The sequence below is a fragment of the Papaver somniferum genome, chromosome 5 (genome assembly GCF_003573695.1).
Source record: "Papaver somniferum cultivar HN1 chromosome 5, ASM357369v1, whole genome shotgun sequence".
Classification (NCBI taxonomy): domain Eukaryota; kingdom Viridiplantae; phylum Streptophyta; class Magnoliopsida; order Ranunculales; family Papaveraceae; genus Papaver; species Papaver somniferum.
This window is the reverse complement of record NC_039362.1, coordinates 16,117,421-16,189,509: the sequence shown is the minus strand read 5'-3', so window position 1 is coordinate 16,189,509 and position 72,089 is coordinate 16,117,421. Positions and strand designations below refer to the sequence as shown.

General features: G+C 35.8%; 4 protein-coding genes across 5 annotated transcripts; 3 read left to right on the top strand and 1 right to left on the bottom strand.

Moving 5' to 3' along the window:
• The first annotated feature begins 8,304 nt into the window (after window positions 1-8,304).
• LOC113278798 lies at window positions 8,305-11,035 on the top strand. The gene is made up of 5 exons (XM_026527543.1): window positions 8,305-9,004; window positions 9,092-9,659; window positions 9,724-10,266; window positions 10,397-10,457; window positions 10,592-11,035. The coding sequence occupies exons 1-5, from the start codon at window positions 8,305-8,307 to the stop codon at window positions 11,033-11,035; spliced, it is 2,316 nt and encodes a 771-aa protein (XP_026383328.1).
• Window positions 11,036-15,509: 4,474 nt separating this feature from the next.
• On the bottom strand, window positions 15,510-17,309 carry LOC113281056 (thylakoid lumenal 17.9 kDa protein, chloroplastic). Of its 2 annotated transcripts, XM_026529697.1 has the most exons (5): window positions 16,996-17,308; window positions 16,786-16,900; window positions 16,632-16,701; window positions 16,332-16,527; window positions 15,510-15,921 (listed from the first exon to the last, which is right to left on the bottom strand). In XM_026529697.1, coding segments are annotated over exons 1-5 (672 nt in total). In that variant the 5' UTR covers window positions 17,286-17,308; the 3' UTR covers window positions 15,510-15,920. The 2 variants fall into 2 exon arrangements, with proteins under 2 accessions (XP_026385482.1, XP_026385481.1); XM_026529696.1 differs by lacking the exon at window positions 15,510-15,921 and having other exon boundaries at window positions 16,077-16,527; window positions 16,996-17,309.
• A 147-nt stretch (window positions 17,310-17,456) lies between these two features.
• On the top strand, window positions 17,457-21,977 carry LOC113281055 (cell division protein FtsZ homolog 1, chloroplastic-like). The gene is made up of 6 exons (XM_026529695.1): window positions 17,457-17,768; window positions 18,693-18,792; window positions 18,983-19,212; window positions 19,731-19,898; window positions 20,009-20,242; window positions 21,519-21,977. Exons 1-6 carry the CDS (start codon window positions 17,499-17,501, stop codon window positions 21,768-21,770), a joined length of 1,254 nt encoding a protein of 417 aa, XP_026385480.1. The 5' UTR covers window positions 17,457-17,498; the 3' UTR covers window positions 21,771-21,977.
• A 30,051-nt stretch (window positions 21,978-52,028) lies between these two features.
• On the top strand, window positions 52,029-57,530 carry LOC113281054 (histidine kinase 3-like). Its single transcript, XM_026529694.1, has 11 exons — window positions 52,029-53,052; window positions 53,216-53,491; window positions 53,711-53,880; window positions 53,984-54,196; window positions 54,296-54,482; window positions 54,571-54,622; window positions 54,774-55,003; window positions 55,113-55,211; window positions 55,336-56,483; window positions 56,582-56,949; window positions 57,075-57,530. Exons 1-10 carry the CDS (start codon window positions 52,618-52,620, stop codon window positions 56,865-56,867), a joined length of 3,096 nt encoding a protein of 1,031 aa, XP_026385479.1. The 5' UTR covers window positions 52,029-52,617; the 3' UTR covers window positions 56,868-56,949; window positions 57,075-57,530.
• Window positions 57,531-72,089: the final 14,559 nt, after the last annotated feature.

Here is a 72,089-nt window from a genome sequence, read left to right as displayed (position 1 = left end):
CAGTCTCTAAATCAAGTACAAAAGCTGAGTACGGGGCATAACAATAGCAACTTCTGAACTTATATGGATGCAGTCTCTACCTAAAGAACTACGAATCATTGTTATTACACCATCTCGTCGTTGTGAAAACTTGGGAGTGTTTCATGCACACACTAAACACATAGAAATAGACTACCATTTTGTATGAGAGAGGGTGGCCAACAAACAACTACAGGTAAAGTTTATTTCATCCAAAGATCATCTAGCAGATATATTCACAAAGAGATTAGCTTTACCTTGATATCAGTTTATTTGAGACAAGTTGAACATTCGGCCACTCATGCTCAACTTGACGGGGAGCGTCAAGGATCAAAGTCAGCACACACCAAGGGTTGCGCAACTGCCTATGACTGGGGAGTATTCTTCTTTGAAAACTAACGATCTTATTTTATCTCCATCTACGTCTACGGATAGTTAGGTTCAAAAAGTAGAATGAATGTAAATATGTTAAAACTTATGTGTATATAAACACAAGTGTAACATCTCTATAAATCAATCATCAGGTTCAAGAATCCTTATAAATAAAAATTGATTTGTTTGACTTTGATCTGATTGTCAAAATGTTTTTTTTTTGCCTTTTTCTTTGGTTTATATGGATTTTTGAATTTTTGATTGAACCCCTTGTTTGTATGTTGAACATAATTTTAGTATGATTCTTTAAGTTATGTAACTTGATCTAATTGCAACAAAAACATCAATATGAAGTGCCAATTAAAACAATTTGAAGTGTTTATCTGAATTGTTTATCATCTATGTGAAGTGTAAATGGAAATAATTTGAAGTGTTAATCTGAACTGTTTATAGTAGATGCCTCGATTTGATTTGCTGATTATTATTCGATGGTGGTGGTGTTGCTGGTTTTCAGAAGTGTTAATTTGAGTTAATCAGAAGTGGTGATGGTGATGGTAGTGGTGGTTGGTGATGGTGTTGATGGTTAATTTGAGTTTAGATTTAGATTTTAGAATTTTATATTGAAAACCACATAGATAAATAACTGATCCAGATACCCCCCTCATTTTGTTACGAATTACAACAGTTTCAATAGGAAATGAAAACATAGAAGGTTAGTTTTAGTAATTTCGGGGGTCTACTACCAAAAAGACCCCTTTCTTTGTTATAGTAAGATAATAAAGAAGGCTCCTACTTTCATAGATAAATAACGATGGAAAGCCATGTAAATAACTAGCAAACACAGAGCTACAGTGATGTGGTGAACATCAAGAAAGACATGCAAGGTTTGGTTATTTTAGTGTCATGGTGATGTGCATCTACCCTCACGGCCATATGCATATGGGAGTAATTAACTACCACTTTGGCGAGTGTGGCTGATTTGTTGAATCTTGCAATTATAGGGAATCTAGATTTAGTTGGTCTGCATGGGAGGAGTAGTGGTCGTGTGGCCGTTAGACATAATACTTTCTTGTTTGAAATGTGTTAGATACACATAAAAAATCTTTATAGAGAAAAAAAAGAATTACATCTGCAGATCGGGAGTGGGATCCAATCTGATTTATTCATGTAATATAGACAAGCATTGTGCCGTTAGAAGAAAAAACATCATAAGTTCAAATAATTTTTACGAGTCCATTTCACCGATCTTTCTGGGAAAATAAAAAACATGTAATATTTGGATGCTCTCTCATAATTTATTCAACTCTTAGAAGCAAAAAAATCATAAATTAAGTTGCCAATAAAATTTTAAATTGACTTTTAAAACCAAGAACGTTAACTTTTTGTGAAACATTTTTTTTTTTGGTTTCGGCTTCTGAGGTTGATTTTTTCTATGGAATCCAAACACCCTCTATGTAGTTTGTTAGTTGGTGTAAGTAGGCCTTGACCCCCCTCCCCCCACCCCATTTGGGGTTTTAAGCTTATTATAACAGTTCTCTCAACTTTTCATGGTCCTAATATACCTATGGATATAATCGTATGGGGGTTTACTAATTGGTGGATAAGAAAAGTTTCACATTGGGAGAAAATATTTGTTTGATAACCATACAATATCACATGTGCTTAGAAGAGAGGTATTCACTGGAGCAGGAGTTCTCAGAAGAAGAAATGGAGAGTTTTCAATAAAGAAGAAGAAGAAATAGAGAAATATGTTTATTCAGTAAAGAAGAACTAGTGGGAAAATAGGTGTTTATAGAGGTATTCACCGTTATGACGGGGTTAATTTTTTTCTTTCCGTTAGAACTAGTAAATAAGGTGATGGTATGAGATAACATGATGATGAGAAGGATGTAATGTTAAATTACCATGTATTATATAGTTTTTATAGAAAGAGATACACTTTCAAACAGGAAAAAAGAAATACAAAAAAAAAAGATGCATTTACCAATTGTACGACATTTATTTGTGTATCCCTATTATTTTTCTTGGAAAGTGTATCTCTTTTTGTAGAAGGCATATAATATAGGGTAATTTAACATTATGTCCTTCTCACCATTGGGCTATCTCACACCACCACTGGTTTACTAGTTCTAACGGAAAGAACAAATCAACCCCGTCTTAACGGTGAATACCTCCATTTTTCCACTTCTCTTCTTTACTGAACAAACCTATTTCTCAATTTCTTCGTCTTTACTGATTACTCCCTACTTCTTCTGTGAACTCCCGTTCCAGTGAAAACCTCTCTTCTAAGCACATTTGCTAGTGTATGATCAAACAATTATTTTATCTCAAGTTAGGGTTTTATCTATACGAAAGTAAAAACATTAAAATAATTTATATCTTTTTTTGTGTTGAGTCTTTAATTTACATTGGTAAACTTGGTGGTGTGAGTTTGATGTGGTTTTTTGTAGGTTTTTCTTTTACTTGTAACTTGCACTTTCATCACCAGTTCAGTTTGATTTTTTTCAAGCATGAAATAAGCTCCAACCATGTATTGGGGAAGTCATTAATTTGTTGTTTTATGCTACAAGAATATATTATTGATTATCTTTCATGACTAGGCCATGCCATGTCATTAAGCATATATTTAATGCATGGGTTATAAATTGTAAAAAACGGATTCGATTAGAAACTACAATGTATATGATATTATGGTAAGATGATGGATCTTAAAAATATTTCAAGGTATAACTTATCAGGAAGACTTCTTTGTAATCTCAAAAAAATCTCAAGGTATAACTCATCTGGAAGACTTCTTGGAATTGTCGTTTTTGTTTTTGGTAAAACTAATAGACTCTTAAGCTTCGGAAACAAAAATCCTCATCTCTTCCTAACATTTCTTCGAATCAAATTCTTCTTCAGGTTCTTCCAAAACTATCTGTTTTGGTTTAAATTCTAGGGTTTTTCTTCTTTCTTTTTTTCAGCTCACACAATACTTTCTAGCTACCCCGAATTCTTTCTTGTAGATGATATTGTTTTTCTCTCTTTCTTCCATAAAGAAAAGAAAAACAAAGGAAATGAAAGGACTTACTTTGTAACTGTCAATTAGGTAATTTATCCATTAGTTACACTTCTACCTCAGTAAATGAAAAAATTATAAAATGTGATTTTTTTTCCATTTTCGGAAATTGCTATTAGACATGATGGGTTAGTAACTCTTGTATTGGTATGTAACAAAATGAGTTTAATTCTTGTTTGCAATGAGTTTAACCCAAACAGGAAAACAATTCAACGCTAACTAACAAAAAATCACCGACCAAATTCTAAAGAGAGTAAGAACCTCCCCACTTGTTATGGTAATATCATTTGTTACAAATGGAACCCCCTGCTAACCCCAAACGGTGAGGATCAAGGGGATAGAATGTGCCACCTGATGATGATGGGGGATAGAATTCGGGGTGCTACAAAACTCATTCAAACTGAACAGGTAACCTACTCCACTCCTACAGATTTACTTCCCTGTCAAAGAACAAAAACTGCATTCACCAATTGTATGATATTTGTTTGTGTATCTTCTTTTGTTTTTTTTCTTAAAAAGTGTGTCTCTTTTTATAAAACCAATATAACATAGGGTAATTTATCATTATGTCCTTCTCATCATTTAGCTATCTCACACCACTACCTAGTTTACTAGTTCTAACGGAAATAACACATTAACCCTGTCTTAACAGTGAATACCTCTATAAAAACCTCATTTTCAACTTCTTCTTTTTTACTGAACAAACCTATTTTTCAATTCTTCTATTTACTGAATGCTTTCCACTTCTTCTCTGAGAACTCCCGCTCTAACAAATACCTCTCTTATAAGCACATGTGCTAGTGTATGGTCATCAAATAAATTTTCTCTCCAAAGTTGGGGTTTTAACCTAATTTCACCATTCGTAGTCCCTGACCATTTTATGGTCATTGATTTTTTTTTAATAAGTTTTTCATTCCATTTTGCCCGCGAATTGATAATTTCATAAACCTTTTGGTCATAAAAAACTATATTTCCATCCTTTGGTTTAGAATAATTTCCGTTTGGTAATATCTATCATTCAAAAGGTGATTATACTCTTTATTTCCTATCTCCCAACCATAATTTGCTTTTATAACATCTATCATTTTACAAATACTGGACCAAACCTAAGATTTGTTAGATTTTTTTCTCATGATGTACATGATAAGTATTAGGAAAGTTTACACTTAAGAATTAAACACCAAATCTTATCAAGGTATTCTACAAATTTCCAAGCAAGGTTAGTAAAGAGAGCTCAGTTGAATTTACACTAGTTTTTAATATCCGATTCTCAGCTAGACAATAACCCGTGACTTAATATAAACACCTTTATTATTCTTATTTTTCTTCCACCAAAAATCACACTGCTAGGTGTCAAGTCTATCTAGAGTTTTCCTAGGCAGAAAAAAACACATCATTTGATACATAGGCATGACATTAATGACCGACCTAATAAGAGTTGTTCTCCCTGCCTGCGAAAGCAACTTAGCTTTCCGAACTTGAACTTTACTATACACCTTATCAAGCATGTTTTGGTAATTAAAACTCTTAGTTCTACCGAAGAAAAGTTGTATGTTGGTATTTTTGTTTCTTCATAGTAATCTTTCTTTTTTTAGCATGTTAGAATATGGGCATCCAACTCAAAACCAATTGGCAATGAGTGGAGAGGCCCTAAGGATTATAAACCCGGGATCTTAGATAACCCATAAAATATGGGACTAGTAATCTCAACACGCCCCCTCACATGTAGCCTCGTTGGGTCTAACAGGTGGACAATAAACCGGGTGACGCGGAGTAAAGGCGTGGTCAAATGACTCGTCGCAAATAGCCTGCTCTGATACCATGTTAGAATATGGGCATCCAACTCAAAACCAATTGGCAACGAGTGGAGAGACCCTAAGGATTATAAACCGCAGGATCTTAGATAACCCAGACAATCTGGGACTAATAATCTCAACAAATCTACATATAAATAAAAATAAAAATGGAAGGGCATAAACTTGATATCCAACAGAATAAAAGACAAATAGTACCAACGAGGTAGTCATATATCGGTCAGGCAATTCGCTGCAACATCTGAATACAAAGGCCTGACTTGCGTTTCAGATCAATTGCATAAAAACCCGCCACCAACAACCAATTTCTTATAGGCAAAGCGGTGCCCATCAAAAGTACAGTTTTTCTTGTGGAAAGAACTCATCATAGGTCTAAGAGCTTCTCCAACGGAATGTATATGAAGATAAATGTCAAGTCCACCTAGGATGGACATTCATTTCCCTAAAATTCTTCTACAACCCCAACTTCTTAAATCAATGTGAAGATTACATGACTTAACTTTTGTTAGACATTGTCAAGATGGAATGTCTAAAACTTGACATTCACCTTGACAATGTCAAGCCATCCTAGTAAGCTTTTGCTTGACTAAAATTAATTTAAATAACCATTTTTAGCTCTAATAAAATCTAAAAGTTACTAAAAATAAAATTTACATTTAATCCATAAAAAATCACAAACAACTTCCCCCTAAATTTGAGGGAAAATTGGAATGAATATGTCTTGTTTGAGTTGCCACCTAGGAAATACACACAACCACCATTAGAAAAGCTCTAAGGACCCTCGACAACCTCATCCATATCACCTCACCGCTTACAACATCTAATCCGGAGACTGTTACTCACATTTTGCTTCATTGTCATGTTAATTATAGATTCCTGGATTATCAATCCAATTGTAATTGATAAATCATTGGGGGATCACATGGACACATACCGTCTTGTAAATTTCATGTTAATAGCCCTTTAGTATTTTGATAAATTTCATCACGATCGCTAAAGGCTGGTGCCGCAATTGCTAAAAGCGGGTACCAATTCAGAATTCAACGGTCAGGATTTTTTTTGTCTCATGGGGTACCCGCCTTTAACGATCGTGAATTTCATGCTTAAAAAAACGAAAATCAAAAAGTAGTCATTAGGTTGAGCTCGATGTAGTCAATTTCGGCCATCTCGGCCGGAATTCCGCCGGAAATTCCGTTTCCGGACCAAGCTAACACGAAATGCTACTTTCCGCCGAGACGGAAAATACCCGGTAAGGAACCGAAATTCCGGCCGAGATTGGAAAAAAAAACCCGGAATTCCGAGCGAGATCATACACCGTTCGAGTTAAGTGACTTGAGTGACTCACTTATAGATCGATATCGAGGGAGCAACAGAAAGGGATCGAGAATTCGAGAGAAGAAAAAGAAGAAAAAGAGAGGGAGTTAGCAAAATTTCCAGCGATATACATATAGATCGATATCGAGAGTAGAGAGTTTGGTGACTTGGTCGGATGCTAGAGAATAGAGACAAAGAGTTTCATGAATTAAATTGAGAATTTGAGATATGGAGCTGTTGTGATTTTGTTCATAGAAGATTAGGTTTTCAATCAGAAAACAAGTAGGTAATCCAAACCCTTTCTTTATTTTTGTTAAAATAGACTGATGCATGATGTTTTTATTGATTATAATCGAAGTTGATATGATTGATGTTCTTAAATTTAGGGTTTGTGTAATTAGGATTTATTTTAAATTGGGAATTGTTATTCAGAAATTAGGATGTTGTTATCTGGATTTCATCTTGTAAGTCAGAGACAAGATGTTGTTGTCTCAATCATTGATCCAGATATCAAATTCCGTCACCCATAAACAGGCCTTGATGTCATCTCCCTGTTTTCATGTCTCCATCATTGATCCACAAGTTTGCATTAAAAATTACCTTGGCCGACTGATCACAATTCAGTCCATCTACCGATTTATATACGTCAGATGATGCCAGTGGATAGCTTGGTGAAGATCAAAGATTGTTGTTAGGATGTGGTTGATAACTAGAGAGACCTTCTATATTCAATGAATTGGTTGTGAATTACCCAGGATAGTGCTTGAATTCTCTACATTGTAGAGTGATATAGAAAATTCAAGCAACCATAGTGCTTGTTCTTGCATGACATCCTAATTTTTTTCATTGGAGATTCCTTCATTGATTAAGTACTTACTTACTAATTTGTAGGAGCCTAGCTAATATAAAGATACAGGACAAAAGAAAAAAGAGCATGTAGTTTGAATAAAATGTCTGAGCCTGGTTTTAGTGTGTTCATCTATCTTCATATGCACAGATTATAGGTACTGCATCCACATAGTAGTTGTATGATTTTTTCTCACGGCATCCTGAAAGCATGTTTCTTGTTCCATCACTCTATTTATAATGGATTGAAGCACCATTTCTGTAATCTAGGTTCATGAATGCTTTAAAAATAAACCACCCATTGAAGGCACTCATATGATTCTGTTGAACAGTGGTGGATTGTTCGAATTATTCCCCTAAAGTTTAGCTCCTTGAATCTAGTTTCATGTCTAGTTGTTGGTGTATCTGGAACAGAAATATTTCTGAACTGCAGAAAATGTTCAGAAGATAAGAGCAATTGCTAGTTGTTGTTTTCCTTCTGTGTTTTGTGATAGGATACTGCACTTAATAGAAAGACCTGGATGATAGTTACTTATTGCAGTCTTTTAATTATTTGTAAACTATTTCGAAAGTCCATTTCTTAGGGATTTTTCAATTTGCCGAATGGCAAATAGAGTTGGAGTGTAACTAAGAGTCTGGAAAACATAAGAAGCTGCTAGTTGTTCTTTTCTGTATGTGCTTTATATTTTTCCAGTGTTGTTTTTCTTTTTTTGATAGGGTGTGCTGTTAGTATGCAAACCTGTATACTTAAGTAATTTTCATCACTCCGTATTTCTTAATTTTTAGTCAAACTTGTTAAAAGATTAAGGTCTTTATAGATTAGTTTAACTTTTATCTCTAGTCGGTTTAAGATCTTAAGTTCTTTCATTTCAGGTTGTGGTTATGGATTCTTCCAATGCATCCAATTCAAACACCTCAAACACTGCATGTGGATCAATGCTGCCTCAATCCTCTACTCAGACTCAAAATAAAGATCCAGCATGGAAATGGGCTAAATGTAAAGACCCTGCATTTCCGAAGAAACTAAGTTGTGTACTTTGTAACAAAGAAATGCCTGGTGGTGGAATTACTAGGCTTAAGGAGCATATCACACAAATCAGGGGGAATGTTTCTTCATGTTTGAAAGCATCAGCTGAAGTTATAAATGAAATTAGACTAGATGACAATATAAAGAAGTTAAAGAAATCTCACAGGGATGATGTTGATGCTATGTATCGGCGTACAAAATCTGATGAGAAGTCTGATGCTGATACTGATAATGAGGACCTTGATGTGCAAGAAGTTGAAAAGGTTTCCAATGTGGGCAGTGCTAGTGGTAGTCAAGAAGTTGTTCAGAGTCAGAGGAAGAGAAAATTCAAGAGACAGAGTAATTATAGGGGTCCAATAGATTTACTCATGCAGACAGACCACCATAAAACTCAGCAAGCCACTCTTGAAAGAAACAGTTCAGCGAAAGAGAAGTTACTGAAAGATGCATGGAAAAGCATTTCAGCTTGGATGACTGAGAATTCCATATCTTTTAATACTGTTCGTTGTCCAAGTTTCCAAGAAATGATATATGCAATTGGTGAATATGGGAAAGGTATATAGTGCTCTCAGTAATCTTTTATTACTTTTGGTTTAATTGTTTTGTTACTTATGCCTTTTTTGTTTCTTTTTTTGATGTTAGCTATGCCCGCGCCATCTTACCATCAGATTCGTACAAATCTTTTCAAGGAGCAGTTAGAAGAAATGAAGAAGTTTGTTGATACATTTAGGGTACATTGGAAGAGGTATGGATGTTCTATTATGTCCGATGGTTGGACAGATGGGAAAAAGCGACATCTTATCAACTTCTTGGTGAATTGTCCGAAAGGGTCAGTTTTCTTGAAGTCTGTGGACGCGTCAGATAGAACCAATGATGCTGATTTCATACGTGAGCTTGTAAAGGAGGTAATTAATGATGTTGGGAAAGAAAATGTGGTTCAGTTCATTACCGATAATGGTTCAAACTTTAAAAAGGCTGGGAAGGATTTAATGCTTGAATACCCAAATCTATTTTGGACTCCTTGTGGTGCTCATTGTGTCCAGTTGATGCTAGAAGAACTTGGTGACAAGCTTACACGAATCAGGACAGCCGTCATTCTAGGTAAAAGACTTGTTACATACATTTATGCTCATTTTCAAGTGTTGTGCTTGATGAGGAAGATGACAGGTGGAGACTTACATAGGTCTACAAAGACTAGATTTGCAACTCAGTATTACACACTAGAAAGTCTTCAAAAGTATAAAAATCTTACAAATGATGTTTGTGAATGATAGGTGGGCAAAAAGTAGATTTGCAAAAGAAAATGTTGGAATTAATGCACTTAAAATTGTTACAAGTAGTACATTTTGGGAAGATGTTGATTACTCTTGTAGTGTGTTGAAGCCTTTAGTTAAGGTTGTAAGGCTAGTGGATATCGAGCGCAAACCTACGATGCCTTGTTTTTATGATGCAATGAGAATAGCAAGGGATCAATTAGAGAAGAATTTCAGCGAAGATTATGATACTTGGGCTGTAAGTAATGCTTGCTTTGAGAAAAGATGGAAGAAAAACTTCAATCATGCTCTACATTGTGCTGCATATTATTTGAATCCATCCATATTCTATAATATTGAAACTTATGAAATGGATAGTAATGAAAAGTACATAGAAATCAAAAGGGGACTTCATACATCTATGGAAAGGCTTATACCCAATGAAGATGAGCTTGATCAAGCAACAAGTGAATTGAGAAAGTTTGCTGATGCTGTTGGAATCTTGGAAGTCCATCTTGCAAAAGAAGAAGAACCAAGGATCAACCTCGTAAGCTTATTTGTTCTGTGAGTTTAAAGTTATATTACATTTTTGTTACATATCTTTTATAACTATTTTCTTTGTATTTATAACAGATGATTGGTGGATTACATTTGGAGGAATAGATGTGCCTAACCTGCAAAAATTTGCAATCAGAGTATTGAGTCTTACTTGTTCTGCTTCCCCATGTGAGCGAAACTGGAGCACATTTCAAAATGTAAGTATTCTAATCTTTTGCAATGATTTGTAATATTCTGAATATGCATAACAACTGGAGATATGATTGAACTAGGAAACATAACATGCTTGCAGACCCCTATGTTCTCATGACAACTATCTTTTGTATTTCAGTTGCACTCGAAAAAACGAAATCGCATAAAACAACAGAAGTTGAATGATAGTGTCTTTATCCAATATAATAAGAAATTGCAGCGTCGTTACATAGAAATCCAACAATATAACGATGATGACAAAGCAAATGATCCTATTTTCCTGGAGGAGCGTGATGCCAATGATGAATGGTTGGATTTACGAAATTTGAATGACTTGGATGTGCTAGGTGATAATGTAAGTTTCAATGATTTGCAAGAGACAGTGGGTGAAGAACGTGAGACAGTTGGTAGTGGAGGTGCTTGTAGTTCTCGAAGCAAGTCTACTTTTCCAACCGACTCGGAGTATGATGGATATGATACCGATGAATTGATGTTGGACACTGAAAAAGGGCTACTCGTTGCTGAGAATGATGGAGTTACTCAAGAGGATGATATCTATGATTATTCAAATTATGTTGATTAGCACTGTAATGTTCTTTTTTAAGTAACATTTTAGACAATGAACTAAAGTTGTACTAGTTTCTCTTTTAAGTAACATTTTAGATATGTTCTGGATTAATTAGTTAAATCTGAAGTGTTTCCATTTTGTGTTTTTTTTGTTCATTTTTTGTTGGATTGATGGTATTTCATTATATCATAACATATGTAGAAATTATATATATAAAAGTTGGAACCGAAATTACACCGAGATTTGGAAACGGAATCTCCCCGAGATAACATGGTACCAGTGTCTCGCTCGGGACCGAGACAAACCGGAATCCGAGATCGACTACATTGGTTGAGCTACCATTAAGCCCAATTAGCCGCAGCACTCCATTCTGCCAGAAATATAGTCAGGTTTTCAGCGTCCGGATAGGTTTTTACCCGCACAAATTAACCCCTACTCCTCTCTCTCTTTCTCGAGTAATCCTAATTGCACTGTAACCCTAGCTTTTCCTTGTGTTCCTCATTCCTGCTCAGAAGAACGTTGAATCATTTCCCTCTTTGGTTCGGTATGTATCCTCATAAACCCTTATTTTCTGTTTCTGATATTTCATCAAATCTTTGCCCAAACAAAGCTGAGTTAAGGAATGGAAACCAAGTTAATTTCTATAAGCTTGCCTCTTTAGGAATGGAAACCAAGTTAGTATCCAAGTTAGTATCGGTAATGCTGGTCTATGTTGATACCATTTATTGAGATGCTTTCTATTGGTTCTATTGATTGATGGGAGAGGAAGCTCGTAAAAACCATACTATATCTAGAATGTTGAGCGAGATGGCTGGCTACCAGGGGAGGGTAGTTGAATGAGATGATGAGGGGAAGCTACAAGAAGAAGAAATGGCCAGCTGTTAGTTGAAAAAAAAAACAAATGGCCAGCTGCCAAGGAAGCTACAAGAAGAATGAGATGATGAGGGGAAGCTAAAGAAAAACAAGAGGAGGATGAATAAGAAGAAGAAGAAGAAGAAGAAGAAGAAGAAGACGAAAACAAAGAGGAGACGTATTAGTATTGATAATAATCCAGATCACCCTGTTAGTTGTAGTTTAATTGTTGATGATGATTTGGTGGTTTATCAGATATTGAGCAGAGTCCCAGTGAAATCGCTTATGCGATTCAAGTGTGTCTGTAAGCGTTGGAGATCTATTATTGAAGAAGATTCACACTTCATCAATTTACACCTTAGCCGTTCGGAAACACAACCGAGTCTCTTTATACTCCTTCAAGAGAATGCTGAGTTCCTCAAAATGTATCGCGAGTATTTCTTCTCAGCTGGTTTGCACATTAATGGTAGAGATGCCAATATACACACCCTAAGAAAAATACAGCCGTTCTCGTACCGTCAAATTTTGGGACCCTTTGGCGGTTTGATTTGTTTCGTTGACAATTTCGCGGTTCGAATATACAATGTCAGCACCAGAGAAGTAACACCATGGATTTATTCAACAGTGTCTGCGAATTTAGAAAGAGACAAGAGCGCTGTAGACGTATTTCAGCCTCGTCCAAACTGTAGTTTTGGTTTCGATTGTACTACTAAGAAGCATAAAGTTATTTTTATGTGGTGTGAAGATAAATTCCAAACCTCTCCAGTTTGTGAGGTCTTGACTCTAGGGGACAATACATGGAGAGTAATTGATGCTATACCTCCATATTTAGATATCGGAAGTGCCACCGTTTCTGCAAATGGTTCCATATATTTGAATTTATTTCGCCATTTCGACGGACGTGGAATTGGCATCAAACCAAGGTTAGAGCTCTGATAGTGAAGGCGTGGAGTCATCTGATGATGAAGAGGATTATACTGATTGGATAATGGCATTTGATATTGAGAATGAGAAGTTTAGGATGATCCCAGTCCCCTCAGACCCCAAATCCAAGCATGATGAATCTTTTTCCTACAACAAGTTCTCACTCTCGGTAGTGGATGGGTGTCTGGCCGTAATACGTTAAACACATTGAAAACTCAAAGTGTGGATATTTCGCGATCATAATAAAGAGAATGGAACTTCAATCACCAGTAGTGAATTATCTATCCAATTTCCTTCTGAATTGAATATCACACTTCGTCGGTCAGTTATTTATGTTCATTCTATTTCTGGAACAGACCAGATACTCTTGGAAACCTGTAGACATGTATATAATTATGGCGAAAGGAATGTAAAGGCTGCCAATTATTATTATTACAATCCGACAAAGAAGATGTTGAGGAAGTTGGAAATCAACGGGATTTCCTCTATCCCAGAAGATTGCAGAGCTAAATGTTCAACTTTCATAGAAACTCTTTTGCCTGTCCGGAAGAAGCTCTAGCTGCAGTGAACCAAGCCTTCAAAAACAGGTGAATCAACTTTCTATTTTGATAATTGATAAGTTTGATCTGTTTTTGTGATATGCATGGTCAAATTAGTCTCACTTGTGCTTATCTGTACGGCAGTAAAAACACCAAACTAGTTTCTATCTTTTTTGCATCGGGTCTTTAATTTTTATTGGTAAACTTGGTGGTGTGAGGTTGAGGTGCTTTTCTGTAGTTTTTTTGTTTACTAGTAACTTGCACTTTCACCACCAATTGAGTTCGATTTTTTCCAGGGGAAGTCATTAATCTGCTGTTCTGTGCTACAAAAACATAATTATCCTTCATAACTAGGTCATGCCATGTCATTAGGCATATATTTAGCGTCGCCCCGGCTAGGATGTGGTCGGGCCGCATACTTAAAGTATGCGGCCCTTTTTTTTTTCCAACACGTATATAAACTTAAACCTGCCCCTCTAAATCCCCGCAAAACATTCCCATTTTGAGAAAAAATAGGAAGTTAGTTAATAAAAAGTTAGTTAAATACTTTTGTAATAAAAGTGTTTTTCACTTTATTTTTTACTTTATATACGTGTCAAAAAAAGAAAAAGGGTCACATACTTTGAGTATGTGGCCCGACCACATCGTAGCCGCCCCGATTTAGCATATGGGTTAGACAGCAAAAGTCAGGAAGCAAATATTATTAGACTATGTCTGTATCTTGTGCAACTTTGAATTTCATGGGAATCCCTAGATGGTTTTTTAAATCTTTGAACACATTTTTGAAGGCTTTTGTTTATTTTGATCCCCTTGCATAAGACTGCTCAAGAAGGGTTTTTCAAGGTATTTTGCCTTTCCTATCATCCAATACAAACATATCCAAAAATAAAATAAAAAAATAATTAGGGATTGTAATCCAGAAAGGCGTTGGTGCCCAGCTTGTTGCTAGGCTCCCCCAACGACTAATTTAAAAAAAAAAATCTTGTAAGAAATTTGGTCACTGTCTTCGTTTAGGTGTTTAGGGGAGAAAGAAGGAAATACGACGTGCTGTTCATTTGACCTCTATATGATGCCCTTGTCAGTATGGTTGTGTCTATCTGACTTTAACTGAGAATACCCAAATGGGAGCTGGTTTCTTTAGTAATGTTTATGTTGCACCTTTCTGTCGATATGTACTAACATGCATTCACATTGACAACTTTCCATATAATTTAGGAGTACAATCATTGTTATTATGGTTTAGCCAAGATTTAGAGACAAGAATTATTGTAAGATTAGGAATTGGTGGGAATAACCAGATCCGTCTTAGCAAAAAAGGAATTAGGCCGAAGGACCAAACTTTGGATATAGTTTATAAGACACATATTTTATCTTTAGTGAAAAGGACTACGTAATGAATTTCAGTATGCACATTTCGTTGTGCATACTTCTGGTCTTGGCGTGTTCACCAAAATGTGTTCATAAACTATGGGTTAGGTTATTATGCTTCTGTAGCCTAATTTTCAGATTCCACAAGTACTCAATAATCATGCCCGACCTGGGCCATTTTACGCCCCTACTAGGAGTCTTAAGCTCATAATTAGTTATGTCCCAAGTTCATGCTGGAATATAGACAACCCAATCGAGGGTTATGATTACTGGTCCAAGAGGACCTGAGAATTCCAATGTTTAAATTTTGTGAAACATGGGGCTAAGAAAGGATTCCTAAAGATTGTGGTTACGGATGTTGGCAATGCCAGTATATTCATTTTGAGGTGGCCAAGCCATAGAGAAGCTTGAAGCCTTGAACTTAAAGATAGTCATTTGTATTCATAGGGAAGGGGCTTCATGGAGGTATAGGCTCATTTATAACCTAATCCATGGTTGATATTTATACTTAATTAGTATTTTCTACGATGAAATTGAGTTTTTATAATGGAATAATTTACGGGACTTTCAATACACACTGAAAAGAACAACTCCACCAATGAAGAACTTCAGATATTCTTGCTGAGTCCATATCTCCTTAAGAAACCCAGGATGGATCATTTTCAGTAAAGATATGTGGTATCTTAGCGACAACAAGTCTACTTGAATTCCAGTTATGCGATGGATTTAAGTTACTATATAGATGGGTGAATATCTAAAAAAACATTTGACATTATTGCCATCACAAAACTGCTTTCATTTCTATTGTGACACTTGTTTCATTTCCAACATTACTATAACTGCGATTGGCTTAATTGCCTGTGATCATGCAGGTTATTTCAAAGGAAGCAGGGTCAGGAACTTGCATGCAGTAAGCTCTTGACAAGCTGAAAAGCGCTCTGGAGGGACTGAACAAAGTCATTTTCGAAGGTTCTCACTTTGTCCAAGAAGTTAAAGCAAGTCCCTTGGTGTGTCAGAAATATTGTAGGCGAGATTCAAGAGTACTCCATCGAGTTTGTCAGGAAAGATTACAGCAGCTCACATTCTGGCAAAATACACTGCATCCAATCACATCAGTGAATGGTGGTAACTTCATTCTCCCCTTCCTGTCGAGTGGATTCCATCCCAGTGGGCTAATTCTCTTTCCCTTTTGTGTTGTTTTTCGTTTTTCTTGTTGTTCTAGAAAAAGAAAAAGAAAAATAAATTAAATCTGCTTTTTGGTGCAAGAATTTGGCCTGCAGAAGAACACCCCATAATTTTTGGTCTAAAAGGTGTTTTAATGTCAGCTAGCTTTCTCCAGTTTATAGTTCATGTCATGCCATGTGAGGCCCATAGAAACTGAAGTTATTAGGCCATCCGTTGTTATTCATATGCGAAGCGAATTCAAAAGTTCACACAACCATTTTATCAAAAACTTTCTGCTGGCAATCCAAGGCATAAAGATAGACAAATCTGAGCTCTACATAGTATTAGTATACCCAAGTTACATACAACTGCGTAATACTAGTATAGCGAAAGCAAATATGTGAAAACTAAGGTTCTTGAAATTGGAATTATAAGATATATGGTTCAATCCATGGAGTGCATACCAACCCAACTGGTCGAGGATTTTCTTCATTCTTTCTTCTTGTCCCTTTGAATCACCAAAGGCAGTGGTGAATGGATACACATAAGTTACTTTCTGAGCCATACATCTATATGAAACCACATCTCCTTTCACTAAAAACTCCACCACATCTTTGTTACCAAACCCTCCATTCTCAATCTCGGCTTGTACGTATTTCCCTGTTAATCGAACACACTCCAATCAATACTGGTAACCAACAACTACAATACTACACAGACATTGGAGTTTTTAAAAAGTGGTGTCAGAGCAGAAATTAAGTTACCATCCAGAGTATCTTCAATGACTAAGATCTTTGCATTTTTCTGTGTTTCCATTATTGCTTCTTGCAATTTCTGCAGAATGTAATTACAAGAACTCAATAAGCGAATATGCTAAACTCTAAAAATGACTTGTTTTTTTTTGTTTTTCATGATTACCTGAACTGCATTCTCAATTTCATTCTTAGAAATCACCCATGGAAATGCGAAGTTTGATGATTTAGGATTCGACGATATACAACTAGGATTAATCGATGGACATGGTCTAATTTTCCTGCAAGAAACAAGCATACAAAACCATGTAAAATCAAGAGAAACCTGTGGCACTCAACAAATTAATGAAAATGAATGAATCACATTATGAATTACCCATATTCTAATCCGATCTTCAAGTTTTTGGACTGTGAGAACGGAGTAGTCGGACTAACAACAGCGGAATTACTCCGAGAATTATTCAATGATGGAATTGCTAGTGAAGGTAGTGGAGAATTCAAAGCAGTACTTACAACAACTGCTACCGAAACCAAATTTGATAAGAGAAGATTGTTTTTACTTTGAGAAGTCTGGGTTCGATCAGTAGAACAACAGACTGAAGTATTTGAATGTTTTGGAGGAAAGATTTGAGGAAATTGAGGGAAGAGGAGTAACAGATTACTCATTTTTGGAGGGAAAGACACCCCTTCTTGTTTATCCTTTTTATTCCTTTTGGTTGCCACAGATTTTCATTTCTCTTTCAAATTACCAAATTAACCCCAATTCAACCAAAATGAAGAGGGGTATTTTAGGTATATAATATTTCCAGCTCCGATATCTTCTTCTCCTTCCGGAAGTCTAATTCCTTTCTTCACTGTGAGCTTGAGTTTGAAGGTAAAATGCAGAGCTGCGAGAAATTATTTTCTCTTCCCAGTTTTGCCCTATCAACTAGAAGAAATTCCTTGTATACCCTTCAATCTTCATTCTCATCTTCTTCAAGTGTTCATCTTTACTCAAAACCCTACAAATGTAAAACCCTAGTATCGAGATATTCATGTTCTTGTTCATTTTCTCAAGATTCATCTCCTGAGAATGCGAGAATTAAGGTTGTTGGTATTGGTGGTGGCGGTAATAATGCTGTTAATCGGATGATTGGAAGTGGTCTTCAGGTTTGTTTTCTAAATTACAGATTAGGGTTTTATTTTTATATTGTTTTGATTTCAGTTTGAGCTGAGATTCTCATTTTATTAGGGATTTTTTTAGTATTGAGTTTTGTGTTGTACCTGAGAACTAGTGCTTATGCTGGGTGGACTACCAAGCCTAAGCCCTCAACTCCCGCAGGACCCTGCACCCCTAACACCAATTCCACCACCGAGTCCCTGCACCACCTGCAACTCCTGGGCCGTCCCTCATTCCTCCACCCCCAACATCAGCACCAACTCCACCCACCGCTGATTTGTAGCATGAGTTGGTGGCATTGATGCTGGTTGTGGAGGTGGTGCTAGTTTTAGGGAGGGTGGAGATTTTGGTGATGGAACTGGAGCTGGTGTTGGTTCTTAGGTGGTTGTGGTGGCAATGGAGGTGGTGGTGGAACTAGTGGAAGTTTTTGGCGCCAGTGTTGGAACTGGTATAGGTATTGTGCATAAGGCTCGATGTTGTAGTGCTCGATTTATTATTGCACGAAACGCACCCCCTTTTGATGTCCAAGTAGGGAGTCGTTAGTCCCCCTCTCTGGTAGTGATCTATGTTTTGGAGGAGGAACCCTCAAATGGAGTAAAAAATAAAAACTTATCTCTCAGAATCCAATGCGGATACACTCTCATATGTTGTAAATTAGTCACTCTTTGTAGATAAGATGTAGTGCCATGATTGCTATTTGGGGTTGCTGATGAAGCAAAGAACTTTAATGAATTGGTTAAAGTGGCTTATATACAGATAAGCCTTTCCTTAAGGAAGAAGTTCTTTCCTAATTATTCTTCATATCTTTTCTCGTTTTGGTTGAGTTGGTTTATAGCTTGGTAGATAGTTGTTCCCATGTTTGGATTATATATCACGTCAATTGCGTGCTCATGCTATATTTTCATTGTTATCAGGGAGTTGAGTTCTATGCTATAAATACTGATGCTCAGGCCTTAGTGCAGTCAAGTGCTGAGAAACGAGTCCAAATAGGGGAACAATTGACTCGTGGTTTAGGTAGGAAGTTTCTTGGCTTACTACGTTTTCTTGTTAAAAATTTCTTTCTGAAAGTGAAAAGTCACTCGGATTCTCTTTTAAATGCTCTCAGTTCAGTGAACTTCGTAGTTCCTCTCCATAGCCAGTAAAGAACCACTGTGAGTGGTGTGGTATGTTTCTTAACTGACAGATAGTTTGTTCAGTAATACAGGTACTGGAGGAAATCCGGAGTTAGGCGAGCAGGCGGCTGAGGAGTCGAAAAATGCGATCTGTGAAGTTCTTGCTGACTCAGATCTTGTTTTTGTTGCCGCCGGAATGGGAGGTGGGACTGGTTCTGGGGCTGCTCCAGTAGTGGCTCGCTTGTCTAAGGATGCTGGTTATTTGACCGTAGGTGTGGTAACATACCCATTTAGTTTTGAAGGTCGCAGAAGGTCTGTACAGGTGCATTCTCTTACCTACATCTGAAATACTTCTCATGTACTTGTCTTTGTTTTACCAAGAAAAAAGTAAGGCATCCACACTTCAAACTAGTTCGTATGCTTTTATCGCACACTAAGCACAAGCTAGTATAACTTGGCTGTGAATATTTGCGAATATTCACGGAGCGCCGAAACGGGAGATAAGCTTGTTCCATTTTCTAATAGCGTTTTATGTATGAACTTGCCATATTTTGGTCGATAACACCTGTTTAAGCAGGACTTAAATGTGATAGGTTTATCCTGTTCCCTAATTGCGTTGGCAAATATTCATGGAGTGCCACGTGGGACCTGAACTGGTGGATAAGTTTATCTAGTTCTTTAATAGCGTGACATGTATCAACTTGGAGTTCTAGTCATGGAATGCCAAGCAAAACCTAACGTAGTGGATAGGTTTATCCTCTTCTCGAATGGTGTCACATGTATCAACTTGCCCCTGTTCTGTGTATAAAATAGGTGATGAAATATAGTTATCTTTTGCAGGCTCTTGAAGCTATTGAAAAACTTCAGGCTTCTGTGGACACTCTAATTGTAATACCCAATGATCGGTTGCTCGACGTAGCTCCTGCACAGACACCTCTTCAAGAAGCTTTCCTTTTGGCTGATGATGTACTTCGCCAGGGTGTTCAAGGAATCTCAGATATTATAACTGTAAGCATCAATGTTACAACCCTGTGTTGCTCACAACCTCGTACATGTTCACCAAACGGAAGGTTAACTGTATATGGTTAACGTTATTGTATCTATATGTCTTGATCCAGATTCCAGGCTTAGTGAATGTAGATTTTGCGGATGTGAAAGCTATAATGAAAGACTCAGGAACCGCAATGCTTGGTGTTGGGGTGTCCACAGGCAAGAACCGAGCTGAAGAGGCGGCGCTACAAGCAACCTCAGCTCCATTGATAGAAAGATCAATTGAGCGGGCAACTGGTGTGGTGTATAATATTACGGGGGGAAAGGACCTAACTTTGCAAGAGGTGAACAGAGTGTCACAGGTACCAAACTTAACCTCTTAAAGAAGATTGAGTTTTGCCGTTTCATTTTATTTATGTCTTTTTGGTGGTATATGAAATACTGAAGAAGAAGAAAATCAGTACATGAAGCGTGAACTTAGCTTACCCGACCAACAACAGGACACACCCAAACTAATGATTAGTCAGTACCCAGAAGCCAACATACCAACATGTCACAATAGTACAAATTTAAAACTCCCAAGACAAGAACAAGTCAACATCTCATGACCATAAATCAATATGCATCGTTCCAACCATTCATGGAGGTTCAAACGCCCTCTTTTTTCATCTAACCATGATCACTTCTGTAGATATCCCCTCAAATCAGGTTTACAATGAAGCTAGTGCGCAAAAGTTAACTGATTGATAAACTCATTGTCTATCTGACCACTGCACCAAAACATTTGCTACTGATATAGCCTTAACACGAATGTATTATTTTTTCTTTTACTTTCCATATATTGAACAACCCCACAATATCATTAGGTATTACTCACTCAAAACGGAACTTCTGCACAAAGACCCACACATTCTAGTCAACTGAACACTGTGATACGAAGGCAATTTATATTCTTTGAATCTGGTTAAAAGTGGGAGGCAGTTGCAACTTCTCAAATGCTGTTGATAACCACATTGGGTTTCCCTCCTTAGTAGCTGCACCATGACTAGCCACATTGGGTTAGTTAACTCCGGTCTTACTTATTATATCACTTGATCTGTATTTCATATGTACAGTATCTTTGACCATCTGTGCCTTATCATTAGGGTTGGCCATAGATTGAACAACCCCACAATATCATTAGGTATTACCATTTAAAATGGAACTTCTGCACAAAGAAAACATACACATTCTTGGCAGTTGAACACCGTGATACGAAAAAATGCAGTTTATATATTGTTTTAGTCTGGTTAATTGTGGGAGGCAATTGCAACTTCTTAAATGCTATTGATAATTTTGAGGGAGGGTTTCCCTCCTTCGTTATTAGCTGCTCCCTGACTAGCCACACTGGTTTGCCAACTCTGATCTTACTTACTATATCGCTTGACCTGTATTTCATATGTTGATCATCTGGACATTATCATTGGCGGTGTCTTGTGTTCTTTTCTTTGCATCAATTGTATGGTAGAGTCAGTTTTATGGTAGAATGGGAGTAGCCATATTTTTAGTCAGCTGTGTTGTTATGGTTTTAATATACTTCTCCCACATTGTATCTATCTGAATCAACAATTGATGCAAATTGTTTTGTTGCTAATGCAGATTGTAACCAGCTTGGCAGACCCATCTGCCAACATAATATTTGGTGCTGTAATTGATGATAGATACACAGGTGAGGTGCATGTAACCATAATTGCTACTGGGTTTTCCCAAACATTCCAGAAAGCTCTCTTCCTGGATCCCCAGTCATCTAAGAGGGAATCAGCGAATGCTAAAAAAGAGGCTCCAGTTCCTGTTGCGACAGCATCAGACAATGGATCCTCAACCTTCCCTACTAGAAAACGACTATTCTGATTCAAATCAAAGTCGAATTCCTTTTCATGTATATTTTCCTACGAGCCTACCTAAAACAGTTGAATTTTTCATTTTGCACTGCCTTTCACTACTCGGCTCGAAACAAGAAATTCTTGGTATGGTTGTATCTTATTCAGTTGGTTTTTCTGATGTCCACTGTACTCTAGTCTTTTCCAATCTTTCATGATAATAATTCCTGTTGTTGCATCTGATGATCATCGGATGACATGGGGAGTCAGTTAAATGCAAATATGGTAGGATTGTTTGACAACATGAAACCGCCCATGGTTTTGTATCAAATGCTGATGCATGCAATTTGATGACATGAATGAGCAGAGGGCTGGACAATTGATATGAGCAAGTGAATCATGCAAGCTGAATTTCAAATTTTCCAATAATGTGTCTGATTCTGCCAGAATCTGTGACATGGTACGATTCCATATTGTTTGTGTGCTGGCGTGCAGGACTGAGATCAGTGAGTACCAAACACCACCCAATGGAATCTGATCCTGAGTTCCAGTGGGAAAACAATCTGTGTTAATGGTTTAGTGTGATGTCATCCACCAAATTAGTTAGGTGTTTATGGAAGAGAAGGAGAACATTACTTTAAGAGTTAAATTAGTAAAACAAAGTAGAGAGAAATGGAAAAACTTGTGTCCTTGCTTCGTTTTCTTTTCATCTCCTCTCTGAAAAGAACAGCTGGATGATTATGAAAGGATGATGATGAGTGTGACCTAAAGTGTTCATTGTTCAGTGAATGTCAAGTGGCACCAGATTTGACACATTCCACTTCTCACTATTGTCTTTGAACCCTACCCTTTTTTTTTCTTCTTTGATTAGGATTTTTTGTTTAAACCCTTGGTATTCATAGACTTTTAAGCTTGTATAACCTCAACTAATCCCATATTAATCATTTATTGGTCTAAGTCTTAGTCTTAAACCCCCTTTCTTATATTAGTTAGGCTTGTTTCCACTAATTTAGATAAAAATTGTTCAAAAGAGACTCAAAAAAACATAAAAAGGATGACAACATTGGCCAAGTGTTGCCTGGTTGGTGAAACCGTGAGCTTCGTTCAATCTATTAGAAGCGCTTTCTGGCTTTCTGCAATCGGAACAGAGCTAAGAAAATCTAACAAATATCATAAATATAGCTAAAAATATCTTTTGGATAGAAACAATTTAAGCTAACTATGAGATGATCAATTTGGATGATGTGAACTGATCAAAATCATTCATCCTTGATGCCAAAAAAAATTTTAAAAAAATGAACCCACCACTGAAAAGAAGATAAACAGTACTACTATATGTCACTAATTAAGTTTCTCATCATTGGCTCATTTTATTCTGCATCGACAACAATTACACCGACTCCCGAGTCGACACGCACGAGAATCCTACTAATTGCTAAGCATGCAACTAGGCAGGCATTAAAATTAGAAGCAAATACAAAACAAGGATTGAACATTTGAATTAGTGAGAGTTTGATTAGTTAAAACCTCCTACTACTCTTAAACTTTAGTGACGTTCCTTTAGCTAACTTTATTTTCGTGTTCAAATTTTTCACTAATTCCTCCTTTTTTTAAATATGATGAACTAGCTTAATTTCTTCATATTCCTAACACATTTTCCTACTATTTTATTGAAAAGAATAGCAATTTTGTTCCGGACAATTGCTTCTGCCGTCCGATAGTCATATCGTTTGGGCATCCAACGATGACGTTTACGGCGGTGCACGTAGTGTAGGTACTTGGAAAATCACTTGATTAATAATGTATGAGTGTTGTCAAGAGTAATCTTTGGTGGCTTTGGTGGAATGTGAGATAATTAGCACTTGAACTCATCACTTTCACTTCCTTTTCTTCTTTTTAATTAATTTTTTTGTTTATTGTTAAGTAGCTTTTTAAACTTGGTTGATTTGTTCTTTGGAATTTTGTTTACACTCGTTTGGAACATTGTAGGGTTTTTAGTGAACATCAAAGGCCCATGAGTTTGTATTTTTATTGTTGCGTATCATGTCTGCAATTTCTCTAATAACAACATGAGGATTTGTATATTTAGATTAATTTAAAAAAAAAATATGATGATAATTAGAGAATAAAATACCTAATTATAATCGAGAAGAAGCATATTCGATTTTGTCTTGGATGAGAAATAAAGCAAACCCCGTTCGGCATTCGCACTCGAAGATAATCAAACTTCTTTTCCAAGTGATTATTATCGAAAATTAGTAATTTAATTAAATGAACAATAATAGCTAATTAAAACTCGTATCAAAGTTAACTCTCATCATTAGGTTAACATGACTACGTTTAGTGATAATACTGCTTTTGTTTTGATCGGTAAGAAAAAAGTGCGTTTAGTGAATAGATAACATGTAAAAAGTAACAAAATACAGAGAGAATCAAATGCCGGATAGTAATAAATGAGATATCTCTATTGAATAATTTTTACCACTTTTCTTTGTTAGATATTTTCAAGATTGTTTGACGCTATCCGGGGGATCCGGGTGGCGTAGCCCCTCCCGGTTGTGTTCGACCTGAATATCCCTATAAATAGTGAAGGCATTCTCCCATTCTGATCAATTAATTCAACTTGTTTTCTCTCTTTCAAAAGCATCATCAGAAACCTTTCTCGTGTGTTCTGTAAGATTTTCATTGTATCATGAAGGCATTATTTCGCATACATGTTATAATCACCAATTGATATTGGGAGGGTAGAAATAATCGTCTAAAAGAAATCTATTCGAACCTTGTAAGTCAAGAGTACAACTATTTCTTTGTGTTTATTTCATCTCTATTTGAACCTATTTTCCAACATTTTTGTTTCTATGTACAAGTGTACAACTATTTTTTTAGTCTCGACTCTTGAGAGACTATGGCTTCTTTAACTTTACATATTTTGTTTTGTGTCAACTGGGTAATAACCATCAAACATCAATCATGGGGTTTTCATGACTACATCAGCGATTACCAAATTCTACCGGGTTATTAAATTCATATTAAACAAAATATTACCACTGATTCGAAAAAATAGGTTGGTTTCATGTGTAATTTGTACATGAAACCAATCTATTATTTTGAAACGGAGGTCGTAATTTTTTCATATTCCTAACACATTTTCCTACTATTTTATTAAAAAGAATATCAATTTTTAAAAATAATTGGTATAAAGGTACCGAGTTTTGGCATATATCATAAAAATAATTTTTTTATTCGATCTAGATAATACATATCCAAATAATTTCATTACAGATTATTTGGTAATTTACCAAGCCACTGAATGGTTGACCGCTTTGGTACCCATTTTATGAGTTGGACAAATTCAATATCTTTTCTCTAATCCATACCAAAACTCATAGACTTGCGACAAACACACTAGGTCTACAAATAAGGATCAACATATTTTTCGTGTCATGACTCGCGAGATAGATTATTTGTCACAATAGAAAATTTAGGTCAAGACAATTTCGAGTCTCATAAAAAAATTGGCCATGCAATAAAGAATTTGGTTCTTGAGAAAATCTTTTACCAACGAGGTGTACTTCTCTAAGAAAAGATTTGGTGACGTGACAGATTTTGGCTCGTGTTTACAGAATTTGAGATGTTGTACAAAATTTGCTTATCGGAACATATTTTGGGGATGATGAAAACTTTAGGTCATGAGTTCAGATTTTGGGTCGCAATGAGGTTTTTGTCGCGAGGCAATGTTTGGGTTACTAAGTAAATATTCGATCATGTTATTGATCATGAAACAAATTTAAGTTATGTTGTGACTTCTAGCTAAGATCACGAAAATTGAATTTGATGCGAACGAGGCGTTTTTTTTTTTATCACATCTTATATTTCATTAAGGGTGATCATTAAGTGCTATAAGACAACTTTGAGTCACTTGGTCAATGTTGGATCATCCTAGCAGATTTTTGGATTCTGAGCATATCGTGAATCATGATGACAAATTTTGGGTTTTATCGACAGATTTTTAGGAGATTAAGTAAACCATCAAACCCATTAAAATCACCACAGAAATGTAACTAGTTAAGTGAAACTAGCAATAAAAATTAATCTGTAATGAAATTATTTGGATATGTATTATCTAGATCGAACAAAAAAATTATTTTTATAATATATGCCAAAACTCGATACCTTTATACCAAAATTATCTATTTTTTAATTTTAAACATATTGTTTATGAGTTGAGTAGGGATTTCAAACCATGATGGACTGACCATGTAATGACTCGACTTTCTATTAATATTTTTTCCACTTAACCATTATGGTCATCCATCAGCGTAGAGTCTTCAATCTGAGCTTTGTATTCACTCTTTGAGTTCCTGCTATGTCATTTTTAGTGAAAAGTAGAAAAATCATAATCTTACGTGGCCACTAAAGTAATAAGCACAATCATGCGACAAGTCCGACGTAAAACCATATTAGTAAATCCCATGCCATTTTTCTTCTCATTATAAAAATTTAAAAGATTTTGGATGTAGTTTAGGAATCCCTGTCACATGGGTTTTTCCTTTCACTGTTGTTGCGGTCGTGCTTTCGTGCCTAGCCTTGCTATCTCTAATGTCGTCACTCATAAACGCAAAAAATATTTGGATAAGTGTATTGCTCAGGGTTATGGTCTTTGTGTCTTAGCTTTCTCCACCCTTGGTGACTTTGGGGAGGACATGATAGTTTTTCTGAAAACATTGAGGTGCTACATAGCCAGTCATGATTTTCATGATAAATTTAGGAACTTTGTTTTACACGGAATAGGTATTGTCATTCAAAAAGGGGTTGGTGCGCAGCTTGTTTGCAAGGTTACCGACCATTTCTGTTATAATTTAAGAGTAATAATTGTGTTCTTTTATTGCCTGGATAGATTAGCGTATACCCAGATTAATTGGGGTATCCCTAAGAAGACAAAATAAGGTTATTGGAAAGTAAAACCAAAAACCCCTTAGCCACATATTTTCAAAAATGGCTAATCTATCATTGCTTAATTAACATTAATAAATCTGTTTAATTAATTGAGTTAGTCGATTAAAATTCTGAAATTATGTTTTATTTAGATTGAACTCATGGATCATGTGGGAAAATTTTTGAGGAAAAAAATTTGCTTTAAGAATTTTGTTTGTAACGGAAATGAAACTACATTACTCAAACACTTATAAAAAGGGGATAGCAAAGGCTCTGAGTGATTTCATACTCAAAATTACAGAAAAAGTTCACACTTTCAAAACTGAAAGTATAAAAAGTCGGCAAGGTCGATAATACTGGAAGATAACGACCATTAGTAGCCGACATGCTGATAATAAATCATAATGCGGACTATATGACTTTTGGCATACATGAAAGGTGTTGTAAATGCTTGATTAGTCGGCATGTTAGTTATTTTTGAACATGCCGACTACACAGTGGTCGTCATGGTCGAAAATGCAACACACTGACGACTGTCTATTAGTCGTCATCTTATTTCCATAAAACCATGACGACTAACAAAAAAATTGGATACAGGAAAACTTTTTTTCTGGGAGTTATTAGTCGTCAAGGTTTAGAGATGAAGACCATGACGACCCTGTAAAATGTTACTTTCAGAAACAAAACTCTTTGAAAAGTCGTCACTTTATTCGTCCTACAACCTCGACGACTAAAAATAAATATGAAAAGTCGTCATGCTCGACGAAGAGATATCATGACGACCGTGTAACTGAAATCCAACAAATTCAATTTTTCCGACCCAATATGCCATTTAAACAACAAAACAAACTATTAGATGGAGTTTGAAGGAATTAATCAACAATAAACGAAAATTTAGTCGACAATTTTTTTTACATTTGAAAACGATGAAATATAGGAAAGGAGAAAGAAATTAATCATTAAATTGATGATGAAGGAAGGAGAAAGAAAAGAACAAGGTTTGAATCTAAAACCAAAAGAAGAACAGTTTTGGTTATTATTAGGAGAAGGATAATTAGGTAATTTATATATATTGGACACCTCTTAACCCACTGTTATAGCTGGGAACAAAATGAATATACCCAACTAATCTGGATATTACCCCAATCTGACCTGATTTAAAATAAGCAACAAATTGGTGTAACAAATTAGAGCGCCAATAGTCTCAAATAATCGGAACCATTCTGACAAACAAAATCTATCCCCATCCTTAACACAACTAATTAACCTAGCTTAATTAGGGCTATCGGGATTAATTGGCGGCCATGCACTGGAAGACAAAAAATGTCACCAGAACCTAATTTGGGTCACCCCTTATAAAATATTTTTTAAATGGTTAAAGTGCCCCTAAATGATTAGAGTTAAAATTTAATTAATTAGTGATAATCTTACTTAATTAGAGTTTAATTATTTTTTCCAGATTTTTTGTCTGTAATTTTTAGTCTAACTTTTTTTTTTTTTTTTTTTTTGCCCAGATAGTATGAAAAATCGTCAAGGTATTAAAAAATTTCATTGACGACCCTCAACAGTCGTTAATGTTTAGACTGTTTAAGTGACGACTCTAAACTGTCGAAGATTCATTAATGGCGGAAATGTACGACAGTTTTGGGTCGTCATAAAAATGATCAATTCCCTGACGACCCTTTGGAAGGGTCGTTACTGTTTTGGTTACGCATTTGACGACTTAAACAGTCGTTAATGTTTTAGAAATGTCGTTATAGACTGTCGTTAATCTCTAAAAAGAGTCGTTAGTGTATGACAGTTTAGAGTCGTTATTGTTTTGATCATGATATATATGACGATCCTAAACTGTCGTTAATGTCGGTGAAGGGTCGTTAATGAGGATCGTTACTTGAAAAAAAAAATATTAATCAAGGATAAAATAGTATATTCATCTTCCGATTTTTACACCCCTGAAAAATTTGGGGGCAAACAAAATTCCATGACCTCCAAATAGAAGTTATCGCCCAATTAAACTAGGCTAATTAATTACTAAAAAATTTGAGGATTCCAAAACAACAAATTCTTTTCATTTTAATAAATCAAATTATTATTTTTTTTTTAATTTACACAAACGGATTGCATTGAATAATTGTACGGTTGAGATAGCAACTATTTTTTATCAGGACCCCGCACCCCTCACCTAAACACGTGTATTGTGCAGCTATTATCTCCACGTCATATTAACAAAAACAAAAATCAAAAGCTAATACGTGTAAACTCGGGGATTCGATGATATCATGCCACGCAAGTAACTTAAAAAATCATCCTAACCCATCCAGATCCTCACACGTGTCGCCCATCTCATTCGGTGCTGATGATGACGTGGATAAAGATGTCAGAACCAAAAACATCGAAAAGGAGTGGTATCTATTGATGGCCTAATCACTTCCGTGACCTAAGTTTTTGACATCATCCACATTTTATTACCTAGATTAGCCCTATCATATTCAGTAAAAATGTCATCAGAAGGGTAAAATTGAACTTTGAAAGGGACTACTACTACAGCAACTTATCATGCAGTCACTAGTCAGTACCTTCTGTTCTTCTGATCATCATCATAATAATGTAATGAAAATTAATGACAGAAAAACAAAAGGCGTACTCTCTCAAGCCTATCCTATGAATAAATGAATGAATAATTCCTATTGGGGAATTACTGCAAAATTAGTATCATTGAATGATACTACTTTGGGGTGCGATTAAATAATTAAGGCTTCCTTTAATGGTGTTACCACTTGTTTTTATAACAAAACCACAAGTGTAAGAATAGTCATGGCTGCTAATGGGAGATCGGAATTAGCAGGGATACCGTTTGAGTGATCCGACAGTCAGGATCGGATATAATTTTTTTGTCTCATATGAAAAGGTACCCCATGTAATTCCGGTCCCCCATTAGCAGCCTTGAAAAGCTTCAAGTCCTTGAGGCAATTCTTATAGCAATCAACAAGTCACCAAATCTGTTTAGCCATATGGATGGTCAAACTGCATTTTGTACCGTGATAAAAGTAGTGGGCGGCTGATCATCAAACGCGTGTGTCAAAGAAAAGCGCTGGCGGTTTAAGAAAAAAATTGGTGGACGATCTCAACACGTTGGCGCGTGATGCGCAGCCGCCAACGGCTAGTTTTTCAAATTTAAAAAACATTCATTTTTACCTCTATAAATTACCACCATCTTCAAACAACTCATTCACGCCAAAATTCATTTCTCTTGAATTTTCTCTTCTAAATCTACTTCAATTTTTTAGTTTTATTCTTCTTGAAAAGGCGGTCACACTTTTTTGCGATGCAAAACTTGAAGATGTTGTTTCTGAGATATGTGGAAGTTTTAAAAAGATTTAAAATTGTAAGAGGGAAGTGCAAGTTTTTGAAGTGGCTCCAAGAAAATGTTCCGCTAAAAGGCAGAGATAAGCTCCAGTTTTGAAAGTTAACAACAAAAAATTCAAAAACAAAGGCGAAATTGTCAAAGAACGCGTTGAATGGAAGATACGTCAAATGAAGATAAACAGGATGCCAAGGCTTGTGCTTGATTTTTATTGAAGTTTTTTAGTACTTTTTATTATTATCTGAGTTTATTTCTTGTAAAAAAATTGGCAGTAATATCAATGACTGAAAATATGTAGATTTTAAAATAGATTTCCACTTCAGATTAAGCGATATTTATTACATTTTAAATGTACATATAACATCAAACTACATTTTAATAAACGACAATAATAACATCAAACTACATCAAAACCAGCGACATCGTTCCTATAGATTCATAGCATTCAAAATGCTTAAACTCTCTTCCGGTTTTCTGTAAAACAGATAAACAACAAGTAAAGATATTGTGATGCAGTTGATCAGTGAGGACAAAGGTATTAAGATACTCACCAGTTCTTCGTTGGATAATCCAGAATTGCAACGGTGAACCACCCACAAAACTTCTGTATAATGTTTGACATCATTAATGATGAATGAAAATCTTAGTTCTAGGCTCGAACTGTTTCTCGTGGTTTCGTTCCGCGACGCTATAAAATGGTCTAGTACTCCTTCCTAGAAATAGTCACTGTTCATTGGTCTCATCATATGATGTAACCAACTTCGAACAAGAGTAACATCTTCTTTCATTGTAAATACCATGAGAGGCATTCGAGTGCGGTAAAGATGTGCTTGAGACAGACCATCTTTAAGAATGTTGAAACAAGCTTTGCAAAGAAAAGGTTTACCGTGAGCTTCCCCCCAATTATCAAGAAATGTTTGGATCACTTCGACTTCAGTTGCACCGATGAACTTCTCTCGATCAATTTCCCTTACCAGAGCTAGAAATGGCTTGACTGCAAGCCTAACAATATTATTGAAGTAACATATTATTTATCTACTTCGGCTTCAGTTACACCGATGAACTTCTCTTGATCAATTTCTCGATAAATTACCCTTTTGGAATGATGTGCTCACTCATTCCCACTTCAGTTTCTTTATCTGTAAAATAACATATTATTGTATTCATATCACTTGAGATATTTGTATTTACATAATATCAGACTGTATGAGTTTGTTTTGGGATTAATTTATGTAGTTAGGAATTTTAAATTAGATAACCTAATTTTGATGCTTTAAATTTAAGTTGTAATCATATTACCTAAACAGGTGATTAAGTTGGGGAGTCGAAATTGAACATGATAACTTATTACTAGTGGATGTAGATTTTGGGAAACCTATTCAGGTATATAATTACACCACCTTTACAAAGATTAAGATTTTTTTTTTTGCTAGTTTTGTAATACTGTTGATTTTACTAAGAAGATTCTGGATCGAGTTTGGTTGGGTGATGATGATGATGAAGAAGAAAGTTTTTGGAAATATGCATATATTCCAAAAGTCCTTGAATTTTGTTCACAAAAATTATAGGACATTTGGTTTGAGAGTTTAGAGTGTCTGAAGACATTTGTTCGCACCAGATGAGATTATCAAGAAGGAAAAAAAAAGATCTAGGAAAAACAAACACATATTTTCGAATGAGGAGATTCAAGATGACACTAACATGAGTATAATTATGAATGTTCAACCGGTTATCGAAGGTGCAAGCACATCTTCTGTTGACCCCTAAATTTCCTCGGGTTTGAAATCCGTAATAGATTTCATGAAATCGAAGAAGAAAAGTAGGTAGCCACTTCTCAATTAGCTTTGGAAGATTCAGATATAAACATCATAAAATTGTCATCGTCGGGGCCAATTTGAGGATCCAGCAAGCAGTTGAGATTAAAATCCAAACTAACATGTATGTTCCTAAATAGCACTCATAGTACAAAAATGAAAAACTTCCAAAATCTAGAATTCCTAACAAGGTCTCAACAGATAAAATTTTGAAATATGGTTCTTTATGGGGCTTAAACTTTCCGCTCTTTAAAGATGGACCACAAAGAAACGTTTAACGATCTCATAAAATTCATGATGGTGTAATTATAGGAGATGTTGACGAGTCTACTAATTGATATTAGTTATTGTCTTCCATTTTGGTTTGTAAGTTGCATTTTGATTTTCAAGTGCAACAAGATGTATCTTACACTGCTGATCTTCTTTCTGTACTTGAAAATTTTTATTTGCTTTAGCTTTAGCTTTGTTATGTTAGTTTTTCTTCGAGATTTATGCTATGTTTCAGTCGTATCCATCTGCCCATGATTTGTGTGCCTTTTAATCTATTGTCTTTGAAAGATCAAAAAATAAAACAATATAAAAGCAAGAATCTTAATTCAAAGGCCATCGTTCAAATATCATAATTATTCTTTGAAATTCATGTATATAACATGCATCGTGTAATGTGTATAATTTAACTTGTTACTATGATACAAGATACTTATATTTTATCATGTTTTTCATTTTTGATGAACCTGAACACGACATATGCAGTCTCATCCCGTATGGGCGAAATTGAGATGTTAACCTTTTATTTTTAAAAACCAGTAAAAAAAGGCACTCCCTCTGTTTCTGAAAGACCGTCCTCTATTCTATTTTGGTATGTTTCAAAAATGTGTCCAGCTTCTGTTTATAGTCATATTTTTCTAATGAACTCTCTAACATAACCTTAAATTTTTTATATTCATAATTTCTATTTTAATGAGATGTAATCTAGAATATTAATGAAATCTTTATAATTAAGGAAAAATATATCCTTTTGAAGACAATATATGTATGGTTCCAAATTAAATTCTTTATTAAGATTATATTCAATAAGTATACAATCTTTATTGATACTGTTTCTATAAATTCATATGTTTTAGTTTCCTTTTTTTTTTCTATTTACAATCCCAATACGATGTTTGGTAGTTTTTACTACTAACATATTTATTGAAATAAATTAGACAAATAATTAAGGGTGGGAATGCAAACTATCATAGTCTCCTTAATATCTTGATAAAGTCAAACCGGACTGTCTTTTCGAAATGGAGAGAGTATTTATAATCCATAAGGATTACTTTTTCTTGCATTAGCTTGAATATAGATTAAAATCCCATACAAAGCTCCTCTCAATATCCTTTTTTTTTTGAAATCACCGACGTGTTTCATTTACTAATTTTCTCAAAAGGTGAGATGCTTTATTAGACTATTTTGTCTATTTCAAATGGTCAATATTAATTACGTAACATATTTTTGTGCATTAGGCGAGTATTTAATTTTAATCCACAAGCAAGATTAGACTATTAATTAATAAATTTCAAAACACAAAATTGGTTAAAAAGATCAAAATCAACAATTTCTGAGCGAAAAGGACATTTAGATTTTGATACTGTTTAAATGGACAAAGATTTAAAAATAGCCAGGATGTAAACATTTTCATCCTACCCATTTTCAAATACCTTTTATTATTTTTAATTTGCATCTTGGATGCATCCAGTTTCATCCTTGCTATTTTTTAAGTTTCATCCTTGTGTGGTGTCCATTTCACCCATACAAATTTTTACTCGTCCATTTGAACCATGTTTTAAACATGTTTGGACAAATGACCCATTTTCGGATTTCAAAACACAAAATTGGTTAAAAAGACCAAAATCAACAATTCCTGGGTGAAAAGGATTTGTACATTTTGATACTGTTTAAATGGACAAAAATTAAAAATATACTGTTCAAATGAACAAAAATATAAAAATAGCCTGGATGTAACCAGTTTCATCTTACCCATTTTCAAATACTTTTTCTTATTTTTAATTTACATGAGGATGCATCCAGTTTCATCCTTGCTATTTTTTTAAGTTTAAGCCAAGATGAATCCAGTTTCATCCTTACTAGATTTTTTTTGTCCATTTCACCCATACTAATATTTTACTCGTCCATTTGAACCATGTTTTAAATTTTTTTGGACAAATGACTCATTTTCCGATTTCAAAAACTATGAATTTATAAGTCAATTTACCGTTCTCTTAAAGAGGTAAATCATACTCATATATGTCTGGTGAATAGGTAGTATTAAATGATATATTTATGGATAAGGTATGTGCTTTGTTCTTAACATTTACAGCTAAAATTTTAGTGTTTTATAATACACTTAGAAATTACAACATTCCTTGCGATAGATTTTGATTTTGTCGGGAAGAGTACGTAAGCAAAGTTGAAATTGGTATTGGATCGTAACCCAAAAATGCTTTGTGTTAATTTAGTTTATGATATTATTTTGTTTACTCATGTGAGATCACGAATGCCTACATTTGTTGAATAAATGTATCTTAATTTTTTAATATTTGAACGCACATTAATATTATAACTGAAAACTTGACAAATGTAATGGAGCTAGTATGATTTCTTGTTGGTTCAACCATAGAAAGTAGATTTACAAAACCGTAATCAAACATATACACTGAATAAAAAATCTGGAAAACAAGATAATTAATTTGAATTTACATTAAGTATGATGCTATAATGACCATCTTCGGATTATGGGAGAATTTAAAATAACACTGAAACGGTGTTGGTTAAGAATAGTCCCGTACCGTTTTTTTTTTCTTTTTCTGAGTTTTCGCAGTTCATAAGCCACAAGCAATTTGATATTTGCAAGTAAATTTACAATGTTAATTAGTCTCGTGAACTTCAAGAAAGTTGTCACATGAAGAGGCATGCTAAGAAGCATTGGACAATCACATCCTTGCAATCTAATTTTCATTTACTCATCACGAATTCTCATTGGACAATCATATCCTTGCAATCTGGTTTTCATTTACTCATCATGAAATAATTTTTAAGATCGGATTTTTCATTTACTCATCGATAGATGTTGGGATATATATTTAAAAATATAGTTTTGTAATATTAAACCAAACTTAGAGAAATAGTATGATGGTATTATTTTGGGCTCCCACATTATAGATTTGGATTCAAGTCACACCCCATGCATTTGACTAGGTATATTATATATATCTACTAGAACTTTACCCGTGCCGAAACGGCATGACCTCCGTAGTAAGTAAAAAATTATGTCAATTTTAATTTTTGACATTTTTTTGTTGGCTATATATAAAATGACAATTATTTTTCATGTTTTTTAATTGATATGTTTTCTTTTTGAGAATTGCTGGGTTGACCTAAATATTTTTCTCGAAAAAATCACCGGACGAAACATGTGGTGAGACCAACTGAAAACCTTTATTATCCCTATCATCGTTGGGTTTTTCAGGGGTTGCTTTTCGGAATAAATTGTGGCCAGCCTGTACAATAGTTTATTTTGTATTAATAACCATCTTATTTTCACATTAAGAAGATCAACCACAACTTCCACAATAAATGTTACTTATGTCTTAACGACATAAAATAAACATTATTGCCATTAACATACGGAGCACCTGCACTACCATCACCCGGACCACTCATCACCACTATGTTTTCCACCACCAACAATATCGTCACCAGCTCCATGCACCACCACTCACAAAGACCACCCCGATCATCCGTAATGATTATTAACAAATTTATTATTTATTAACGAAAATATGTTTCATTTATAGTAAAATATTTATTATGTGAAATTAATGATACAATAATGATGTAAACAACCACAACCATTGATATATCGTTTCCCTAAACAAATCTCAGCCGCTCTTTATCTTTCCTAACTTGTCCAAATGCAAAATTTAAATTAACACGCAAAAAATATAATTTTACAGTTTTGTTTGTATGTATGCAGAATAAAACATTATTTAGAGTTTACATGTAAATAATTTTTTAGATGTCAAAAAGGGTTGGGTCCCAGCTTGTCGCTCGACTAACAATCAACTCAGTGTAAATGTTTGTTCTTTTGTTTTCTAATAAAACCTTCTAAGGCATCTTTTTATGAAAAATAATTTTTTCAATTGTAACTGCGCTTTATATTGGTTTGGTATCTAACTTTATGAATGAGCTTGGTTTCCTTATAGTCCTCAACCGTTCATTTTCTTTCATGTCCTGACCCGACAAATATCTGGCCCATAATATTTTATTTTAACTTAAAAAAATTAAAAAAATAAAAGAAAGAACTAACATCAAACAAAAAAATAACCAAGGGTAACTATGTAATTTATCTACTTTAGGACACAATTTCTCATCCCACCACCACTGCGTCTTCCAGCACCACCACCATTAATGTCATCACTCAACCATTCTCACGTCCAACACCCACCACAATTATCCCACCGCTGATCCACCACCCCGCCCTCCATCACAACCAATATTAATGTCCACTGATTCAATATAATATAAATTTATCATGTACTATATTAATGAAAGTATTATTTTAAATTTTTAAAAATAAAAGAATTTAAAAAAAAAAACTAATATCAAATAAAGAAATAAACCAAGGTAACTTAGTAATTTATCTACCTTAGGACACATTTCTCATCCCACTACCACTACTTCTTCAACACCACCACCATTAACGTCATTACTCCACCATTCTCATATCCAACACCCACCGCCATTATCCCCACTGTTGATCCACCACCCTGCCCGCCATCACAACCAATATCAATGTCCACTGATTCAATATAATATAAACTTATTATATATTGTATTAATGAAAGTATTATTTTAAAAAAAAATTATAAAAAGAAGTAATATCAAATAAAAAAAATAAACCAAGGGTAACTGAGTAATTTATCTACCTTATGATACCTTTCTCATCCAACTACAACTACTTCTTCCGCCACCACCACCACCACCACCATTAACGTCATCGCTCCACCATTCTCATCAACAGCCACCACCATTATCCCCACAGTTGATCCACCATCCCTATCCACCATCACAACCACCATTAATATCTATTGATTTAATATAACGTAAATCTATTATGTACTATATTAATGAAAGCATATTTATTTGATTAATTAAACGAACAATTATTGTGAAATACTAATAGAATATTTATTATTAAAATTTAATTAAACCGATCATTTTACAACCGTAGATTTAGCTTTTCCTACCACTACTTCTTCCAGCACCACCACCATTAACATCATCACTCCACCATTATCACATCCGATACCCACCGTCATTATCTCCATCGGTGATCCACCACCCCCGCCCACCATCACAACCAATATTAATGTCCACTGGTTCAACATAAAATAAATTTATTATGTACTGTATTAACGAAAATATTATTTTAATTTTTTTTTAAAGTAATATCAAATAAAAAAATTAACCAAGGGTAACTAAGTAATTTATTTACCTTAGTACATATTTCTCATCCCACTATCATTACTTCTTCCACCACCATTAACGTCATTACTCCACCATTCTCACCAACACCCACCACCATTATCCCCACCGTTAATCCACCACCCCCACCCACCATCACAACCACCATTAATGTTTACTGAATATTAGATAAATTGATTATGTATTGTATTAATGAAAGAATATTTACTTGATTAATTAAATAAACATTTATTATGAAATACTAATAGAACATTTATTATTGATATTTAATTAAACTCATCATTTTACTGTCATAGTTTTAGCTTTCCCTGGGAGAAATATGGACCACCCTTTAACTTGCCTAAATAGTCCAAACTATGCTTTATAAGGGAGATATTACTTAAAAAAAATCCGGGAGAGCGGGGCCTTCGAGGTCTTGGGAGGTCTACTGATTTAAAAGTTAATTTTTTGCAGATTCAACTTCTGATTTCCATAACGTTTTTTGTCAACTTAATATTCTCAATTAAATTCATTAATTTCGGTTTTATATTCTAGCCGTTTTATTACAATTATGGAGGATTTTAAGTAGGCAGTTATTATTGATTTTATTCTCATTAAACCGAATTAATTTCCTTTGAGTTATAAAAGACAGTTTTTGGAGAAGATGAATCACTGAGTTTTTCATCTAATTGTATTCTGAGCAAGTGTAAGATAGAGTAAGAGTTGGTTCGATTTCTCAAGGTGCAGAGAAATCGAACAAGAGAGAATCAATTGTTTTATCCTCTAGGTGTTCGACAAATTTTTTGACTGTTAGCACAATCAAGAGGCAGAGTCGCGAAATACCTTAAAGATAGCGACCTAGTCCGCGACTCAGCTGTTTGAGATTCCATTTCATTATTTGTTCACTGTTTCCAACAATAGAGAACACTAAGAAGGGGAAGATATACCAATAAAACGAGGGAACTAGACCTAAGAATGGGAAGGTCATGATTGATGACCATGACACAACTAACAAGCATATAAACCGGAATGGAAGTTATCTTGAAGACAATGGAGCTTAACATCGAACAATACCGGCATCCGACCAAAAGGAAGGCAACTCTTACATTAGAAAATGTACCACTTTCATCTGATTAAATAAAAGGTCCTGAGTAAAATATGTCGCGGTAGAATAAAAACAAAAAAATGATTGACTTCTTTGGCAGAGTAGGAACAACTATGGTGATAATAATTCCTTAGGAAACATAAACCACTAACACGGGAAGTGAAAAAGCGGGGATCTAACAACCACACCCAATATTTCGCTTAATAATCTGTATGGACTAATTCCAATATACTTTCAAGAGAATCAACTAGACAGTCAGACTCAATCTTAAGAAAAGTATATCAACGAGTTGTATCTCAATTTCTCAATTTAATCGTCAATCAAACAAATAGGGATTTGCAAGCCTGATTGAATATAAGAAATAACTTGGACGATATCAAAAACCAATTTCCAAGTGTCAATCAATTTATATCAACAACCAAAGGTTCGATTATCTAATTGATTGAACTTACGCACAACCTGTGATATTTCAATTATATAAACAAATATAATGCGAAAAAGAAATAACACAGACACCCGAAATTTTGTTAACGAGGAAACCGCAAATGCAGAAACACCCCGGGACCTAGTCCAAATTTGAACACCACATTGTATTAAGCCGCTACAGACACTAGCCTACTACCAGTTAACTTCGGAATGGAATGTAGTTGACCCCTAACCAATCTCACACTAATCAAGGTACAGTCGCGTTCCTTACGCCGCTTGAACAACGCCGAATTCTGCGCACTTGATTCCCTTAGCTGATCTCACCCACAACTAAGAGTTGCTACGAACCAAAGTCGAAGACTTGATAAACAAATCTTTCTCACACAAAAAAATCTATTGAATAGATAAATCTGTCTCCCGCAGATATACCTACGAGTTTTATTCCGTCTTTTGATAAATCAAGGTGAACATGAAGCAATTGATAAACCAGACTTATATTCCCAAAGAACATCCTAGTATTATCAATCACCTCACAATAATCTTAATCGATTAACGAAACAAGATATTGTGGAATCACAAACGATGAGACGAAGATGTTTGTGACTACTTTTCAATCTTGCCTATTGGAGAATAAAACTCGAGTAAATCTTAAAGAAGATAGTACTCAATCACAATATAAAACAACAAGATCAGAACACGCAACTACAGAGAAAATAGTTGGGTCTGGCTTCACAATCCCAATGAAGTCTTCAAGTCGTTAACCTACAGGGTTTCGTGAAAAACATAAAGTTAAAGGAGAATCGACTCTGATTGCAACTAGTATCATACAACAGGTGTGGGGATTAGGTTTCCCAGTTGCTAGAGTTCTCCTTTATATAGTCTCCAAACCGGGTTTGTAATCAATGTTACCTTGGTAACAAAGCATTCAATATTCACCTTTAAATGAAAACCTGATTAGTTTCAAGCTAATATCTTTCAGTCGTTAGATCGAACTTAGCTTGTTAGACACAAATGAAATGTACCATCATTTAGATAAAGGTGACCTACCTAAACGTGTACACTTAGTTGGTTCAACAATAGTTAACCAATGGTAGTCATATGAGCACTTTCATATCAACCTTATTCATCTTCATCACAACTAGTTCGAATGACTCAAGTGAAACTAGTTAGAGAAATGTTCAATTGTTTATATTCTCATAAAAGTATACAAGACACAATTGGAGCAAAATCGATTTTGATTCACTCGAATCATTTCATGAAAATTATAGCCATGGTTTGCAAAAGATTGCATTCCTTAATATATAAATGCATTAGTTCATAAATAAGCCGATTTTAGAACATAACCTACTTAAGTATGCAAACGGGTACGCATACCTAAGTAGCAGGACTGAGTTTGGTTACGCCAGTACACGTACGGGTATGCATACCATAATACACTTCCAAACTCAAGTAGAAATTGACGGAACTTGAACTTCCGCCAGTATGCGTACGGGTACGCATACTTAGTTCCCGGACTTCCAACAACCAACCAGTGTGCGTACAGGTACACATACCATAGTTCCCGATTTTGGACTTTACACAAATGTGAATACCCACTATGTTTATATCCAATCATGGTTACATGTTCTAAACCCCATTTCAATCATTGAAAATTTTTGGAAGACGACAATAGATGTCTCACACAAACTATTAGCTTCAAAGCAATTTTCAAGTGGTCGAATGATCAGTACAAAATATTCCGAGTCTACATCAAATGACTGTCTCACACAAATCATGTAAGATGTTACAAGGCGATTTTCACATGACCATCTTTTGACTTTCGTCAAGAATAAAAGATGAACTTGGTTAAAGAGAAAGCTTAACAACACATATTTCGAGAAATAGATAAGCGAGATAAACTCGGCTCAAAATATCAAATGGGTATAATTGAATTCTATATAGCAATACGACTTTTTGTCTCAAATTGGAGATAGAGTAGATCGAATTTTGAGTGATAGATGAGTTCAAGTCTCCACATACCTTTTGTTGATGAAGTTTCACGAGTTCCCTTGAGTAGTTCTTCGTCTTCATTCGATGAACGTTGTGAAGTCTAAAGATCAACTACACTTACAATCCTAATCTGAGACGTAGATATAAGTAGACTAGAAATAAATACTTATAGTTTTGGCAACTAAACTTGACAAACAAGCTTGAGATACTAACGCTTGCAAGTTCGACCGAAGAGTGCTCTAACATGCAGTTCTCCCCATGATCGTGAATTGGGCAGGATAATCGTAGTAACTGAAATATAAATCTTCTATTGATGAAGATGAAGAATGAAAAGTACCGACAAAAGTTGTCATCTGTAACAGCCTTATATACAGTCTCAGCACCGACATGTGCTAGTCACACACGAACTCAATGAATCAGGACCACATGGTTGTAAAACTAATACACAGACTGACACAGAAGTGTGTTGCACACTTTCAACTGACATTAACAGAAAAACTGTTATTCACACCCACACTAATATTAGCAGTCACTACCCCCCCCCCCCCCCCCCCCCCCCCCCCCCCCCCCCCCCAGCCCCAACTCTGGTTCCCGACAATGTACCATGAGTTTGGACCTGATAAAATTGAATTTAGGACCATGTAGAGGCTTGGCGAATATGTATGCAACCTGATCAAGTGTAGCCACATAGAAGATATCCAAAGCTTTACTATGAACTAATTATCTAATAAAATAAAAGTCTATTTGTACATGCTTCATCTTGCTGTGTCGTATTGGATTAACAACCAAAGAAGTAGAGTTGATATTGTCACACCCAAGTCTTGGTATAAAAAGCAACGAAAAATGTAAGTCTCAGAGCAAAAAACAGATCCAAACCAGTTCAGATGTACTCTAGAGTTCAGTATCCAGCCTCAATACTGGATCTAGTAACAGTACATTGTTTTCTTGAAGACCATGAAATTGGAATAGAACCCAGAAAATTACAGTAACTCCTTGTTGATCGCGTGTCATCAATTCAACCATCCAATCTACATAAGAAAATCTCAAAAGAAGTGTCTCACCTTTAGTAAATTGAATACTGGTACCCATTGTGCCTTTAAGATATCGCAAGATTCTTTTGACTGCTATCATGTGAGCTAAAGTAGGATGTTGCGTATACTGACATACCTGGTTAACTGCAAAACATATTTCAGATCATGTCCAAGTAAGATATTTGAGAGCACCTATGATTGACCTATATTCTTAAGGATCATCCAGTGACACTCCATCTGATTTTGAAAGCTTTGCATTTGGACAAACTGGTGTTGGAGAAAGTTCATATTAGCCATTTTTAACAAATCAAGAGCGCATTTGTGTTGAGAAAAAAACAAAGGATCACTATCTTTTTTATCTTCCAAACCAAGTAAGTAATGAACTGGTCCCAAATCATTAATGGGAAAATGAGATTGAAGCTTTAAGACTAAACATTTTGTGAAGTCTGAATCATTGTCTGTAAGTAAAATATCATCCACATATACTAAGGGAATAGAGATGTGTGAACCAGATTTATAGACAAACAGAGATGTATTAGCTGTATAAGTCACAAATTCTAGAGAAACAAGTACCGCGACAAGCTTATCATACCAAACCCTTGGTGCTTGCTTCAAACCATATATAAACTTATGAAATTTTCATACATAATCCGTGTGTTCTGGATCTTGAACCCTTATTGGCTGAGTTGTATACACATCCTCCTGTAAATTACCATGCAAAAATGCATTACTTACATCAAGTTGTGTGATACTCCAGTTGAACTGAACTGCCAATGAAAATATAATTCTGATAGTTATAGGCTTTGCCGCTGGGCTAAAGGTCCCAGCATAATCAACTTCAGATTGCTAATGAAAGTCTTTCGAAACTAATATAGCTTTGTACTTGTCAATACTACCATATGCTTTGTATTTGATCTTGTAAACCCACTTGCAACCAACTACGTTATAAGAATGATCTGGAGGAACAATTGACCAAGTACCAACATCCTTTAAAGCAGTATGTTCATTTACCATTGCTACTTTCCATTTTTGATTTTTATTTGTTTGAGTAAAGCAAGTTGGTGTTGGATGATTAATATCACACAAAAAGTTGCAAGGCAACAAGTGTTTAGTAGCAAACATAGTTTTAGGTTTAAACACACCTCTTCTGGCTCTGGTAACCATGGGATGATCATTCTTAGGAGTGAAAGTAGTTGAGGATGTAGCTGGAGAATGTGTAGTAGGAATAGGTATAATGGAAGAAGTGTCAAGACAAGGGAATAATGGTAATATGCAGACACGGTACTTGAATGAGAATTTAGAGAGTGAGACTAAAATGGAAATCTAGACTCATTGAAAAGAACATGCCTTGAAATATGTACTATATCAGTAGCAAGATCATAACACCTATAACCTTTGTGACACAAACTAGAGCCAAGGAAAATACAATGCTTACTTCCAGGCTGTAATTTTTAGTGGTATATGGTTTGAACCAAGGAAAACAAGAACATGCAAAAACTTTTAGAAAGTTATAATCTTGAGATTTGTAAAAAAGATATTTAAAAGGAGAGATGAAATTAAGAGACGTGGCTGGCAGTCTATTGATCAAATAATTTGCAGTTTTAAAAGCTTCAACCAGAAAATGTCAGGTAAACGAGATTGTATAAGAAGAGTTATGCCAACCTCAAGAATATGTTTATATGTAGTTTCAACAACTCCATTTTGTTCAGAAGTATGGGGACATGAAAATTCATGAGTAATGCATTTCTGGTTAAGAAAATCTTTTAATAAATTATGAGTAAATTAACAACCATTGTTATTTCTAATACATTTGACAGGTAAGTAAATAAAATTTTCAATTTAATTAACAAAAGTGATAAAAGTTGTTCTGAAATCAGATTTATTTGATAATGAAAATCCAATAGTACTTGGAGTATTCATCTAAAATATCGGCATAATAGAAAGAGCCAGATCTAGAGCAAACATGGCAAGGATCCCCTTAATCCATATGTAGCAACTCTAAAGGCTGACTAGCAAAAGTAACAGACATACTAAAAGGAAGTTTATGACTTTTTCCCAACTTGCATGCATTATAAAAGACTCGTTTATTTGACAGGTTGTACAGATTTAACATGTGACATATCCTTTGTATGGTTTGAAAAGAATAATGGCCAAATCTCTTGTGAAGGAGATCACTTTAAGTAAGTGTACTAGAAAAAGCTTCTGGAGACATGGTTTTATTGAAGTGAATATGACAAAGACCATTTTTATGTGGCCCTTGCAAAAGAATCTTCCCTGAGGTCAGATCCTTGACACAAAAATCAAAAGAATCAAAGGTTAAAGAACAATGATTGTCCTTGGTGAATTTATGAACTGAGAGTAAATTTTGAGATGAATTTGGAACACTAAGAACATTGTTAAGTTTGAAAGAATAATCAGGCGTATCTTTAAGTGTATTGCCAATATGAGAGATATGCATACCTTGGCAACTAGCTGTTGGAATCACCTAAACACCATCATAAGGAGAAGAAGTTGCCAAATCTTCCATATCTGAGGTAATATGATTATTTGCACCACTGTTAGCATACCAAGCATCATCATCAAAAACATTATCTAAAGCAAGCATGGCCTGGAGGAGCTCTGCCTTGATAAGAGAAGTTAAGCCTATGATTGCACTCAGGTGCTAGATGACCAAATTTACCATAAAATTTGACATGCATATACCACAAAAAAAAGTGTTACCAGTGGTAGTACCACCTCTACCATCCGGTCTTGGAAAAAAGGTTGGATTAGGAAATCTACCACCTCTATAGCCATCTCTTATGTACCTAAAGTTATTTATAGGAGGTCCATATGAAGAGAAATTTAGCCTATACGCAGGAAAATTAGTATTCATTGCAGCAAAAGCCTTAACATCAGACTTAGTCTTGTGATGAGATACAATCACTTCTTCACCGATCAAAAGATAGTGTAATCTTTATTGGTAATTGGAGGATTCCTAATTCTAATAGAAGTAGCAAAAACATTATAATCACTAGGAAGTCCAGAAATAATAATTACCACCATTTCATTGTCAGAAATGGGACAACCAGCTGCAATAAGATGATCTTGAATTGCTTTGACTTCCATAAGATAACTGGTTACAGATGTACTTATTTTTAATGTTGAAGCTTTGTGCGTAACTGAATTGCATGAGTAGATGAAGTTTGATCAAATAGTTCTGCAATATTGTTCCATAGACCTTGTGCAATATCTTATCCAACAACATAACCTATAACTAGATCTGAAATAGTCGACTGAATCCAAAGGATTAGAGTTGAATCTTCAATGATCCACTCCAGATAACGAGGATTAACAATTCCATTATTCTGATTAGCTCTTGTAATAAAGTTATCATCCTTTAATTTGAGTGTAATGAAATGGACAATTATATTTAGCGGAAGAGTGGAGATTGAAAAAGCGGGGGTCTAACAACCACACTCAATATTTCGTTTAGGAAATATGTATGGACTAACTCCAATATAATTCCAAGAGAATCAACTATACTATCAGACTCAATCAAGGAAAATATATCCAAGAGTTATATTTCAATTTCTCAAATCAATCTGCAATCTAACAGATATAAATCTGTGAGCCAGATCAATATCAGAAATTAATTGGATGGTACCAAAGACCAATATCCAAGCATCAATCAATTTCAATCAACAACCAAAGGTTGGATTTACCAATTGATTGAACTACGCACAACCAGTGATATTTCAATTATATAGAAAATATAATGCGGAAAAGAAATAACACAGACACCAGAAGTTTTGTTAACGAGGAAACCGCAAATGCAGAAAAACCCCGTGACCTAGTCCAGATTTGAACACCATGTTGTATTAAGCCGTTATAGATCTAGCATACTACAAGTTAACTTCGGACTGGAATGTAGTTGAGCCCTAACCAATCTCACACTGATTAAGGTATAGTCGCGTTCCTTACGTCTCTGAATCCTAGCAGGACTCTACACACTTGACTCCCTTAGCTGATCTCACCCACAACTAAGAGTTGATATGACCCTAAGTCGAAGACTTGATAAACAAATATGTCTCACACGGAAAATTCTATTAAAATATATAAATATGTTTCTCACATAAATACCTACGAAATTTTTGTTTCGTATTTTGATAAATCAAGGTGAACAGGAACCAATTGATAATCCGGTCTTGTGTTCCCGAAGAACATCCTAGAAATATCAATCACCTCAAAATAACTTAACTATATGGTAGTAGAACAAGTTATTGTGGAATCACAAAGAATGAGACGAAGAACTTTGTGATTACTTTTTATAACTTACCTATCAGAGATAAATCTAGAGTAACTTTTAGCGAAGATAATAATCAATACAATAGAATAAAGTAAGATCAGAACACGCAACGATTATTAAGAGGTATATTATACTTTGACGGTCACGTAGAAGAGAAGTATTTGTATCCCTGGTGGTGAACATGGAAACACATATATTAGTTGCTATCAAGAGACCTACTGTTCTCATAAGGTCACGTAAAGGAGAATTAACTTTTCCCTGATCGTGAACGAGGCAAGATTAACTAAAGGTTATTAAGAGGCCGACTGTACTCTGCAGGTCGAGTAGATAAAAAGTAACTCTTTTCATAATCGTGAATGGCGATAAATATAAATCGGAGATAATAGACAATACTGAAAGCATCAACTATGAAAGTATGACTCATGGGACCACCCGGAGGGTCAGGATGACAAACGAAAAATGTAAGATCTATCAGTGTCTGATGCAACACGACATACTAGAAAGCTAAAAAAAATCGTTAACTCGGTGTTCAACACAAATAAAGTTCTTGTTTATGCTTGGAAAGATAGGTTACGATATCACTAAAACACATTAATATTAAAGTGTAGGAGGCATCACGAAGAAAACAAAGGTAAGACATATGACTAGAAATCTGAAACATTGCAACACAAATGACAAACCATCGCAGAATTCACGACGACCAAAAGAAAACAACACATCTAAAACATCATTGTTCGAGAATTCTAATTAAGAAAAATATGGACCATAAAAAAGTACCCTGAGTATACCACGAAGCTCTAACATATGAGTCCAACATTTCATTGCCTCAACGAATTCCTCAGACTTCTGGATAATATAAATCTCAGTGCTTTGAGAGCCTAGAGAGTGCCTACCTGTAGATGGTGGATTTTCGATAAAGGGTAAAATCTTAAAACCATAATTGTACATACTCCTGATCCGGCAATAAGATGAGTATTGAGGCTCATGTCTTTCATTGAAGCATGAAAGCTCATGCCACAAGAACCTCTGACTGAGTATACTGTCTCTCAGAGCATACATGAATATGCAGTCTCTCAGCTGAGGCAACGTCACATCTCATGAATGCCGAGCAATTTCAGTAAATCACTTTATATAGAATCGAACAATTAGACGACTCCTAGACAACTTTCCTGCTAGTATAGAGCAATAACATCTTCAGGATGTAACAACGTTTTCCCTGACTATATAAAATAAATATGACACTTCAACAAGCTCATATGTCATATCGCTCAATTCTTGAATAATTAATGCTCCTAGACGATCGTGCTAGTATAGAGACATCAATTAATTATTTCTAAATCATTAGATTCATTAACTGAATGCCTAGAAAACATTCTACATTCTTCATAATATTTCATCACTTCAATTCATGGTTTTTCCCAGCAAAATTCCATGGGTTAGTGATAAATATTCAACGTATGGGCATCTGAGCCGCTATCGAGTAAGCCCCGACCAAAATGATGTAAGTGTATTCAGCAATAATGCACTAATGAGCACCTGAATATACGAACGAGCATTCCAAAATACGAAGGAACGATGAACCTATGCAAAATAGGAAGAAAAAATAATAATAATAAAATATTAGCTAAGGCGCTAGGGGACCGCGCCCACCAGCCGGCTAGTCATGTCGTGACCAGTCCCATGCCTAATTCTTTATTTTATCATAATTTTTATTATTTTTCCTTGATTTCATGAAAATCCCTTCATTTGAACAAAACTCCTTCGTTTGAGGAAACTCCTTAGTTTCATGGTGTTTCCTTCACACCAAGGAAATAATATAAAATTGGGAAAGGTGTCACGGGACCGGGTCTACTAGCCGGCCGGCTATGCCTTAGTTGTGGCCGGTCCCACACCTAATGATTCTTTATTATTTTATTATTATTATTTCCTTTATGTTATGAAACTCCTTAATTTCATGATATTTCTTTCAAATCATGAAAATAATTTAAAGTAAGAAAGGTTCACGGGACTGGGCCACTAGTCGGCCGACCATGCCCTAGCCATGGACGGTCCCACATGCCCCATATTTATTATTATTATTATTATTATTATTATTATTATTATTATATTTTTTAAACGCCGCAAAGGCTTTTATTAACAAAAGAATCTAATACAAGGTACAATGTCGATAGAGGGCATCCTAGCAACAAGTTGAGTCCCTGCACCTTTTTGAATAGAAATACCTAATCTATAAAAAGAGAGTTACCTAATTTGTAATTTAAGGTCATAGTTAGCTATACAATTTCTCAACCTCTTCAAAAGAATCACCATGTCTTCACTAAGTTCATATAAAATGGAAAAAGCAAGGACGCCAAAACCATACCCATGAACCGTCGCCTTATCCAAATATTTTGCCCGCTTGCGTGAAATAGCATTAGAAATGGCGACACCCGGAACGAAAACCCGACCACTAATACCAGAAAAGGGTGAGACACCCGTAACATCAAAACAAACATCTTACCCGCTTGCGTGAAATAGATTCAATTTTATTATTATTATTATTATTAGAAAGATGCCACTAGGGGCTTAATAATAATTGTTATAATAATTATATTAATTATAATAATAATAATAATAATACATGTTTCGACATCACCGATGTTTCCCCTTTTTCTGGAGGCGGGATCCACAACTTTGTCCCTGGAAAGGCCATTTCTGCAGCAATTAATCGTAAACGCAATAAGTATTTGGAAACTTGTACGACGCTCGGCTATAATTTTTGTGCTTTGGCCTTTTCGATTTTGGGAGAATTAGGAGATGATTTCACCGTCTTGATGAAGAGATTGAAGAACTGCTTAGCCAACTATGATGTTAATAACAAAGTTGGATGTTCCCTTTTTCATAGATTAGGATTGGCTATTCAAAAGGGTGTCGGTGCACAGATTGTAGCCCGACTTCCCCCTATTTCTTTGTAAATATTACTCTTTGTTTCTCAATAAAAGCCCCGGTGGCGTCAAATTATAATAAAAAAATAAAAATAAAAAAATAAAAAATAATAATCTTATGTGTTTTATAATAGTAATAGTAATAGTAATAATAATAATAATAATTATTATTATTATTTCCTTCATCTCATGGAAACTCCTCCACTTCAAGGAAACTCTTTAGTTTCAACAAACTCCTTGATTTCACGATATTTCCTTAAAATCATGAAAATAAAATTAGGAAAAGTGTCATGGGACCGGGCTTATTGGCCGGCCATAGCCGGTCCCACACTTTATGATTCCTTATTTTATTATTATTTTTCCTCGATCTTATGAAGTTTCCTCAGTTTAAGCAAAAACCTTGATTTCTTCATATTTTCTCAAATTGTTGCTCAAACGCGCATCAGAAAACATCAAAATCCTCAGGATTGAGACATGAACACTTTGGTGACATGAGCATGCTACCTTGACCGATCAAGGTTGGCTCTTTGGCTTGCAAGAGGCCGGTCCCACACATTTTCATCATTTGACCTAATTTGTTCGCATCAGGTTTAAACTCTTCCAAACAACTTGGGATTTCATAAAACGATCGTCAGTCGGTCCCGTGACCAACCAGGACCGGTTTCATGACCCCTTGGTCGGTCCCTCATCTCTTCATAATTAGGTTTTATCACCTATGGATCAGACGAGCATTAATTTAACAAATGATTAAACCAGCATTTAATCATCTTTTCATCAACTGGTCTTCAAGAGACTTTGGTATTTGCTCACTCGTGCACTTTAGCGCTACATGGTCGACCCATCATCCCTTGTAGCCGGTCCCTCCTTCACTCTGCGGTTGATTTTCAATAAATCATTGATCAGCAATTGATCGCAATTAGGGTTTCGAATGCAACGCTCATAGTTCCAGATTCAAACACTAATAATTTTATGTTGATCCCGTAATCAACACTTTAATTATCATACTCGATTTTAAATTAATATTTTCATTTGGTTCTGCTACCAATAATTCATCAAACGAGCAATATTTGCTCAGATGAGCAATATTTGCTCAGACTAAGGAATATTGGTTCAACTATCAATATTCAAAAATTCATCAAATGAAAAATATTTTTTCACCTTAACTATCAACATTTATTCGACAATGATGCCTCTGTCTCAACAGACACATTCAATTCATGAGTTCCAGAACATTTGTTCGACTCAGCAATACAAAGACTCATCGTCTCATCAAGTCAACAACTGACAAACTAAAATCACGAGACATCAATCGTGTCACATGGGGGATATCAACTAGGGTTTTAGTCTGGCAGTCTACAACACGTGTTCATACACGATGAGAATGTGAGCAAGTCATGCAAACAGTTAGAGGAGTTAGCAAAGTAGTGGGTAGAAAATCAACCAAGTCTCCGCACGATGAGCAACTGGTTTTAACACGATTTCCACTTCCACACTCTTTGACTCCAGCAACTGTCAAACTTCATGGGATCAAGGTGTTTATAGTTCTTGCAATATAAATAACTCTTTGAATCATGATTGAAACAACAGACAATCTTTCGTCAAAACAGAAAACAAGAGAACAAAAACTCAGTCTGAATAATTACTCTCAACAGAGAAAATTCAATCAATCAGAACTTATCTTATTTCTTCACGCATAATACACAACACACCTACAATTTCGATCACCATTGATCTCACACATTTCTCAGCTTCCCTCCTACAGATCGACCCATCCTCTCTTGTGTCCGAATTGACTCTGGAACGATCATTGTCTTGGTTTAGGTCAGAGTCCTACAGATTGATCTTTCGAATTCAAAGCACTCCCTTTTTGCAGTGCATCTGTGTGAGGTTAAACAGTTCGCTCGGTTCAAGGAGTTTCCTCCGCACGGTCGTCTCCTCAATTCAGCAACTCTTTTTGCCCCATCTACACTACCTTAATTCTATTGGTAGAAGAAATGAAAACATAAGGAAGTATCCAACCTTCTCCTGTGAGAATTGATCCCCACCTCCCACCCGCACAGCCAAAAGGTGTGGATTTTTCCACTTGCCTAGGAAGCAGACCCCCTGTTGCTATTTGATTCAGCACAGAGTGAATTAAATTAGAAAAATTATCGGAAATGATTGACACACCAAAAAAAGGATCATGTTTTCACCGTACGAGAGGGTGGTGGAGCCCACATATGCCCTTACCAAATCCTAATGCTAAGAGCGCAAGGTTGAGACTGTGCGATTCCCTTCGGGAGAAACCGAAGTGTAAAAGTCTAGCAAGGTTCAACAATATATATTAGAAATGAAAAGTAAAACCAAAATGAGTGAACCAGATGAAATAGAGATATAGAACTAGAACCAAACAGGTTTGTGAATTTTTAGTACAAAAGAACATAACACCACCTTGAGAGGTTTAATCAAAGAGGGTCCCATATTATCAAATACCTACTCCTCCTGTTCTCTTTCTTTAGGCCAATTCATTTCATTCTAGTCCTAAAAAAAGAAGAAGGAAATAAAAGCATCTAATACCCAACTCCCTAAAAATAATCAAAACCCACTTTTGTTTTTCTTCATAGTTATTTTTAGTTAGAGAACAAGTCAAATTTTGCAAATGAGAATTAGATCTTAACATGGAAAAGTATGTTTACTTGTGGAACTTGAACACTCTTCTATTTCTTGTTTTTTTCTGTTCACTTCTGTTCTGTACACCCCCCCCCCCCCACACCACACACTACATTTGATTCTCAATCAAATAATATTTATATTTTTTTTACTGCATGATGATGATGTAGTAAAGTACATAGCTTTGTTTAGTGGGAAGATACCTTTTTTACCCTCTTTGTTTTATTATTATTTGTTTGGGTGGATGGATAGATAGAAAAGAAAAGAAAAGAAAAGAAAAGAAAAGAAAGAAAGAAAGAAAGAGATAATGGTCACTGCTAGCAGACATTTTCCCACCATATTCTTCTAATCTTTGCTTTCATTAGATTCTGCATTCTGAACACAACCCCATGAATCCAATCTTTCTTTTTTTAACTTGAACAGAGATTTCTCTTTAAATATTTTCTTCTTCTACTACTTCTGTCTTGATCTTAGAACCCAAACATATATCCATAAGTCAATCTTAAAAAAACCCAACCACATGCTTAGTTAGATTTTTTGTGTAAGTAAACAAAACAAGAGACATGATTTATGTGTTCATTCATGGGACTCATGGCAGATTTTTGTAACATGGGTTATTTCTATTTATAAATAACTAACTTTCAATTCTTTGGGTGTTGATATAATAACTAAGTTTAGTTGGTTGGTTGGCTGTTTCCCTACTTATCTTCACAATAAATTCATCTTCCTTCTCCAATCATTTTTTGGAAGCTCACAAGTCTAGTAGTAATAGTAACAGTGAAAGATCCAATCTGCAATCTTGTGTTCTTCTTCTTCTTTCTTCACTCTTCTTCTTGAAGCTCTTGTGGATGTGTTTATTCATAAATGTTGGTTTAAAAGTGGTGGGACATGCAATTTTGATGCTATGTTCTTGGAATATCATAATTGATAATAACCCTATGAATTGGTTTGCTAATAGTGGATTAATGGAGATGAAGAGCAAGTGTTTTGAGAAGAGGAAATGTTTTGATTGGTTTGGGAGTATATCACTAAAAGGGAGTAAAATTTGGATTAAAAGAGCTTATGTTACTTGGCTAATTTGTTGTCTATTTGCATCAATATGGATCTTTTGGTACATGAATTCACTAGCTAAAGAGAAAAGGAAAGAAACTTTGTCAAGTATGTGTGATGAGAGAGCTAGAATGTTACAAGATCAGTTTAATGTCAGTATGAATCATCTTCAAGCTTTGTCTATCTTGATCTCAACTTTTCACCATGCCAAGAATCCATCTGCTATTGACCAGGTAAGTTTTATTACTTTCATTTTCTCTCAAATTTATGTTTAATTGTCTTAATTACTACTTGTTCTCATGAAATTGTTAGTAGTTTGTATGATATTGGGTTTGTGATGGTTATTTTAGTATGATTTTGAAGTTAGATTTGAGTTTGATTTGTCTGTCTTCGCAGGCAACGTTTGCGAGGTATGCAGAGCGGACGGCATTTGAGAGACCGCTCACCAGCGGTGTGGCATATGCTGTCAGAGTACTTCATTCTGAAAGGGAACAATTTGAGAAGCAACAAGGATGGACCATAAAGAGAATGGATACTCTGGTTCAAGAGGAGGAGTATGCATTTGAAATCCCAGAATCATTACCATCCCCTGTTCAGGAAGAATATGCCCCGGTTATCTTTGCGCAAGATACTGTGTCGCATGTCATTTCTCTTGATATGCTTTCGGGAAAGGTGAAAATTCTGTACTCTTGGTTCATGTTGCGGTGATTTAGTTCTCAGTATGATCCCAATTAAGATGTATGTTAGGAGCATTTTGGAGACTTTGATGTTTGTACTGCGGCACTTGAAGAATCACAACTTAAGCTGGCCTTTTGGCGATTACGGTCATTGCAATTTAGTGAATTATGTTGTTGTTGCATTGAATTCTGAACGTAGTTTTTATCGTAACAGGAAGACCGTGAAAATGTTTTGCGCGCAAGGGCATCAGGAAAAGGGGTTCTTACTGCTCCTTTCGAGTTGCTGAAAACTAAGCGTCTTGGGGTCATACTTACATTTGCTGTTTACAAGACGGAACTTCCATCAAATGCAACTCCAAACGAAAGGATACTGGCAACTGATGGGTAGGTATCAGCATATGCTAGAAGTTGCTAACTTAATCACTGTCCTGTTTCAGGGAAACTAAGAAGCAGAGGATAATGCCATTGTCTGTCCATTTTCGAGCAGGTACCTTGGTGGAATATTCGATATAGAATCGCTTGTAGAGAAGTTGCTTCACCAACTTGCCAGCAAACAAACCATCCTTGTGAACGTGTATGACACCACTAATTTCTCAGATCCGATTAGCATGTATGGCTCAAATGTCACAGATGATAGAATGTTCCATATCAGCTCTCTTAGCTTTGGAGATCCATTTAGAAAACATGAAATGCGCTGCAGGTAACCAATCAATTAGCTCTACACCTATAACCTTGATTCATTAATTTTGGTAGAATAGTTGCTGATATATTCTCTTGTCCATACTTGGTTTCGGAACAGATTCAAGCAGAAGCCACCAATGCCTACATTGGCGTTGAGCACAGCCATTGTTGTGCTTATTATTGGGTATCTTATTGGGCATATACTCAACGCGTCAGCTAATAGAATCACGAGAGTTGAGGATGAATACCAATTGATGAAGGAGTTAAGAAAACAGGCTGTAGCTGCAGATACTGCAAAGTCCCAGGTAATGAACTAGTAGTATTTTGATTTTGCAGTTAAGGTTCTCGTTTCAGTCCAACAATCTAATGCCGTTTCATCAAAATACTCTGTAGTTCCTCGCTACCGTTTCCCACGAGATCAGAACCCCCATGAATGGTGTTTTAGGTAAGTCTTAGGTCTTTTTTGTTAAGTTAGTAAGTTTAATGGTAACCAACATATAGTGCACAATGCTTTGCCATGTCACAAGTACCATATGGCTTTAGGTGGAAACAGCACAAGGCATTGACAGAAAAACATGTTTTTGGTCCATCAACAGGGATGTTGCAGATGCTAATGGACACGGAACTAGATATAACACAACAAGACTACGTCAGAACTGCGCAAGCGAGTGGAAAAGCTCTTGTTTCACTTATAAATGAAGTTCTGGATCAGGCCAAAATTGAATCTGGCAAACTTGAGCTTGAGGCTGTGCGTTTTGATGTTCGGGCTATCATGGATGACGTTCTGTCTCTTTTTAGTGGAAAATCTCAAGACAAGGGATTAGAGGTAGGAATGCAGCAATTTCTATTTTTTTTATATAATGCTATCTTTCATTTATGAAGTACATGCTATCCCCTGATTCCTAACATTTGTTCAATATGTTGGAAAAAAACAGTTAGCTGTGTACATCTCAGACCGGGTTCCTGAAGTTTTAATTGGTGATCCTGGGAGATTTCGGCAGATTATCACAAATCTCATGGGGAACTCCATCAAAGTAAGTCTAACGATAAAAAAATCTTGAGAATAATTTATGATCTCTTTTCAACTTGTTTAATTCTGCAGTCGGAAAAGCTGAGTTCAACACGAGACTTACTCTTGAGTAATTTATCATTTTGCAGTTCACAGAGAAAGGACATATCTTTGTGACTATTAATGTTCTGGAGGAGGTGACAAGCTCAATAGATGTTGAGACTGAAGCGCCATCTAGGAACACCCTAAGCGGCTTTCCTGTGGCAGATAGACGCCGCAGTTGGGGACACTTCAAGACTTTTATTCAAGAGGGAGCCACATGTCCAGAATCCTTATCTGCCGCATCGGATCTCATTACTCTAATAGTATCGGTCGAGGATACAGGTGTTGGTATTCCTTTAGACGCCCATCCAAAAGTTTTCACACCATTTATGCAAGTGGGGCCATCCATATCCCGAACTCATGGTGGCACAGGTATTGGATTGAGTATAAGCAAGTGTCTAGTTGGTCTCATGAGCGGAGAGATTGGATTTGCCAGTGAACCCCATGTTGGCTCCACTTTCACGTTTACCGTTGTTTTCAATAATGGTCGTTCGAATTCAAACGAGTTCAAGAACCAACAAATTATTAAGCAGGCCAGTGGTCCAATATCCTCTGAATTACAAGGAATGACAGCGTTGGTTGTGGATCCCAGACTGGTCAGAGCACAGGTGACAAGATATCATCTCCAAAGAGTTGGTGTACGTGGTGAGATAGCCTCTGATCTAAACCAAGGACTATCTCACATTTCCAGTGGTGGGTCATCAATCATCAGCATGGTCCTTGTCGAAAAAGAATTCTGGGATAAAGACGCTGTTTTAGCAACTCAGTTTGCTAACAAGTTGAAGCAGTATGATCCTTCAGATCGTTTGAAACTGTTTCTTTTGGCTAATTCTGTTGTCTCTCCCAGAACAAACATCGGGAAGTTTGGTGGCTATAACCCAACAATCATTATGAAACCCCTGAGAGCAAGTATGTTGGCCGCATCTCTTCAACGAGCAATGAGTGTAGGTACCAACAAGGGTAATCCTCGAAATGGAGTGAAACCACTTCTGCCACTTCAGAATCTTCTTCGTGGTAAACAAATTCTGGTTGTAGATGACAATAACGTAAACCTCAGAGTAGCTGCTGGAGCTTTGAAGAAGTATGGAGCTACAGTAGAATGTGCAGATAGTGGAAAGAAAGCTATTGATATGCTTAAACCGCCTCACCACTTCGATGCCTGCTTTATGGATATCCAAATGCCTGAAATGGATGGGTACTAAACATCTTTTAGTTTAACTTTGCGTCTAGTGTGTTTTTGTTGGATGTATTTCGTTGAAGGTTCACTAAAAGTGTATATTTTCTTTTATGCAGGTTTGAAGCTACAAAAAGGATTCGAGCTATGGAACACGATATAAATAACCGAATCCAACATGGAGAGATATCTGTGGAGGCTTATGGGAATGTTCAAAACTGGCATGTCCCTATATTGGCCATGACTGCAGATGTAATTCAAGCTACAAATAAGCAGTGCTTGGCGAGTGAGATGGATGGCTATGTGTCTAAACCTTTTGAAGGAGAACAACTATATAGAGAAGTTGCACGAGTTCTGAAATCAAATCCACCCCAACTTACAAACCCAGCAGACCAAAGCATCTAGCCTACTGGACTGTAGGATATCAACTGACTATTCTTCAGGGCGAACTGGAATGCTTAATCGGGATTTCGTGTTGTTACCAAGAGTAAGCTCCCTTTTTAGTTTCTTTCCATCTTCACAAGTAAATATTTGTGGACATCTTCGCGTCTGAAAAATGTACCATGGTCCAACTATCTTCGATTTTTACTTCTAATTTCCATAAACTTGCAGGATTATTTATTTTTCACTGGGGCTGATTGGAATGAAAGAGTGCACAGAAGAAACATTGATTCTCCGTCCGTTTGACGACTTAATTTAACTCACAACTTATTTGGTGGCTTGAGATGATAACCTAATCGTTACTTTGTAAATATATCTCCTTCTCTTCGTCGATACAAAAAGATGTTCTGAATCCTCACAACTTGAAATGTGGAGGAAATGAAAATATTTAGATGATGGTGTAAGTAAAAAGAAGAAAGTTTGGAATTAGACTACGTTTCTATATACTCTCTACCTTATTGTAAGAATGTATTTAGTTAGTTTTGCTGGTGAGGTTCCCAGTTATCTTTTTCTTCTTTTATCCTCTGGAAATCGAAGATTCACTGCAGAGGTTTTCGATGTAGTAGTAGTCCTAGTGAGTAGAGCAAATAATACATGGTTCTTTATTGATTGTGTTGCCAATGTGGACGTCTAGTCTCGAAAAATTAGTTGAACATACTCATTTCAGTGATGCACAGAATATCCTCGGTTCATCTACATGTTGGATTTTCGGTTTTTCTTTTTCCTCAATTTCTGAATCTTTGTCTTGGTAATCCTTCTCAACACTTTCTCGATTACTGTGAACGAATAAATAGTCCCACATCGTTATAATCCGCTTAATTAATTTAAATATAATATGGAAGGGCCGCTCCGCTCATTGCCAATTAATTTTGAGTTGGATGTCCGTAGACTTTAGTATGGTATCAGGGCTAAGTCCCAGACCCAGACCTGTGTAGGCCGTCCCAGACCCAGACCCAGACCTGCCTACGCCGAGTGTAGGCCGAGTTACTGGCCGAAATGTTTATCCGATTTTGTCACTTGTACACCCGGGATGTAGGCCAGTGCCGATACTGGCCGAGGTGTTACCCGCTGATTTAGTCATTCACCTGTGTACACCTGTTACCGATGGACTGGTAACTCGTACGTAGGTCCACGTATTAGGCCCAGTGACTGGCCTTACACGTGAGGTGGCTTGTGAAAGGACAAATAGTCCCACACCGCTATAATCCGCTTCATTAACTTAAATATTAACTTATAAATATAATATGGAAGAACCGCTCCACTCATTGCCGATTGGTTTTGAGTTGGATACCCGCAGACTTTAACAATTATACTGTCATAGGTAGACATGTAGTGGATGTCCACATTCTATGGGTCCGATTTGCAACTTATTGTGTAGTAGTCTATTTTTGACAAATTAATAGATACAACCAATAAGGTACAATTATGGCAGGACTATTCAAATACGAGAATCACCATAATTTTCGGGTTTAGGAAGCTGATAAGCACCATACCACTGGAAAAATACGAGATGATGGCAGTGATTGGTTGAATAAGTTTTTTTCGAGCATGGTAGAGGTCTGTTATCGTTGTGGCGTAGAATATGGCGTAAAATACACGTTTCGTGCACCTGAAGCGTCATTCGTTATTGCTAATCTCTCCCGGTCATTTCAGCAGAACTGGGACTGATGTCGAGATAGTGTTTATGTTAACGGAATTTATTTTACAGATTACCGTGGATTTTATATTGCAATATAATTCATAATTTTATTCCATTCGGTTAGTAAACGAGAGAAAACCTGATAAGTTATCTTTCTTGGACCGCATGTTATTGTTGTTTTCCGCACCCAGTGTACACGTACCAGTGCGCATACCAAAAGTTTCTGAACTGCTTTTGTATTAAGGGTACACATATCCGTTACACGTACCATGCCATAACTAGTTCACAAATAGAGTTGGTACACATACCCGGTATGCGTACCATCCCTGTCGAATATTTTTCAGATATATTCAAACTATTTCTATAATATGTTTGGCATTAGAAAAACACTCTCTAATACTTCTCTTGATCAGTAAATATCTCTTGATCATGATTCATAGTTTAAGTCTTGAGTGTTATTGCACATGATTATTGCTTGAATATTTACAACCTTTTTGGTTTATATGAGAACATATGATGCACGATTATTAATAGGTTATCCATATGTACATCTTCTTCCATGTCTTTATACGCTTGTGGTAGCCAGTTTTGGTGTAAATCCTTGCGGAAAAGATTAGTTCTTCGTCTAAGAGTAAATCAAATCTTGTATGTTCTTTACAAGTTTATATCTTAGATAGCTATACTCGATCCTCGTGATCATTCTTGCGTATTGCTTGACTACCTTAAGATAAAGTTCTTGCTTATCATATTTATATGATTTGAACGTCATCTCTTGATGATGATGATGGATACAAATTTACTTGTGAATTTGTTAATGTCTATAAAAATCCTTTACTTGTAAAGGTCGCCGTGTTGTTCTTTTTGGGAATAACATCAATGCGGGAGACTTCTTTTGAACTTGTGATTAACTGATATATCTTTGTAGGGAAAGTGTGTTAGAGAATAACTCGGTCAACCTCGCATGCGTTGCTATATCAAGCATGTTTGTCAATGTCAGTGATCAGAACTATGGGTCTTGATTTCTAGTCTACATAGCTAAGTCTCGGACTAGGATAGAAAAGTGTAGTTGAGCTCAAGGACTTCATGGAGATTCATCATACAACGACGAAGATCTACTCAAAGAACCGTGGAACTTCATCAACAAAAAGGTATGTGGAGACCTGAACTTATCTATCACTCAAAAGTCTATCCCTTCTATCTCCTACTTCTTATGAGACAAAAGTCGTATGCTATATAGACTGGATCATACACATTTGATATTTCGGGCCGAGTATATCTCGCCTATCTATATCTCGAAATCATGTGTTGGTAAAGCGTTTTGCTTTGATCGGGTTTATTGTCACCTAATGACGAAAGTCAGAATGTTTCAATCACTTTGAAAATCGCTTTGACGAGAAATAGTGTAACAACTGTATAACATCCTCTAAGAATGTTTCAACGGTTGGAATGAGAGTTTAGGTCTATATAACCAATGATGGATATAAGCATTGTGTGGTAACACATATGTGCATAAGTTCTATTCCTTAATTCGAAGTTTGCGAACTTTGTTGATTGAGAGAAACCGGAGGAATTGGCTTTGCCAAGTCCGCGAACTCAGTCCGCGAACTGACGGAAGTTCTCTTGCCGAGAATTTCTACTGGGATTTTCCAAAAACACGTTTACGCGTTAAGTCCGCGAACCTAGTCCGCGAACTGGCGGAAGTCTCCTTGCTGAGATTTTCTGCTGAGTTTGGAAAACTCTGCCGGTTGCCTTAAGTCCGCGAACTTGTTTGCGAACTTGAGTGGGTTATGATCTAAAGATGTCCTCTGAATATGAAACTTAAATTGCTAAGGAATGCAGTATGCAAACCGCGGATAAAGTTCATGAGCCGATTCAATCGAATCGAATCATATTTGTTTCAATTGTGTCTTGTGTAGTTACATAAGATCTCATAGCAATTTAACAACTCTCTAACTAGTTCATTTGAGTCAATTGAACTAGTTATGGTGAAGAAGAACAAGGGTAATATGAAATGCTCATATGGTTAACCTTTTGGGTTACTATGTTGAACCAAGATACACGTACACGTTTGGGCTCGGTGACAAGCTAAGTTTTCGATCTAACGGTTGAGAAATATTAGCTTGAATCTAACTCAGGTTTTCATCTAACGGTGAATATTTATTGCTTTGTAACTAAGGCAAAACCCTGATTTGAAGACTATATAAAGGAGTCATCTAGCATTGGGAAAAACTAATCCCCACACATATGTGTGATACTAGTGCGCTCGCTAGAGTCGATTCTCCTCTAACCTTTGGTTTTCTTCTCTAAAACCAGGTTAACGACTTAAAGACCTTATTGGGATTGTGAAGCCAGACCGATACTACTTTTATCGTAGTTGTGTGATTTGATCTTGCATCTTTTATCGTACGAGTACAATCTGTTGATTGGCTTGAGATCGTGAGAGTTCTCCGATAGGCAAGATAAATAGGTCACAAACATCTTCGTCTCACTGTTTGTGATTCCTCGATGTCCTTTTGTTTATACAAGTAAGACTGTTGAGAGGTGATTGATTAATCTAGGCTGTTCTTCGGGAATATAAGACCGGATTATCAATTGGTTCCTGTTCACCTTGATGTCATATCATAAGACGGAACAAAAACCTAGGGTTCTTCTGTGGGAGACAGATTTATCCCTTGATAGACTTTTCCGTGTGAGACAGATTTGTTTATTATCAAGTCTGCGATTTTGGGTTGCAACAACTCTTAGTTGTGGGTGAGATCAGCTAAGGGAATCAAGTGTGCAGTGTCCTGCTGGGATCAGAGGCGTAGGGAGTAAAACTGTACCTTGAATTATTGGGAGAATGATTGGGGTTCAACTATAGTCCAATCCGAAGTTAACTTGGAGTACGCTAGTGTCTGTAGCGGCTTAATACAGTGTGTATTCAATCTGGACTAGGTTCCGGGGTTTTTCTGCATTTGCGGTTTCCTCGTTAACAAAACTTCTGGTGTCTGTGTTATTTCAATTTCCGCATTATATTGTTTTATCTTTATAATTTGAACTAATACAGGTTGTGCGTTGAAGTTTAATCAATTAGAGATCCGACCTTGTTGTTATTGATTTCATTGATTAACACTTAGATATTGATCTTTGGTACCATCCAAGTTATTCCTTGTGTTTGATAAAGACTCGCTATTGTTTTAGCTTGAGTAAAGATCAAACCAAGAGAGAGATATTAACTCCTTGAGATACTTTTATCTAGATTGAGTCTGACTGTCTAGTTGATTCTCTAGCAAAGTATTTCGGAGTTAGTCCATACAGATTGCTAAGGGAAATATTGGGTGATGTTGTTAGACTCCCGCTTTTTCAATTGGTATCAGAGCAGGCAAACACGTTTAAGACCTCATCAGTTTTTGTTTGTAGCGATCTGACTCTATGGACAAGAGTACTATCTCTGATAAACGCGTTACCAGAAATAAAAGTTCTAGCTCGTCGAACTCTATAAAAGAGAAAGGTTCTTTAATCTCGAATATAGATGAACCCGCTGTAGTGACGAGACAGACTAACACTGACATGTGTGTACCCGATTACCCTTCAAATGTGAGCCTCTCCATTCATGAACGAGATTCAATGTTAGTGATCAAAACTATGAGTCTTGATTTCTAGCCTACATAGCTAAGTCTCGGACTAGGATAGGAAAAGTGTAGTTAACCTCAAGGACTTCATGGAGATTCATCATACAACGACGAAGATCTATACAAGGAACCGTGGAACTTCATCAACAAAAAGTTATGTGGAGACTTGAACTTATCTATCACTCAAAATTCTATCTATTTTATCTCATACTTCTTATGAGACAAAAGTCGTATGCTATATAGACTAGATCATACACACTTGACATTTCGAGTTGAGCATTCATTGCTTATCTTTTATCTCGAAATCGTGTGTTGGTAAAGGGTTTCGCTTTGATCAAGTTTATCTTCACCTAGTGACGAAAGTCATGAAAGTTTCAATCACTTTGAGAATTTCTTTGACGTGAATCAGTCTGTGAATAACGGCTACATAGCGTCCTCTGAGAATGTCTCAATGATTGAAATAAGAGTTTAGATTACATAACCATGTATTCCTTGAACCGAAGTTTTCGAACTTTGTTGATCAAAAGAAATCAGTAGGATTGAGGAATTGGCTTGCCAAGTCCGCGAACCCAGACCGCGAACTGTCGGAAGTTCTCGACCGAGAATTTCTGCTGGGATTTCCAAAACTCGTTTGTGTGCTAAGTCCGCGAACTCAGTCCGCGAACCCAGTCCGCGAACTGGCAGAAGTTCTCTTGTCGAGAATTTCTGCTGAGTATGGAAAACTCAACCGATTAACTTAAGTCCGCGAACTTGTTTATGAACTTAAGAGGCTATGATCTAAAGATGTGCTCTGAACAAGAAACATTAAATTACTAAGGAATGATTTATGTAAACCGTGGCTATAATGTTCATGAGCCGATTCAATCGAATCAAATCATCTTTGTTTCAATTGTGTCTTGTGTAGTTACATAAGATCTCATAGCAATTGCACAACTCTTTAACTAGTTCATTTGAGTCAATTGAACTAGTTATGGTGAAGAAGAACAAGGTTAATATGAAATGCTCATATGGTTGACCTTTTGGGTTACTATGTTGAACCAACATGAACGTACACGTTTGGGCATAGTTTTCACGAGCCCAGTAAACGTATACCCAAGTGTTTGTGACAAGCTAAGTTTTCGATCTAACGATTGAGAAATATTAGCTTGAATCTAAATCAGGTTTTCATCTAACGGTGAATAAGGATTGCTTTGTAACTAAGGCAAAACTCTGATTTGAAGGCTATATAAAGGAGACATCTAGCATTGAGAAAACCTAATCCCCACACGTATGTGTGCTACTAGTGCGCTCGCTAGAGTCGATCTCCATTAACCTTTGATTTTCTTCTCTAAAATCAGGTTAACGACTTAAAGACTTCATTGGGATTGTGAAGCCAGACCGATACTACTTTATCGTAGTTGTGTGATGTGATCTTGCATCTTCTACCGTACGAGTATAATCGATTGATTGGCTTGAGATCGTGAGAGTTCTCCGATAGGCAAGATAAAGAAGTCACAAAAATCTTCGTCTCACTGTTTGTGGTTCCTCGACAATCCGCTTGTGTAGTCAGGAAGGATTGTAGAGAGGTGATTGATTAATCTAGGCTGTTCTTCGGGAATATAAGACCGGATTATCAATTGGTTCCTGTTCACCTTGATTTTATATCTTAAGACGGAACAAAACCTAGGGTTTATCTGTGGGAGACATATTTATCCTTTGATTGACTTTTCTGTGTCAGACAGATCTGTTTATTATCAAGTCTGTGATTTTGAGTTACAACAACTCTTGGTTGTGGGTGAGATCAGCTAAGGGAGTCAAGTGCGCAGTATCCTGCTGGGATCAGAGGCGTAGGAGTACAACTGTACCTTGTATCAGTGAGAGATTGATATGGGTTCAACTATAGTCCAGTCCGAAGTTATCTTGGAGTAGTCTAGTGTCTGTAGCGGCTTAATACAGTGTGTATTCAATCTGGACTAGGTCCCGGGGTTTTTCTGCATTTGAGGTTTCCTCGTTAACAATATTTCCGGTGTCTGTGTTATTTCTTTTCCGCATTGTATTTGTTATATAATTGAAATAATACAGATTTTGCGTCCGTGATCATCAATTGGAAATCCAACCTTTGGTTGTTGATTGATATTGATTGATCCTTGGGCATTGGTCTTTGGTACCGTCCAAGTTAGCTCTCTTTGATAAAGACTCGCAGATTTCTATTTGCTTGAGTAAAGATCAAATCGAGAGATTGAGATAATAACTCCTTGAGATACTTTTTATCTAGATTGAGTCTGACTGTCTAGTTGATTCTCTAGCAAAGTATTTCGGAGTTAGTCCATACAGATTGCTAATCGAAATATTGGGTGGTGTTGTTAGACCCTCGTTTTTTCAGTTGAGCCAATTGGTTTTCATACCTATCCTGTGTATGGAACAGGAAAGTCAGTACAGAGAGTTCCTCCAATGTTCAAGGGCAGAATAGACGTCTTAATAAACATCGTCCTAAGGAAATTCAACGCCTTGTCTCTAAATGCAATATTGTTCCTGTTAAGAAACACATTTCAGAAGAAAGGAAAATTGATAAGAAGAAAAAAGATATTAAAGAGATAATTGTAAGATACAAATAGCTTGTCAATAGATTATCTTCTTCCTCATGTCAAGGAACTTCTGGTAAGAACTCTAACCATGTCTCTTATTTTGATGACAATAAATTTTATGATAATTTCTCATGTCAAACAGGATCCCTCTCGAAGACTAAGAGGAAAAAAAAACTTAACCAAAAACATAAACCTCTTAATGAGCCTGTGGCTCGTACTTGTGTTAATTAATATCACAAGGTTCGAGAACTTACTCATAAAAAATCCTCTTGAGTAAGTTGTGTTAAAAACATGTATACTTGTTGCTTGCATCTGTTAAGTTAAGCTATTTTCTTATCGTCCATAGCTAAACTTGTGTTGAAAGATTCGCTAAGATCAAGTATTGGTTAAGTCAAAAGAAAATGTTGCATATAGTCTTAAAATTTGTTTTTAGGTCCTGTTTTCAAATGTTTGAAGGACTTTATTTCTTGGGTATTTGTTGTACTCGAACCGATTTCTTTCTGGCCCGAGGAAACAGTTTAAATGAAACCCTAAATTGTTGTCCCCAAGGATAAAATATCCAACCTCTTAGGGTTACAAGTCACGTACATGTACTCCTGGTGGTTTTTGGATTTTCAAGAATGTCTTCCTCCTCTTTTTGCTACGGTTTCGCAAAAGGATTTCTTGACAAAGGTGTTGAGGTTGATTCCAAGATGAAGAGAACACTTGTAGATGAAAATCATCCCAATGCTTCATAATTCTTTGCTTATACTCATGAAGATGCTGAGAAGGATGATATGATCTCTGCTGAAGTTGTTCATGACTTTCTTAAGTACTTTGGGGAAGAAAAACAACAACTTGTTGATACTCTAAAAGGTTTTGATAAGGTGAAAACTGAGTTGGAAAAGGTTGTGTCTGACTTTGGTCTCATAAAATCTCAAATCAATGATCTTCGTAAAGAGAATCATCTCTCTGATGAAGCAGAGAAGGTTGTCGTTCACAAGCCCGAAGACTCCATGTCTTGTGAGGATCCTGTACTTCCCATATCCCTATTCGCTGTCAGGGAAATGATGGAGTTTGATTCTTTTTAGCTTGTTTTTTTGTTGTTGCCTAGTATGTCTTCTTTTTGGTTTAGTTGGAAGAATAACTAGTGTTTTCAATAGCGATGATTGTGACTACACATAACTATTTTTGTTTTCATCTTCTTGTGTTATTTTTTAGGTTTATCAGTTTAATTTCTAAAAATATTTGGAGGATGATGTTATTGAAGTATTAATCTGTTTGATTTTGAAGTATTGCAATATTTTTATGGGATACGTATTGTTTGCGTCCGTGAACTTGAAGGTCCCATATGTTGTCAAAAGTAAAGTCGTTCATGAATTGGTATTCGTATTGATGAAAGGGCGAATGGACTTTTGACAAATACAAAAGTTAAGCCTATGCAGTCATGTATTTGATGGAAAATAGGATAAAATCTTTTGTGTGACAAGGATAAAGTCCATTATGTCATTATGCAAATAGTGATGGAAAGATAGAATAGATCCTTGTATGTATTCCACGGTATTGATCTTCATTAATCCATTATTTTTGTATTGCCGTGAGGCTCCATAATGTGTCTTATGTCGAGCACGATACAACTAAGTTGATTATTTTGTGATTAACTTTGTTGGTTGTTCCGTAAGGTACTTTATGTTGAGCATCTTTGAACTAAATTAATCATCTTGGTTGGTTATTTAGTTATTTGCTCCGAAAGTCTTCTTTTGTCGAGCAAACTTTTGACAATTAAATTGATTACTTTTGTGATTAGTTTGGTTGTTTGTATTCCAATTAGATTAATTATAGGTTCTCTTGTAATTAGTGTAGTTTAGTTTTCATATATTACACAAGTCCTTGTGTTGAGTATATGAACGACTATACTAATCATGTTCTATTGGTTAATGTAGTCGTATATTCCGTAAGGTTTTCCTTATGTTGAGTATGTGAACGATTAGGTTAGTCATCTCCGTATGATTACCTTAGTCATGGCTCCATAAGTTTACTTATGTTAAGCACAATCAATTAAATTGATCACTTTTGTGGTTTGATTTAGTTGCCTATTCCAATTAAATTAATCATGGGTTTACTTGTAATTAATTTGATTGAGTTTTGGATATAGAAAATCATTCCTCTGATTTTTGGTGTCCAATTAAAAAATCTTTCTTTTCTTTCGAAATTAAGGTCGCTCTTGTTGTTCTTTCGGGAATGACATCAAATGGGGGAGAGTTCTTTTGAACTTGTGCTTAATGGTAATATCTTACGGGGTGTGTGGCTGTGGAATTTTATAGGGGTTATCTTATATCTTAAAACTCCTTTATGAATGAATTTAGCTTCGGCTTTATGATTGCATCTAAATTAAGTTGGTATGCATTTCTTCTTTTAGTCTATGAAACGTCTCTTCTCGGAAATTTCATTAGGATCCCGTTCTTGTACCTTTGCCAATTTTATTGACAAAAAGGGGGAGAATTAATGTGTAGTTCTACTACATATACATATGGTTTTCGGATCATTGTGTAAGGGGGAGTGGTTTCCATGTGAGATGGAGTATTGACTAAGGGGGAGTGATACATATCACCGTAGTATTATTGTTAAAGTCGTGATGCAATTGGACTTTGATGTTACATAATAATACTATGTCACTGTATAATGATGATCGAGAATCTCGATTTCTCTCATTGTTTTAGCTACGGATCTTCAACAACGGTGATGCTAAACTTACAACCTTTGGGATCATTGGAGTACTTGGAAGGACGAAGATTTCATGGAACGTTGAAGATTAGACTATGGAATAGGAGCCATTGAATTCTATCTTTTTTGTATTCCATATGTATTAAAAGTTTTTCCACTAAAATTGACAAAGGGGGAGAATGTTAGAGCATAGCTCGGTCAACCTTGCATGCGTTTCTATATCAAGCATGTTTGTAATTGTTAGTGATCAAAACTATGAGTCTTGATTTCTAGTCTACATAGCTAAGTCTCGGACTAGGATAGAAAAGTGTAGTTGATCTCAAGGACTTCATGGGATTCATCATACAACGACGAAGATCTACTCAAGGAACCGTGGAACTTCATCAACGAAAAGGTATGTGGAGACTTGAACTTATTTATCACTCAAAAGTCTATCTCTTCTATCTCCTACTTCTTATGAGACAAAAGTCGTATGCTATATAGACTGGATCATACAAATTTGATATTTCGAGCCGAGTATATCTCGCCTATCTATATCTCAAAATCATGTGTTGGTAAAGCGTTTTTCTTTGATCGGGTTTATCTTCACCTAACGACGAAAGTCATAATGTTTCAATCACTTTGAAAATCGCTTTGACGAGAAATAGTGTAACAACTATATAACGTCCTCTAAGAATGTTTCAATGGTTGGAATGAGAGTTTAGGTCTATATATCCAATGATGGATATAAGCATTTTGTGGTAACACATATGTGCATAAGTCCTATCCCTTAATCCGAAGTTTGCGAACTTTGTTGATTGAGAGAAACCGGAGGAATTGGCTTTGCCAAGTCCGCAAACTCAGTTTGCGAACTCAGTCCGCGAACTGACGGAAGTTCTCTTGCCGAGAATTTCTGCTGGGATTTTCCAAAAACTCGTTTGCACTTTAAGTCCGCGAACCTAGTCCGTGAACTGGCGGAAGTCTCCTTGCCGAGATTTTCTGTTGAGTTTGGAAAACTCAGCCGGTTGCCTTAAGTCCGCGAACTTGTTTGCGAACTTGAGCGGGTTATGATCTAAAGATGTGCTCTGAACATGAAACTTAAATTACTAAGGAATGCAGTATGCAAACCGTGTCTAAAGTTCATGAGCCGATTCAATCGAATCGAATCATCTTTGTTTCAATTGTGTCTTATGTAGTTACATAAGATCTCATAGCAATTGAACAACTCTCTAACTAGTTCATTTGAGTCAATTGAACTAGTTATGGTGAAGAAGAAAAAGGTTAATATGAAATGCTCATATGGTTAACCTTTTGGGTTACTATGTTGAACCAACATACAAGTACACGTTTGGGAACGGTTTTCACAAACCCAGTAAACGTATATCTCAAGTGTGTGTGACAAGCTAAGTTTTTGATCTAACGGTTGAGAAATATTAGCTTGAATTTAAATCAGGTTTTCATCTGACGGTGAATATTGATTGTTTTGTAACTAAGGCAAAACCCTGATTTGAAGACTATATAAAGAAGACATCTAGCATTGGGCAAAACTAATCCCCACACTTCTGTGTGATACTAGTGCGCTCGCTAAAGTCGATTCTCCTATGACCTTTGGTTTTCTTCTCTAAAACCAGGTTAACGACTTAAAGACTTCAATGGGATTGTGAAGCCAGATCGATATTACTTTTATCGTAGTTGTGATGAAGTAATGGCAGGAGAATTAGTAGAATTTGAAGAAGGTACAATAGGCATTGCTCTTAATTTGGAATTGTCATCTGATCTTGCATCTTCTATCGTACGAGTACAATCTGTTGATTGGCTTGAGATCGTGAGAGTTCTCTGATAGGCAAGATAAAGAAGTCACAAACATCTTCGTCTCACTGTTTGTGATTCCTCGACGTCCTCTTATTTATACAAGTAAGACTGTTGAGAGATGATTGATTAATCTAGGATGTTCTTCGGGAATATAAGACCGGATTATCAATTGGTTCCTGTTCACCTTGATTTCATATCGTAAGACGGAACAAAAACCTAGGGTTCTTCTGTGGGAGACAGATAAATTTGATAGACTTTTCTGTGTGAGACATATTTGTTTATTATAAAGTCTGCGATTTTGGGTTGCAGCAACTCTTAGTTGTGGGTGAGATCAGCTAAGGGAATCAAGTGCGCAATGTCCTGCTGGGATCAGAGGCGTAGGGAGTACAACTGTACCTTGAATTAGTGGGAGACTGATTGGGGTTCAACTATAGTCCAGTCCGAAGTTAGCTTGGAGTAGGCTAGTGTCTGTAGCGGCTTAATACAGTGTGTATTCAATCTGGACTAGGTCCCGGGGTTTTTCTGCATTTGCGATTTCCTCGTTAACAAAACTTCTGGTCTCTGTGTTATTTCAATTTCCGCATTATATTGTTTTATCTTTATAATTTGAAATAATACAGGTTGTGCGTTGAAGTTTAATCAATTAGAGATCCGACCTTGTTGTTGTTGATTTTATTGATTAACACTTGGATATTGGTCTTTGGTACCATCCAAGTTATTCCTTGTGTTTGATGAAGACTCGCTATTGTTTTAGATTGAGTAAAGATCAAACCAAGAGAGAGATATTAACTTCTTGAGATACTTTTATCTAGATTGAGTCTGACTGTCTAGTTCATTCTCTAGCAAAGTATTTCGAAGTTAGTCCATACAGATTGCTAAGCGAAATATTGGGTGGTGTTGTTAGACCCCCCGCTTTTTCAGAGTGGATGTGGAATGTGAATGGGATGCTTGTATCTTAATATCTCCTCGATGAAGACACTAAGTATTTATTACTCTGTAAATCATCTTAATTAAGGTTGATATGTGTTTTGTTAGTCTTTAATTATCTTTTATTAGAATTCATTATGATCCCATAGTTTTTGTACTTTTGCCAACTTATGTTTGACAAAAAGGGGAGAGTTATTTAGTAGTTTCATACTACATGCATATGGTTTACGGATCATTATGTAAGGGGAGTGGATTTACATCTACAGGTTTTACCTATTATGCGAAAATGAAAGTATTGTTTAAGGGGGAGAAACATATCAGCGTAGTATCATTTTGAGTTACGATACAAATGGACTTTGATAAACATAATAATACTATATTCTGTATGACAACAATTAAGAACATTGTTTTCAAGTTGTTATTACTACGGATCTTCGACAACAACGATGCTGAGTTGAACACGTTCAGAAGCATTGGCAATCTTGAAGTAACGGAGAATTTAAGGATTCGGAGAACCAAGGAAACCAAGTATGACGGATTCTGGAGTTTTACAACTTTTATTTGTTAATCCTTATGTATTGATAGTTTTGTCACTAAAGTTGAAAAAAGGGGAGATTGTTAGAGCTTTGCTTGGTTGAACTCACAAGTGTTGCTATCTCGAACTTGTTGTCAAATTTAGTTGATCAAAACTATATCTTGATTTCTAGTCTACATTTTAGTCATGTTTCAGATTTAGGATTAGAAGTGTGCAGTTGAGTATCAAAAACCACCGAACACCCTTGAAGATTAAAGATTGGAGACCAAACGAAGACATCAACGAGGACTTCATCAAAAAATGTATGTAGTTAACTGATTTCATTTGGATTCTTGTTAAATTTCTATCTTTCTACTCCATCGAAACAAATACTCACTCAATGGAACAATTCCTATGATGATAAATGTACATTTATGTATATATACTCGAGGTTATTTGAGCAAAGACTTTAGTGACAATTGAAAACGTGGGGGCACCAAAATACACCATCAAATTTTTCTTAGGTAAGATGTATAGACTAAACTCAAATATAATCCCGAGAGTTCAAATTAATGAATCTCAATCAGGAAATATATGAAGATCTTATATCTCTTTCTCTCACAATCAGAATGTTACAGAGACTAATCTGTGAACCTGATTATACGTGAGAATACTTGGACGATTCCAAAGATCAATATCCAAGAATAAACCATGTTGTATCCAACAATTACGTTGGATTTATCTACTTGAATTGATTTTAACGTACAACCTGTGATATTTCAATTATAAAGATAAACAATATAATGCGAAAAAGAAATAACACCGACACCAGAAATTTTGTTAACGAGGAAACGCAAATATAGAAAGACCCCGGGACCTAGTCCAGATATGAATACCAAACTGTATTAAGCTGCTACAGACTCTAGCCTTCTATCAGAACTTCGGACTGGAATGTAGTTGAGACCGGATTAAACCGTCTTAGAAATTCAGTTACTGTCGCGTTCCTTATGCCTCTTGAATCCCAACAGTATTTCGCGCAATTGATTCCCTTAGTTGTCGTCCTTTACAACCTAAGAGTTTCTTCAACTCAATTGAAGACTTTAAACCAATCTGCCTCCCATAGATAAGCCTATATGTGATTTCCATTCTGATCAAAGATCAAGGTGAGGTAGGAAATAAATTGCAATATACAAAGTCTAGCAAACCTCAAAATTTGGTCTTATGAATCCTGAAGAGCAACCTAAATTATTATTAACCTCACAAGTATAAACTAAAGTTTGAGACGAAGATACTTTGTGATTTCTATGTAGTCAAAGGATCGACAATCAAAACAACATCAGGATACACGAACTATCAAGATAATGATAGTTGGACCTGGCTTCACGAATACCTAGGTGAAGTCTTTTTAGTCGCTAAGCCCTATAAGGGTTTAAAGGA

Excerpts from the sequence above, each read along its gene's own strand:
- LOC113278798 (XM_026527543.1), top strand. The coding sequence starts at position 8,305 with ATGGATTCTTCCAATGCATCCAATTCAAACACCTCAAACACTGCATGT. Across the intron at positions 9,005-9,091 it reads AATTGGTGAATATGGGAAAG|CTATGCCCGCGCCATCTTAC; the intron begins GTATATAGTGCT and ends TTTTGATGTTAG. Across the intron at positions 10,267-10,396 it reads CTCGTAAGCTTATTTGTTCT|AGTATTGAGTCTTACTTGTT; the intron begins GTGAGTTTAAAG and ends ATTTGCAATCAG.
- LOC113281056 (XM_026529696.1), bottom strand. The coding sequence starts at position 17,285 with ATGAGTAATCTGTTACTCCTCTTCCCTCAATTTCCTCAAATCTTTCCT. Across the intron at positions 16,901-16,995 it reads AAGATCGGATTAGAATATGG|GAAAATTAGACCATGTCCAT; the intron begins GTAATTCATAAT and ends TGTTTCTTGCAG. Across the intron at positions 16,702-16,785 it reads AAATTGAGAATGCAGTTCAG|AAATTGCAAGAAGCAATAAT; the intron begins GTAATCATGAAA and ends TACATTCTGCAG.
- LOC113281055 (XM_026529695.1), top strand. The coding sequence starts at position 17,499 with ATGCAGAGCTGCGAGAAATTATTTTCTCTTCCCAGTTTTGCCCTATCA. Across the intron at positions 18,793-18,982 it reads ACAATTGACTCGTGGTTTAG|GTACTGGAGGAAATCCGGAG; the intron begins GTAGGAAGTTTC and ends TCAGTAATACAG. Across the intron at positions 19,899-20,008 it reads GAATCTCAGATATTATAACT|ATTCCAGGCTTAGTGAATGT; the intron begins GTAAGCATCAAT and ends GTCTTGATCCAG.
- LOC113281054 (XM_026529694.1), top strand. The coding sequence starts at position 52,618 with ATGTGTTTATTCATAAATGTTGGTTTAAAAGTGGTGGGACATGCAATT. Across the intron at positions 53,492-53,710 it reads TTGATATGCTTTCGGGAAAG|GAAGACCGTGAAAATGTTTT; the intron begins GTGAAAATTCTG and ends TTATCGTAACAG. Across the intron at positions 54,483-54,570 it reads CAGATACTGCAAAGTCCCAG|TTCCTCGCTACCGTTTCCCA; the intron begins GTAATGAACTAG and ends AATACTCTGTAG.